The sequence below is a fragment of the Lactuca sativa genome, chromosome 3 (assembly GCF_002870075.4).
Source record: "Lactuca sativa cultivar Salinas chromosome 3, Lsat_Salinas_v11, whole genome shotgun sequence".
Taxonomy (NCBI): Eukaryota; Viridiplantae; Streptophyta; class Magnoliopsida; order Asterales; family Asteraceae; genus Lactuca; species Lactuca sativa.
Window position 1 is genome coordinate 5,075,436 of NC_056625.2, and position 72,089 is coordinate 5,147,524.

A 72,089-nucleotide genomic window follows, 5' to 3' on the forward strand; every position below is an offset into this window, starting at 1 on the left:
CTGAGTCGACCAAAAGCAGCGGTGAGAAAAGAAAAATTCTGGAAGAAAAAGAAGGGTCAATCTTCCCAAGGCTCCTCCAAAAGACAACAAACAGTAGCAGTTCATGCTGCTACTACCCCCGTAGCTGCTGCTTCTGTTGTGGGATCCACAGCACCAACTCCTACCAGTCGATATATTGGTAACCTTGTTGGGTTTTGAGCATTCTAACACTCCTAAGTGTACATGCAACCCTGAATACCTTGGATCTATGTTTTCTCTATTATAAATGCAAATAAGAACTTCCAAGGTATTATCCTAATCTAGCATACAAAACAATAACTATAGCAAGATAGAATACATACCTCTTTGGTGTAGAAAGTCTTCATGAAGCTTGAGTGCCAAGTGCCCCAAGTGTGACACCTCAAATGGTTCACACAACACCAAATACACTTGGAATAACTTAGAGAGAATTCTACACTTCATGAAATCGGCTAGCCCTCTCTAGAATAATACTAGTGCCGATTTTGCCAAGAATAATATCTTTATATAGTGTTACAATTAGGGCAAACCCTAATTGTCATGACTTTCCATTTCCTTGGATCCATGGGTTCAAATACACCATGGAGCATCCATGGACCATCCTATGGGTTTTAGCTCAACTTGATTATCCATGGAGCATTAGCCCACTATACAAGTATGGATGATTTACACAATCAACCCATATATTTAATTAGTCTTCTTTTGATCACTTAATTAATCCTAGATTAATTCTTGATCAATACTAATTAAATAATCTTATTATTCTTATTATTAATATACTAGAACTTATAATATATTAATAACCATAAGTGACTTATTTCTCTCATTTAGTCTATCCAAGTGCATGATGCCATGCAACCCAAATGGACCATGCCGGGTCGGGTCAAGTCTTACCAATTATAGTTATGGACTTAGACATTAATCCAACAGTCTCCCACTTGGATAAGTCTAAAAATATTATTGCGTATGACTTCAGGAACCAACTGGCAATCGTAGCTCTCAAAAGCTTCTGTCGAACTCTGACCTTGTCGATGAACTCTGACCTTTGTCAATGACTTGTCCATTAGATAAGGGATCATATATTCCTCCATTCTAGATATCATATGGACTGAGACATGGATTATAATCATTCTCTCTGTCCATTTGTTGTTTCCTGATTTGCGATTTATGACGACTGACTAATTGAACAAATCAAATCAATCCTGGCCCGGCCGAGCACTTCCATTTGTCATCATCAAATCATCGAGGGGCCCACAGATATCGCTTTTATCCCGAAGGTAAAAGGAACGGATAAACTTCGACTCATATGGCTTGTTCTACTACTTGTTGAATCATACACAAAGGCACGTTTTATAACACCGAGTTACCGTATGCGTTTTCGTGCAATCAATGTACAACCAACTCATAGTAACAACTCATATCTCTAGGTTTGAAGAATATAAGATATTATCGTCTCATGATCACTCGTGATAAAATCCATGAAGTGATTCCAATGAGCGCGGGTTGAATCCAATACTCAGAACTTATGAGCACTCATGAGTGTTGTAGCCCTTTGTCCAACACCTTAGACCTCAACAAGCCAACCCATGACAGTCTTAATTCATATCTACTTCCAACATATGACCGACTGTGGATGGTTTGAATAACTTAGTCATTCCGGAAGAATAACCCAGTTTATTCGGGAAGTCAAAACATGCAAAATGAAACACAATAATAATTGAATCCAATATGGTATCAACCCTTTGAACATAAATAAAACACCTTTTATTTATCACCATATGATTACACATTATTCATTGTATACTGTTTCAGCTATCAACTTTATTCTTGAATTTAAAACAATAGTTGTCCCATGCTCCAAGCATGTACACTATGTTTTCTTAAACACTAGTCATGCCATACACCAAGTATGCATACTATGTTTGTCTATGACCTTTACTTTGTGAACTAGATCAATTGAACATAACTTCAATGATTCTCTTTTCACACTCCCAAATCCTTACTGCAAATGCAAGAATTCCAAATTCATGCCATTTACTGAAATCTGTTAGATTCTAAACTTATATGCATTGATCCTCTTGTAACGATTATGCACAAACTCACAAAGACTTGGCAACAATCATTACAGAGTATTCGAAAGGAGATCAACTCCTTGTAAATATCCTTCTTGCATTAAGTTTCCTTAATCTTATACAGATTGAAATTTCTAACTTTGAAACATTTCCAGATTCCATTTTGACTATCACTTCTGAACAAGAGTTGCCTCCTTACAGATTATGCCAATATGGTCCTTCCATAATTATCTACTTCCAACTGTCCTTGAGCAACCAATCTTTGGTAAACCTTAGATTGTCCTCAACAATTGTTTAATCCTTTTAGTCATATCCAGTTCTAAACCTTTTCCCTTCTTAATGCCCCAGGCATTTGGAAAATTTTAGAACAGATGATTATAGCACATGTAATCGATCCTATATCCGAAGCATATGGGACACGATTCATGATGTCTCACATAAAGACTAAACCAGTCTTTTGCTGTAATATGTCCATTTCAATTTGCCAAGTTCTCATAATTCAAATTATGAAAAGGGATGCCGTAATCATAATCGAATTTAAGAACGCAAATAATGGACCCATATACAAAATTTCCTTATGTTGAGCCATTCCAACATGAAATTCATATATATATCCTTGACTAAATGATTAAAACCTCACGATCTAATCTTATAGATTTGAGATGAAGTATAATTTCCTCTCCCTTAATTATAGCAAAACAACTCTTTCCCAATTGAAACCTTTTGTTTTCTATAATTAACATTGCTAATCTTGCAATACTTGTCATAATTATCATGCTCCCACTAACATGATGATTATTAGCATAACACTTATGCTCCCACTAGCTCTGACATGTATTCAGAAATCAGCTGACTTTCTTCCAAAGTTCAGATTTCTGATACTAGATTGTTTTGATAAGACCTTATCAAAAACATACACCTTCCCTTAGATAGCACACTTGTGAGTCTAAACAATTATGAAGAGGTATGCCGTAATCATAATGTTTTGACCTTTTTGCCACTTCTCACAAGTCCAGGTTAGTGTGCCGGTAAACCACACACGCTCCACTAACGACTTTGAGAATGCAAATATCACAATTGCTATCTAGCTAAAATCTACTTAGTGAAAGTGTTTCCTCACCATCATTTTCATGAATCGGAGAGAAACCTTATGACACTTAGATTTACTGGTGTATGTGTTCTTATCCATGTGAATGGTCAAAATCATAGTCACAAGACAAGGATAATGACAAACCCAAACTCATATGGACTGAACTCAATCTTAATTTCTTGCCACCTGGCAGCTCAAGGGCCTACCATTGCTTCCAAGTTGTTGTGCAACAAATTGAGAACTCTAAGAACTCATATGCATAGCCAACTTACTGGAATGGGCACAGAATATGTCGGCACGATAGATTGTAAACCTCAAGTCGTGTGCTAGTGAAGAACTTCAGGTTTTATTCTTGATTAGTTCTTGAGACTTTCAAGACCTTTAAGACTCCCACTGTCCTCTTGACCTATAAGACTCCCTTGTCAAACATCCAAGAGATAGTGCGGATTCTTATCAAGACAAACACTTCACACATTTGGCCTAAGTTGGTCTTTGTTTTATCCAAAACATCACAACTTACCAATTTCAAATGTACAAGAGTAGAAAACTTTTACTCTTACATTTGACAAGTGTTTTAAACCTTCTTTAAGACATATCACTCAAGTTACAATCTTGGACTATGACTCTAAGACTTGTATTGGAATGAAGTATGACCCATCTTCTTGATTTAACCATTTCAACAATTCAAGATCCCTCTTCTTAGTCATAAGAATGCACTAAGATTTCCTTAGAGAACTAATTGTGCTATGGTTTCTTAATCATTAAGATGATCACAAAACTGATACTAAAGTACTCTCCCATCTTTTCAGATTTGAGAAACTTTTATCCTTCTGCCTAATTTGATTCTTCTTATTCGCTCTGCCATACATTGGAACCTTTTCCAATGTCTCAGAGTTACACTTAAGCTTGTAAGTATAATCATGTTTACTGAGCTTTAGTAAACTATGACGAATAGTCTTATCAATCTTTTATGGTGGACTTAATCAGTGCACAAGAATGTGTACTCGATCCCTTAGTCCTTTACTTGACTCACACATCCATGTGATCGAGTAATTAGTCTTAATTTTCCAATACTTGAAAGGTTCTCATTCATCATGCTATACAACTTTCATGATTCCAAGTCCCGGTCCAAATGAAACTTGGGTGATGAGAATCTTTCCTTATTTGGTAAATTTTGACATTACCACAAATGAGAGAATCAATTTCATATTTCCACTCTTGCTATTAATGGAATCATATAAGCAACAATTTTTCCTCAAATGCCATTGTAAGGATATTTTAAAATAAATAAAATCAAAAATTTTTCTTTTATTTTAAAACATTGCGGAAAAACTAATCCTTACAATCCATATGAAAACTTGTTGTTATCTATTCCTAAGCAAAAATATCATAACTCCTAAGAAGTAGCTCAAGAATCCGATTTTCAAGCTATGCGATAGAAATCCATCTACGCGATCAGATTCAGCATATTCTTTCTTTAAGTTTCTTCACTTTTCTTTGATTCTTAAAACATCACCATGTGACCCAGTCACATCAAGTATCAAGAATCTCAGAATAGAAACTTAACAGAGTTAGATAGTGGACTTTACCTGAAGTAGAGTCAAACTTATTGACTTTAACATCCTTAGGTAAATTTGGCAGCTTCGCAACCAATGCCCCTTCCTTTGGCAATATAAACATATGGACCCTTTGATAATGGTACACGGGACTATCACAGACTTAGCTTTTCTCTTTACCATTTGGTCAACCGAGTTGACTATGGCCGATCCCTTTCCACTGGGAAGAGAGAGCTTTACTAGATGTCCAATGTCATCATTGTCAATGTCCATAAAGTTTTAGGAAGTTGATCTTAGCAAATAGATAAGATCATTAAGGGTCTTGTCATAGTCTGTTTCATAGGTGTCCCAAAGGAACTCACTATGTGACTTAGAAAGTGATTGAATCACCAACTTTCTCAAGACTTTGACACCCAACTCTCCCGGCTTGTCAATATGTGACTACCTCTCCAAGATGTGATCACACCTAGACCTTGCCTTGCCAATAGGGCTTGAGTGACCTTAAACCTTTCAAGAACATGTGGGTTAGGGAGAACAGTTGGAGGAGGTGAAAGAAGTATGATATCTAAGGGACATCATCTTCATTTAGGAACCCTTGTTTCAAGAGATTTGGGAAGATCATAGGTGTCTATTACAGACATCTTTTGGGAGATATTCAAGATAGTTGATTTAAAGACCTTAATATGACACCCAATATGAAATATTAAGGCTAGGACCCAACAAACTATTTTATAACTTAGAAGAGGTATGCCGTAATCCAAGCTATAAAATATTTGAAGGTAGGTGAATGACGATTCACCAATTTCCACCAAGATAAACGAAATGTATTATTACGTTTTAATTGGTTTTGAAACTCCTAGATCTTTGAGATTCATTGAACTGTTCAAAGGCATGTTTCAATCTCGAGTGTGCCCTTCAGGTTTTGTGACTGGGATGCCGAGGATCACAAAACAAGGTGTGAAGTAACCATGCAAATTACTTGGTACCCTTAAGTGTTTACCCCTCAATCGATGTGCCGGTTAACCACACATGCTCCATCGATACTATGACAAACATTAAGTTACCCTTTGCCTACCTTGTTAAATACGAGTTAGTGTGCCGGTTAACCACACACGCTCCACTAACCGACTTAAACAAAGTGCAAAGTGTAATTTCATGGATTAGCACCTTATTCACATTTTCCTAAGTAACTAAGATTGGGTATTATTAAAAGTTTAGTTACTTAGTATTTATCATTAATACTTTTAATGAAGGGAGAATTATAGTCCTGTCAAACCCGTTCGGCTAACGACCCTCCACCAGTCAAGCAAGCGGTGGGTGAGAGTGGACACCCATTAAGTTGCCATTTTATAGGCAACAACCTTATACCCACCTTATAGACCGGCTTCGTGAATGAGGCGTACTAGCGGTAAGACTGACTTTACTCTTATACATATATATATATTATTAACTTATAATATTATAAAGTATAAGGGTTGAATTTCAACTTTTAAAATTCTAAGGGCTAACTTGGAATTAAAGTATTCATAAGGAAAACTTTTCAAATTCCAAAACTTGAGGGCAAGTTTTGAAACTATTCAAAACTAATTAATTCCATAACTTATGTGTTTAAAGTAGTTTTAATCCAAAAACTCTTCAAGTTCCATAACTTGAGGACAAGTTATGGAAGACTTTAAACTAATAAAAGAACTAACTTTTCTTTATTTTATAACTTATGGATTTAATTATGGTTACATATTTTCTTTAATAAAGTGACTCTTGAACTTCCATAACTTGAGAACAAGTTATGGAGTCATAAAAAATTATTCAATGACACAAGACTCTTCATTTTGTAACCATTGCCAACTTTTATGAATTTTATGAGTCTTTAATGTGACTCTTCATGTAACTTGAGGACAAGTTACACAAACACATTTTATACTCAACTCTTAGATTAAAATGGATTGAAAACAACTATTTCAATTAACTTTTCTATTAATCTAAGCAACTCATAAGAACAAGATAATTCAAATCAAACTTTTTCATGTAATTAGTCTAAACCATAAGCTAATACAAAACATGAATCTATTGACAATTATCTTTGAAAATGGATTAGCATGAACATTACCACATTCAAAAAACAAGTTTATAAGTTCAAAAACAACTTAGGGTAATGTTCCTAGTCCATTTCTAGCCAAAACCTCGAATATATGCTGTCTGGGGCTCCTACTCGGCGAGTGCACGAACCTACTCGGCGAGTAGGATGATTTTACTCATGGACTCGGCGAGTTCATCAGTGGACTCGGCGAGTCCAGTGCCCAGAAAGCCAGAAAATCGAGTTTTTCAGCATTTTTCAGCAATTTGCATCAAGTATAAGAGAAAGCAAGCCTAGGCTCTGATACCACTGTTGGGTTTTGAGCATTCTAACACTCCTAAGTGTACATGCAACCCTGAATACCTTGGATCTATGTTTTTTCTATTATACATGCAAATAAGAACTTCCAAGGTATTATCCTAATCTAGCATACAAAACAATAACTATAGCAAGATAGAATACATACCTCTTTGGTGTAGAAAGTCTTCATGAAGCTTGAGTGCCAAGTGCCCCAAGTGTGACACCTCAAATGGTTCACACAACACCAAATACACTTGGAATAACTTAGAGAGAATTCTACACTTCATGAAATCGGCTAGCCCTCTCTAGAATAATACTAGTGCCGATTTTGCCAAGAATAATATCTTTATATAGTGTTACAATTAGGGCAAACCCTAATTGTCATGACTTTCCATTTCCTTGGATCCATGGGTTCAAATACACCATGGAGCATCCATGGACCATCCTATGGGTTTTAGCCCAACTTGATTATCCATGGAGCATTAGCCCACTATACAAGTATGGATGATTTACACAATCAACCCATATATTTAATTAGTCTTCTTTTGATCACTTAATAATCCTAGATTAATTCTTGATCAATACTAATTAAATAATCTTATTATTCTTATTATTAATATACTAGAACTTATAATATATTAATAACCATAAGTGACTTATTTCTCTCATTTAGTCTATCCAAGTGCATGATGCCATGCAACCCAAATGGACCATGCCGGGTCGGGTCAAGTCTTACCAATTATAGTTATGGACTTAGACATTAATCCAACAAACCTCCCTCTTTGTGAAAAATGCAAGTATCACCACAACCCTGGTCCCTGTCGAGAACTATCCTGTACCAATTATGGTAAGAAGGGGCACACTGTTCGATACTGCAAAGCTCCGACTCAATCAACAAATCAATCTTCTGGAACAGGCATTGGTCAAGCCTGTTATAACTGTGGTGAGACCGGGTACTTTAAAAGGAACTGCCCCAAGAAGACTACTGCTGGCAACACCGGAAGGGTCCTTGCTATGGGACGGGAAGAAGCAGTCGCCGATCCCAATGTTGTCTCGGGTACGTTTCTTCTCGACAACTCGTATGCTAATATTCTTTTCGATTCGGGTGCTGAAAGAAGTTTTATTAGTCATGCTTTCAAACATAACCTAAAACATAATTCCCAATCCCTAACCGAAATATTTACCGTCGAAATGGCAAACGGAGAGAAAGAAAGTGCGAGTGAGGTATTCGTAGATTGCACTCTTACCTTAAACGACCATTCATTTCCTATCGATCTTATGCCCGTATCAATAAAGAGCTTTGATGTCATTATTGGCATGGATTGGTTGAGTCCCAATCATGCAGATATCCTTTGCTTCGAAAAAGCCATCCGTCTTAACCTTCCTTCGGGTCAAACTCTAGTAATCTATGGCGATAAACTCGGTTCCAACCTTCGTATCATTTCCTGCATCAAAGCTCAGAAACTCCTGCGAAAGGAGTGTATTGCATTCTTAGCCCATGTAATCAATGAGAAACAAGAAGTTAAAGACCTCGCGAGCATCCCCGAGGTCTGTAATTTTCCTGATGTGTTTCCCGAAGAGCTTCCAGGAATTCCTCCCGAACGTCAGGTCGAGTTCCGTATTGACCTAATTCCTGGGGCTACTCCTGTAGCGAAGTCTCCGTATCGCTTAGCTCCAGCAGAAATGCAGGAGCTATCCAGTCAACTTAACGAGCTGCTTAGCAAAGGATTCATTAGACCGAGTTCCTCACCCTGAGGAGCCCCGGTTTTGTTTGTCAAGAAGAAGGATGGATCCTTTCGTATGTGTATTGATTATCGTGAGCTAAACAAGTTGACTGTCAAAAACCGATATCCTCTTCCTCGAATAGATGACCTTTTCGATCAACTCCAGGGAGCCAGTTACTTCTCTAAGATAGACCTTCGATCAGGGTACCATCAGTTGCGAGTTCATGAAAGTGATGTGCCCAAAACAGCTTTCAGGACTCGATATGGACACTACGAGTTCGTAGTGATGCCCTTTGGTTTAACCAACGCACCGGCAGTGTTCATGGATCTGATGAACCGGGTGTGTCGTCCTTATTTGGATAAGTTTGTCATAGTATTCATCGATGACATACTCGTCGATTCCCGAAGTGAAGAAGACCACAAACAACATTTGAGGCTAGTGTTGGAGACCCTGCAATCCGAGAGGTTATACGCGAAATTTTCAAAATGTGATTTCTGGATACGGAAGGTAACTTTCCTTGGTCACGTAGTAAGTGAGGAGGGTATTCATGTCGATCCCTCCAAGATTAAAGCAATAGAGAATTGGTCAGCACCGAAGACACCCACAGAAATCCGACAATTCTTGGGTCTCGCTGGCTATTATCGAAGGTTCATCCAAAACTTTTACAGAATCGCCAAACCTCTAACCACTCTAACACAGAAAGGTGTACCCTTTTGTTGGGGTGATAAACAAGAAACCACATTTCAGACGTTGAAGAAAGCTTTATGCAGCGCACCTGTCCTGTCCCTACCCGAAGGGACAGAGGACTTTGTTGTCTACTGCGATGTGTCTACTCAAGGTTTAGGCTGTGTGCTTATGCAGAGAGGAAAAGTAATTGCTTATGCTTCTAGGCAGTTGAAAGCCCACGAGGTCAACTATACCACACACGACTTGGAGCTAGGAGCCGTAGTTTTTGCATTAAAGATTTAGAGGCATTACCTTTACGGAACCAAGTGCACGATCTTCACCGACCATAAGAGCCTACAACATATCTTCAACCAAAAAGACTTGAATATGAGACAAAGGCGATGGGTAGAATTACTCAGTGATTATGAGTGTGAAATCCGTTACCATCCCGACAAGGCCAATGTGGTAGCAGATGCCCTTAGCCGAAAGGAGAGTACCAGCAACAAGGTGAGGAGCCAGTCGATAATCATCCATTCCAACCTACCCATGCAAATCCGAGAAGCTCAGTTAGAAGCCCTAAAACCCGAGAACATGACAACTGAAGCTTTGAGAGGGATGGAAAAGAAACTTGAGATCAGAAGTGACGGAGTCCATTGTTTTATGGATCGAATCTGGATTCCCAAGTCCGGAGGATTTAGAGAATTAGTCATGGAGGAAGCACATAGAACCAGATACTCTATTCACCCGGGCTCTGACAAGATGTACTTAGATCTCAAGAAACAATATTGGTGGCCAAATATGAAGGCTGAGATAGCTTCATTTGTGGGCAAGTGTCTGACTTGCGCCAAAGTAAAAGTTGAACATCAGAAACCCTCGGGTCTACTTCAACAACCTGAGATACCTGAATGGAAATGGGAGATGATCACCATGGATTTCATCACCAAACTACCCAAGTGCTCGAGTGGGTATGATACCATTTGGGTGATTGTCGATCGTTTGACAAAATCAGCTCACTTCGTTCCAATCAAAGAATCATACAAGATGGAAATACTCGCACGGATATATATATTCAAGAGGTAGTCCGACTACACGATGTACCTGCATCCATTATCTCTGATCGAGATAGCAGGTTTACTTCCCGATTTTGGCAGTCTCTCCAGAAAGCCCTTGGAACCCAAATAGACATGAGCACGACATACCATCCTCAGACCGACGGTCAAAGCGAGAGAACAATCCAAACCCTGGAGGACATGCTTAGGGCATGTGTCATTGACTTTGGAAAGTCGTGGGACGCACATCTACCTTTGATCGAATTCTCGTACAACAACAGTTACCACACCAGCATTAGGGCTGCCTCGTTCGAAGCCTTATACGGTCGCAAGTGCAGATCCCCTCTGTGCTGGGCAGAGGTAGGAGATACACAGTTAGCCAAGAGTCGAGTCCCCGACAGCGCACATACTGGTCCTGAGATCATCCGTGAAACCACTGAGAAAATTATCCAAATCCGTGAACGACTAAAAGCCTCGCGCGATCGTCAGAAGAGTTACGCTGATAATCGTCGGAAACCACTAGAATTCCAGGTTGGGGACCGTGTTCCGTTGAAGGTCTCGCCCTGGAAAGGCACTGTACGTTTCGGTAAACGTGGGAAACTTAATCCGAGGTACATTGGACCTTTTGAAATCATCGCCAGAGTTGGTCCGGTAGCCTATAAGCTTCAATTACCTCACGAACTTAGTAACATCCATCTCGTCTTTCATGTTTCAAACCTCAAGAAGTGCCTATCCGATGAAACTCTAGTGATTCCATTAGACGAGATTGAGATTGATGAAAACCTCAACTTTGTGGAGGAACCAATCGAAATCATGGATCGAGAAGTCAAACGTACGAAACAGAGTTGTATCCCGTTGGTGAAGGTTCGCTGGAATGCCAAGCGGGGACCGGAGTTCACTTGGGAGCGAGAAGACTCGATGAAACAAAAATATCCGCAACTCTTTCTAGGTCCATGATTTGTATTTTCTCTTATCTCTTGTCTTGAATTTCGGGACGAAATTCCCTTTAACGGGGGGATAATGTAACAACCCGAAATTTCATGTCATTTCTTGTACCACAACTTGTAATCCAATCCGATCAATCAGACGTCATTTTCAATTTCGTTTCCAATTTCGCCATTTTATTAAGTCATTAATTTATATTGACCTAAAATGACTTAATGGATGTCTTAATACGTTTAGAAATCATTTTAACACCCCACTTTAGTGATCGGAATAATTATAGAATCGGCCATATCGAGTCACGACAATTTAGTCGGGTATGACCAAAAGCCTCGCTTAACGTCAGTATCGGGTAGAATTCCGTCGTGTCCAATTCCCGAACACTATATAAAGTGTTTTAAGACTTCATTTGAAGCCTTTGGCCAATTTCTCACTAAACTTTCACAACCTCTCTCCTCAAGCTAGAATTAAGGTCCAAATCTCAAGTTTAAGGCTTCAAATCTTTAAGGTAACCTCCCTAGCATGTTATTCAACCTCTTTAGCCTTCAAATTGATGAGTTAATTGAGTTTTGGGACCAAGAACATGAGTTTACGGCCAAGGAGCAAGCTTGGCCATAAACTCCATTAAAAGGGGGTTTTTAAGCCAAATTACCCTTCCAAATCAAAGTTGGGACTTAGATATGACTATAAGGCTTGCAAATCTAGACTTAAAACAATTAAAACATGAATTATGAGGGACAAAAGAGAGTTTATGGCCAAGGTATGTTCTTGGGCTGTAAACTCCTCTTAAATGGGGATTTAGTGCCTTAAAACATGTCAAAATGCTTTCAAACTCAACCAATGGCCCTGTGGTAAAATCTAGATGCATCTAAAAATAGTTTAAAGGTTTGAAACATATTAAAAATGTCATTTATAGGAGTTTACGGCCTAGGAACTCACCCTTGGCCGTAAACTCATGAAACCATGTTAATGATGCATCAAATACACTCAAATGGCTTGTATAAATTTCTAGAATCACATGTGATTGTTTTAAGCATCAAAAACTATCTTTTTCATGGGTAAAGGAGAGTTTATGGCCTTAGAACATACCTCTAGGCCGTAAACTCCAATAAGTGTGTTAAATGGTAACCTAAATTCATAACAATGCTTAGAAAATTAGTTAGAATCACATGTGATTGTCCTATAAAGCTCAAATCAATTTTTCCTTGGCCATAGGTGAGTTTACGGCCGTAAACTCTTATGGGGTGGCTGTAAACTCCCTTTTAAATATTGTAAATTCATTTCCAAGTGTTCCAAGGCATTTTAGATAATCCATTCTAGCAATCCCCATGTCCATTAAAGCCCTTAGACCATCAAAATCACACCAACATGAGTTTACGGCCGTAAACTCATGTGTGGGTGTGTTTTGTAGTTGTAAACTCATTTAAATGTTTACTTATGGAGAGTAAACTCAAGTCCAAGTCCCTAGTGCCTTTACACGTCCGAAGATGTCACGCGGGTCACTCCAAACGCTCATTTTGAGGTGTTTAACCTCGTTGGAGTGTAATGTTCCATATGATTAGTGAATGAATTCCTAATTGTGTATATATGGACATTATTTCAATTTACATAGGGTCATCGCGAGTAAACAATCCCCGAATCAACGTCTAGTATCCAAAACCGACACATTCCCGAGTCCGGTGAGTTCATACCCCTACCCTTTTTCACTGTTTTTCACTGTTTTCAGGGGGGAACACAAGCAAAGTACAAGGGATTTCTTGTACTCAAAACTTATTTTCATGTGTGTACTTCACATTTCATATGCTTTTAATATTGATTACACAACTGATAACGAGTTGAATACACAGATTACTTAAACATTTATTTGTGAAATGAGTTTTATAAACTGTTATGTTTTATATATTTCACAAATGGTTTCCATATTTTATCAGTTAAAAGCATGACTTATAACACATGAATAATATATTTTGTACACTGTCTTGTCCTCGGTAACATTCCACAGAAATACGTGAATGGAGGATTACCATATTATTACTAGTAAATTTGTTATTCTGTATGATTGGAGACACGTCCTCGGCAAACACTCCATAGAGATACGCGAGTGGAGGACTACACCCGTAATCAGAATCTCTGGAATTTAGAGAGCGTGACTTGAGTGTATAGATCTATATGGGGCTGACTACCCCACACCTGGCTGCTAGCTACAGCCGAACCAAAATGGTTCAAGGGTGACGAAAGTCATAAGGATTGTGGACTACTTATTGCCACAAGGCTGTGGACTACTTATTGCCACAGGTTCAGTCTTTAGTATGGTTATGGAACTCGCAACTAGGATAACAGAGATTTACTTATAGTAATAATGAACCACATACTACATTTTACAGATAACCAGGATTCAGTTTACATCATTTACATCTTTTACATCTTTTACAAATGATAACCAACATTCAGGACGGTATGGGACCTTCCTGGGAAGTCTTGTACATAACCAGGTCTAACAAAATACATCTTTTACATTGAAAACCAACATACAGGAAAGCATGGGGCATTCCTGGGTAACATTCACATAATCAGAAAAGAGTAACCAACTGAATAACATTACATCTTTTACAATAACCACCCTTCAGGAAAGTATGGGACTTTCCTGGGAATACACTGACACATTAAAGACATAAAACAATGAATTGGATAACTAAACCATACCTTACTTTTATGAAACAACAACCAACTTTAAGAAAATATGGGATTTTCTTGGCGTGTGTTACATTTTCAGAAACAGAAAGGAAACATAAACATTTTCACAAAACTACTTATGAACTCACCAGCGTTATGCTGATTTTCAAACTGCTTGTGTTCTCAGGTAATCGATAGTACAGGTATCCGAAGACTTACTTGGTTCAGGATCGTGTGCGTGCAAGGCTCGTTCATTTTGTTTATATCTATATTATGTATCACAACTGTATAAACTGTGTCTTTTGAAACAAATTGTAAAACTTTTAATATGTAATGTAATGTTTGTTTCACTTTACTTACTATGTACATTGGATTTGATACTCAACGTGGAGTCAACCCCGGAAATGTTTCCGCCTCCGGTTTTCGGGGTGTGACAAAAGGATAAGATCTTGCTGCTCCAAACTCCGACACGAACTCCTCCACTGAACACCAAAACACACAACTCGATAAATACCCTTAATTACCAAAATACCCCTGCAAGACAACTGCTCAACCTTTGGACAAGGTCAAAGTCAACCCCTGACTGACTCTACTCGCCGAGTCAACCCGATGACTCGCCGAGTCCCCAAGCTCAGAACTTCCCTCAATCCGCGACCTAACTCGCCGAGTCACCCCGAGACTCGCCGAGTCCAACAACTCTGAGTCCACTCGCACCCAACTCACCGAGTCATCCCTTGACTCACCGATTCTCGACTCAACCAGAAAATATTGGGACTCTTCGACAAGACTCGTCGAGTCCAAGAACAGTCTCGCCGAGTCTAAGGCTATCTTCAACCTACTCGCCGAGTTGTTCATACAACTCGCCGAGTTCCAGGCCATCTTCATCCAACTTGCCGAGTTGTTCTTCCAACTCGTCGAGTTCCAGTTTATCTTCAAGCAACTCGTCGAGTCTACCCATGTGACTCGCCGAGTACCACCGGTCTGAATCCATACAGAAGCATTCTAGGCCATGCAATTGATCCAAAACATAGATCTAGCCTCCTACCACCCATCCATCACGTAAAGTGGCAAACTTTACGTGAATCCAAAGAGATCTAGGCCTTTTACACTTTAGGGCTAGGGTTTGGGACATGATGGCTCCTTCAATCACTCATCAACGGGGACTTTCATGCATTCCAACCCTTCTCCGTTCCAGATCTGAGGTAGCAACCTCAAATCTAACCTCTAAACTCCAATACATCCAAGGATATGATCTCTAACACCCCCAAAATGATGAATCTAAGAAATAACAGCTCAAAGACGAGATAATACCTCAAAAGAACGCCTCAACAGCAATGAAACTCGAATCCAAGCAAAGCCCCTTGCTCCAGGCCTCTTACCCTCAAGATTTCCTCAACAATTGCTTCTCCAAGCTTCCAAATGCAACTTGATCCACTCACACACGAAGGTTAGGGTTTCTGAACTTGAGGATGAGTAAGGAGGCTGGGGGATGGATGTTATGTTCTTTATATAGGGCTCAACCCCGAGAATTAGGGTTTTCTCTACTCAGCGCCTACTCGCCGAGTCCAGCCTTGGACTCGCCGAGTTGGCCACTTAACACGCGACCAAAATCGCGACCCTACTCGCCGAGTCCACCCATGGACTCGCCGAGTTCCCTTTTTCAATTTACTCTTTTAGCCCTTCAACTCTACTCTTGATATTTCAGGATGTTACATTATGTGTTTTACGATGACAAAGATTCAACATTCTCACATGTAACCAAGATGCTTGAATATGTCAAGTTTTTGGCAACTCAGGTTACTTCAATTATAGTTTTGTAACTTCATTACCATATTTTCTAATTATAAACATGTCAAGTTTTTGAATTATGTGTTTTTCTTCATTCATTTTATGATTGTCCATGGTCATATTTTCAATAAATTCTCACGGTGGTCTTAATAATGGATACAAGAATTACATATTAATGGAGGGACTACCCCTTGATACATATAGAAATGATGGAATCAGACTATTATCATGTAAAAAATAATTACAAACGATGCCGATCTGTAAATTAAAAAAATGACAGATTTTAAATATTAATTAAAAATAACGATAATAGTCAACAAACAAACGTTCAATATTATATAAAAATAATTGTTTGTAAATTGATGATTAATGATGATTATTTTTATAGTCCATATTATTTTATTTTGTCAACCTGTGCGGCACACGGGTTATAACCTAGTGTTTGTTATAATTCTCACTAATTATAACAACTGCAACCTCCACACAATAAAAAAAAACATTAAAATGATGTAATTTTTATACTATTTTTTTTCCAACCATACACTAAAAACATCTCACTAAAAACATATTTTTAATTTATTAATTACAAAATATTTTTTGTGTATTTTTTATTTGTGAGTTCACTATTGATATCATCATCTTTATTGAAACAATTCCTCCAATTTTCCTACTAAACTCAAAAAACTTTGTTGACAATTTCCTAACCAAGTTGAAGAAGTGGTAAAAATGGGTATGCATTTCAATTACAGTTTCTATTCTCCAAAATCAAGAAAGAGATGGTTGCTTTCAAATTTCATTATGAAAAATAAAAAAATGAAATACAAGAGGGCAGCGATGAAGAAGAAACAATAAAGATGAAATCCAATTTTACTTACTTTAAAATGAATTATATGTTTATAAAAATCATTATTTTATTAGTTAATGTATTTGGCGTTCATGCATAGTGGCTCAGAAATTTTTTGTGTTATGTTCATTATCAATATTTTGTTGTTGAAGATGGTGGTCCGTTGGAGCACTTTTGGCCGGCAAATCATCATTTTGTGGGTCCATTGGAGTTGGTCTTATGGAGAGTGATGAGGGAATATGGGTAATCCAATAGTTATTCACTAAATAATAATTCATAACACTTCCCCTTGAATGATGATTGTATCATGCCTCATTAAGACCTTAATAAGTAAAACCCCATGGAAAAAAAACATTTATCAAGGAAAAAGGGTATATGATTAATAATAAATATCGGGAACAATTGCATCGTTTAAAACATTGCCAAGAAAACTTATTGGGAAAAAACATAACTAAGGAAAATAGTGCAATATGTTTCCAACTCCCCATGGTCATCACATCAATTGATTTCCTTAAAGCGTGACATGTCAATGTATTGTACAATCTTTTCAAATTTAGATGTAGGAAGCGTTTTAGTGAACAAACCGGCCAAGTTGTTACTTGATTGAATTTTCTGGATGTTGATGTCACGCTTTTTTTAAAGATCATGAGTAAAAGAAAAAAATGTTGGTGATATATGCTTGGTTATGTCTCCTTTGATAAACCCTTCCTTGAAGTGGGCTATACAAGCTGTATTATCTTCATATAGTATTGCTGGAACATCCCTGTTAGAAGTTAGACCACAATTCTCACAAATATGATGAGTTAAATTTCTTAACCAAATACATTTACGGTTTGCCTCATTAATTGCTATGATCTCTGCATAGTTAGAAGAAGTAGCATCTAAAGTTTATTTAACAGAACACTAAAAAATTACGGTACCTCGACAAGTGAATAAATAACTCATTTGGGATCGAACTTTGTGTGGATCAGATAAATATCCAGTATCTACATAACCAATTAACTCAACATTTAATGAATTTGATTAGTATAAGCCCATACCTATTGTACCTCAAAAATACCAAAGAATATGTTTGACTCAATTATAGTGTCTTCTTATTGGACAAGAATTATATTTTGCTAATAAGTTTACAACAAAAGATATATCAGGTCTTGTATTAATAGTAATATATATTAGTGCACCAATAACACTAAGATATGGTACTTCGGGACCAAGAAGTTTTTCGTATTCTTTACAAGGCTGAAATTGGTCCTTTTTGGCATCTAAATGCCTTACCGCCATCGACTCATGGATGTGAGTTATTCATACAAAAACTCCATTTTGGTGTGCTCAACTTGAAGATCCAAACATAATTTTGTCTTGCCAAGATCTTTCATTTCAATTTTTTTTCTTTCAAACAATAAGTGGCCTATTCCAGTTCTCTAGGAGTTCTAATTTGGTTCAAATCATCTACATAAACATCAAATATGACAAGTTCTGATTTGGATCTTTTTATAAATACACATGAGTTTATTGGATCATTTTGTAGCCCTCTTTCAAAAAAATGTACTTAAACATTTGAACAACATATGGTCATATTGTTTCAATTCATACAAAGATTTATTTAATTTTTACCGTATATACTTCTCAAAAATTAGAAGTGTGTGCTTCTGGCACCTTAAACCCTTCTGTGATTTTCATATAAGTATCATTCTCATGTGAACCATATAAATAGGCATTAACTACATCCATTAGACGCATCTCTAGTTTTGCATGTGTTGCTATACTTATTAGATAACATAATGTAATTGCATTAACCAAAGGAGCGTATGTTTCTTCATAATCAATTTTGGGTATTTGGGTAAAGCCTTGTGCAACGAGTCTTGCTTTATATCTCACAACTTTTAACAGCCCAAAAACTTAGGTAAATTTTTTTCATTTAATACTTAGAAATCAGATTCATGTTTATTATCCAAAATTCCATTACACAACATATTGTTCAAAAGATCAGAGTATCCAAAACAACTAGTGCGGAATACTGGACAATGTACGCTGCGCCGTCAAGCTGGGCTCTTGCCCTTAGAACCATAAGTACCTGAAACACCCAAAAAAACTATAAGCACACACTTAGTGAGTTTCCTAAAATACACTAATCACATAATCGTATAATGTCATGCACATATACACACAAAATTGCCATGGACTCCCTCCATGATCTTCAACCGGGATGTCATGGGCTACCCCATAGTCTTATACCCAAGTGTCATGGGCTCTCCCTTGTGGTCTTACCAGGTGCCATGGTCTCCCCCCATGGTCTTCATATAAATCAATACACACCAAATAACATACCATTACATAACCATTTAAGGAGATATCACATCAAATAATGGGTCGGCATTGGTGCCTTCGACCAACTGGTATAGTGAGAAGACTCACCTCAATCTGTTGAACACAAAAGCTGCTCGTCTACTAGCCTAAAATCTTACACTGAACAATATACAAAACACCCTAATTAGAATTTAGTCACAACCTAGACAAAGGCCCAATATCTTAATCTAAGGCCCACATTCCAAGCCCAAACTTCTAACCTACATTAATGAGCCCAAGATCAATAGTCCAAACTATAATGGGCCACATGGACCAATAAGGCCCAATCATGACATTAATGCCCTAACAAGAACAAAAGTCCAATATCTCTGAATGGGACCAAGCCTAAGGTTGAATAAGGCCCAATAAGCTTGCAAGCCCAATGAAGCCCAACTCTCCTGTGGTGCGTACACCCAGCTTACCACATCAATATGCTTAGTGTACTCGACCTTTTGGCCGTACGCGCTGCATACATGACCTAACGCCTAACGTACAACCAGCTCATACATAAAAGTTTATTAAGTGCTTAATGCTTAAGGTTTCAACGTCCAACTTCAGATTTGAGTTGATTAAGATATCATAGGGCATAAAGTTGGCAACTTTATGCCCTTGCATGACACATGGGTCCCCAATACTTCATTTCTCCCATTAAAACCACATTTGAGACCTTAGACTCATACATGTTCTCAATACAACCTTCAAGATGGCAACTTTATGCATCAAGCATGCTCAAGGAGCTTATGTCTAACAATCCTAGCCTCTGGAGTTGCACAACTCACAAAATAGGGTCTAAGAACCAAAAATGGACTTCATAACAAACCCTAACTCAAACTAGTAGAAGAGATGGCAAGGTTTGAGCTATTTACCTCCACAAGCTTCCCAATGAGCTCCAAATGCAAGATCCAAAAGCTTTTCCATGTCCAAGGCTTACTTCCAATTCCTTTTCCTTGCTAGAACACAAAGCACTTACAAGCTCAAGAGGCACACACAAAGGATTTTAGGGTTTTAGGGACGATAAAGAGTGATGGAGGTTGGTTAGGTTAAGGCCCAAATGACGTAAGGACGTTTAAATAGGTCACAAGTCCGAATATTAGGGTTTTAGTCATGAACCACGTACGCCCTGTGTAGTGATAGGTACACCCTACATACGTGATGCACACCCACGACCAACTTCCCCCGGTACGCTAAGCGTACACTTATGTACGCCCAACGTATGTAGGGGAAAAAGAGTAATTGCATGAACCTTGATCATTACATAACTTCATTTTTATTGTTTCTTTTAAGCACATATACTCATTTGTGTCCCACTAGTTTTACTCCATTTGGTGTACGGACTATAGGTCCAAAAAATTTCATTGAATAAGAGAATTAAGCTCTTTAATGATTGCATCTTTCCATTTTGGCCAATATTTTCTATTTTTACATTCCAATATAGATTCAGGTTCAAGATCCTCATTTTATTCCATAATCTCGTGCAACATGATATGAGAAATTATCATCATTGTCTATCTTATTTTGGTTCCATTATTCCTGTCATGACATAATTTATTGAAATCTTTTCATTTTCATTTTTTAGGTACCTTGGTTTCTTTTGTTGTGTCATTGGGCTCCTCTAGAGCTTCACTAATTTTTTCAAGAGATTATGTTTTCTCTTTTTGGACCATCAATTATATTTGCACCCTTTCCTTTTAGAGGATTTCTATCTTTGGAACCGGCTAGTCTTCCACGCTTCAAGTGTGCCTTGTAGTTGTATTTTTTCCTTCCGCGATATCAATTCTAATTGGAACATTTATAGCTGGAACATGAGACTTTGTTACTCTCTTAGGGTCAGTAAATGCATCTGACAATTGATTTGTTTTATTTTGTAAATGAATTATCTTTTTCACTCAAGTTCACATTGACTTGCATGGGGATCTAAAACTGAAAGTGATAATTCATTCTAAGAGATTTTACTTTCCAGTTTCTTTATCCCCCCCCCCCCCCCAAATGTTGGAAAACCAGATTCATCAAAATAACAATCATCAAATCTAGTTGTAAATAAATCTCAAGTTGATGGTTCTAAATCTTTTATTATAGATGGAGATTTATATCCAACATAAATTCTCATTCTTCTTTGAGGGCCCATTTTTGTGCGATATGATGTAGAAATAAATACATAAATTGCACATCCAAATGTCCTTAACTTGGAAATATTTGGTTCCTAACCACAAACCAGTTGAATCAGAGAGAACTTATGATACCTCATTGGTCTGATGCGTATAAGTGATATTGCATGTAAAATTGCATTCCCTTTTGTCGATGTAGGAGGTTTAGAATGCATTAGAAATGGATTTACATTTAAATGAAGGTGTTTGGTTAACGACTCAGCTAGACCATTTTGTGTATGAACATGTGCATCGAGATGTTCAATAGTTATCCCAATTGACATGCAATAGTCATTAAAATATTGTGATGTAAATTCTCCAACATTTTCAAGTCGAATTTTCTTAATTGGGTAATCAGGAAAGTGTGCCTTTAGGCGGATTATTTGTGCAAGTAATCTTGCAAAATCAAGATTACGACTAGACAACAAGCACACGTATGACCATCTAGTTGACACATTAATTAAAACCAACAACTATCTAAAGGTCCACATGGTTGATGAATTGATCCACATATATCCCCTTGAATTCTTTTTAAGAAACGGAAAACTAATTTTATGTGAGAGCATGCAGCACAAGAAAATTCATTAGCTTGAAAAATCTTTTGGTTTTTCAAAGAATACCACTGTAAGTTTCAATTATTCTACAAATAATTGATCTCGGATGGCCAACTGTTCATGCCAAACTTTTGAAGGTGTTATAATACATTTTATTTTCAATAACACGGGGTTCAGTCATTCTAATATTTTTATAATACAATCCAAAGGACAATACGAGAAAATTTTCCAAAAGTCTTTTCTTACCCGATATCATTTTTGTAATATTGACATACTCTTTATTACCATCATTATTTGTTTCAACATGATATCCGTTAGACCGAATATCCTTAAAACTTAATAAATTTCTTGTTGATTTGGATGGAAATAATGCATTACCAATTGTAATTATTGTCCCTTGTGGTAATACTTTATTCGTTCTTCCGAAGCCTTCAATCATTTTTGCATTATCCGTTATTGTATTAAATTTTGCTTCTCTAATTGATAAATAAGCAAAATACTTTTCATTATTAAAAATTCTATGTGTTGTTGACTATCTCCAAGACATATATCTTTCTCATTTCTTTTGCGAATATCTATATTTCTCTTTAATAAATAAATAAAACACAAAAAACATTCAACTTAAAGAAATAAAGTCATATTTTATTACTTTAAGAATATTGTACTGACATCATTTCTCATGAAACGAATTTGACATAAAAACGTAATAAATGACATGAAACAAAACTACACGTTATTCTTCCATCACTATACATAACACCATTTGTCCTTTTTGGGTAGACAAAAAAACCGGCAACATCAAAATATGTCATTTCTGGTTGAACTTTGTGAAAATCATTTTGATTAAAATTTGTTTCAATATTTTATTTTTCTTTAGATTTTATAGAAACTTGGTAAAGATCAACAAAATGCTTTGGAGATCGGCATGTACGAAACCACTGACCAGTCATTCCACAATAGTGACATATTTTAAACTTTCTTTTTTCCTTGACCATTTTTATCATTAGGATGTGGGTTTTTTCCAAATTTTGGTGGTTACTTGCAATTTTGTTATTGTTGTTACGCTAATTATGACTACCTCCACGACCCCGGTTAGATCCATGGTTATTATGATTATATGATGTTGCATTCACTTCAGGGAAGAGACTAGAACCCGTCGGGCGTAACTGATGACTTTTCATCAATAGTTCATTGTTTTGTTTAGCCACAAAAAGACATGAGATTAGTTCATAATTTTTAAAAAAAAATTCTCAGGATATTGTTGCTGCATTAGCATGTTAGTAGCATGAAAAATAGAGACAGTTTTCTCTATCATGGTTTTTCATAGTGAAAATACTAATCAAAATAAAGACTTGTATGTTAACGAATTGTCAGTTAAAATGTTTCATAAAATAAGTTGTAAGCATTATACATGTGAACTTATTAAAAAAATACTTACTTGAAAATGACAAGAGCAATAAGAAGTTAGAGCTTTATGGTAGAGTCATGTTGATAACATATTATAAAATATGAAGCTAAATTAAAGAACAAAGTATAAATTCTTCAACCTTCAGTTGAAATATAACATGATCCTTATATATTCAAATATTGTAATTCAAATATATATTCATACATATTCTTAAATAATAATAGTCTAAATACCATCTCTAAATATACAATTATTGAACAAATAGATTCGATTACTAAAATTAATTAATAGATAACATTAAAAGTTTACCTTATTTAATTATTTCTTAAACTATCTTGCCTAAATTAAAGGGATTAATTAAATATTTATTTAATTACTAAAATTAATTAACAGATAATATCAAAAATTTACAATATTTAGGTTTTGAAATGATTGAATCACATTGATTCCTACATCCACACAATAATTAGTTAGAATACTTCAACCTAGCTCTCTCTCTCTCTCTCTCTCTCTCTCTCTCTCTCTCTCTATATATATATATATATATATATATATATATATATATATATATATTGAGGTACCTTTGTGAACAGTACTTCACTGTGATTGGCTGTTATTTTTTTATTTTTTATTTTCTATTCCACTCCACCGCCTTTGACTTTTCATATCAGATGCTTCTCGGTTCTTCTCCACCGCCTTATCTCTCTTTTATCTCTTTCTTTCTGGATGGTTCCCACCGCCATAATAGTCCCTAGTTTTTTTCACCGTTTTGGAGCTTTCCATTTGTTTCTACAATCTAGATAATCACTGCCTCACCTATTTGTATCTAGAAGCATCCGATCGATCTTAACAACCCAGGCGCACCTTCTCTGACGTTTGACGAATGCCATCGTAACTGTTCTCAAAGAGAAGCTGGTTTTTTCCCCATTACCGCCTATCTACTCTTTTCGTCCCTACCATTTTCTGCTTCATTTGCTTTGAATCAACCCACTTTCGTTATCTTACTTCCACATCTTCTTTACCTTCGATTGGTGGCTTCCAACAACGTTTCAAGAAAGGCTGATGTCTCCCCTCCCTTCTTACGACATCCAAAGATTGAGTGAGAGAGGGTCGAAAAATAGACATTGGAAGACCACAACCTGTTCACCGTTGAGGTTCTCTCCCCTCTGTTTCTCTATATCAAAACACAAATCCTTAACATAGGAGGTGTCACCGTTGTTACCTATAGAATCCAATCAACACAAGAGGTGGTGAGGTCGGCGAAAAAGGTGGTTCAACTGGTCACGCCGCCGTCATCACATGGAGCACTTCGATTAGGGTTTAATTCCCCCAATTTCACCCCACTTTATCTATATTTTATCATCACTTAATTTGGTTTCTTAGTAAATTACTTTTCCGATTTCAGAAAGACAACCTACGATGGGCTTTATGACAAATTAAGAAGATTTGAGGGGTCACAGAAGGTAAAAGGTTGATGCTTATATTTGATTGAGGTTACGCACCCCTCCTGATCAATACCAATCCGTTCAACACGAAGGTTTGATTTTCACTTTCATGATGCTCTATTTCTTATCAAAATTGATCATTTGATGATAACTTTATGTTTTTAACCAATCATTGCTCTACCAATTTCGAAATCGTATGAGATTTGGACTAGCATTAAGCTAAATTACAGATCTTTGCTTTCTTTGAAGAAATGATTGGTCTATTGTCTAATTGAATTTTTTTCTAATTTTTGGTAAAGAGTATAAGGTGCATTCATATAATAGAAATGGTCTATATGTAGTGGGCTTCATGGATGATCACTATCCTGTTAGAAGTGCTTTCTCTGTATTGAATATGGTAAAACATCCATATCACTTCCATCTTAAGAACAAATGGTCTTTTAGAAGATCCAGGTGACTAATCTATCATGATCAGGTAATAGATGAGTATCAAAAGTGTTTGGTTATTCATGGAGGACAATACAAGCTGATAGCACCCAACCATGGCCTTATCTAAATGAAGCTCTAACCAAATTCTTGGTAAATTTTTACTTTTTGGTTTCTTAATCTTTAGCTTTAAACTTCATTATCTCTGGGTGATTATTTTTTAATCTCTGTAGGATCCCGCAGAGGCAGATAAGTTGCTGAAAATTTAGGGGGAATTAGATGAAACCAAAATTATCCTTGTAAGCATATTTGTATTTTATTTTCATATTTTATATACAATATGTGAGCTAATTATAAGATGATAAATGTCTAATTTTTATGTTTTCACTCATAAATCTTGCTGTTTATGATGGTCGGTGTGTAATTGTCATGTTTTAGTATTATAAGAGATTAATGTTTTCCAAAATAAAATACAATAAAATGATTAAGATTAACATATTTTTGTAAAACAACAACTATATATGAAACAATAAACAAGAAACACAAACCTGGACTTGTTTTTGCTCATCCAGATTTGGTGGGGCAGAGTTATAAAGTTACCAAGGTTAGTCTTTTCTCAACTTTCTATATATGCCCCTCACTATGATTTCAAGCTATTACTTTACATGTTTATATTATGTTGATATCAACATTTCTGTCTTTTCTCATCTTATCATGCAATACCTTCACAATTATTGGCTGTAAAGGAGCTAGGATTGTTTGGTTTTTCCATATGATGTCTTCATCTTCGTATTCTAATGATTCGAACTCTTATATGGTAATCCTAACTTTTTATTATTGTTTTTCTTATTATCTTTGTTTTTCTTCCCAAAGTACCTCTCATTACATATTGTTTTTGTGTTTTTTTTTTTTAATTGTGTAGGCAACCATGACACCGCCAAATCAATTTACCAAAATTGATAAGGAGATGCAACCGAACATTTTTTCCCTATTTTTTTATAAAAATTTACGATCATCACACTTTAGAATAATGTCACAGGTAGAAGATCATAGTTTTGTTTTTTTTTTTTAATTCTATATTTTTTAAATTTGTTTTCCAGATACCGAGTTTGTGCATCGAAATGGCATCCAAATCAACCTGAACTTTTTATTATTTTTATAATTGGATATTTATTTTCAGCGGTTGGTTGGAATGACTGAAGCTTATGTTGGGTTGAGCGCAAAAGCAGCTCAACATCATTAGGTTTGCAATTTCTTCTTCGCATTCTGTTTATGATCGATCGATACACACATATAGTTATGCGTTAATGTACATGTAATTAGATAGGTTAATATGTAATTAGATAGGTATATGAATATGTATATGATCAATTGCAAAGTGAAAGTTAAATGTGTTAAAAGTTCTACACGGAGTCTATTTAAACATATATACATTCCTAAAGTTTATTTGTAAATGTGTATCATTCCATTGTATTTATTGAGGTTTTGTATAATTGGGCTTTTCTCTACAGATGATGATGGTCGGATAATAGGACTCATTCTCAATTCACGATTTTATGTTTTTGAAGGTTTACGGAATTGCAGAATCTAAAAGGAAAGGTTTTTTAGGTTTTAAAGAGTTCATCACTATTATGCATGTTTGTATGTTGTTTATGAATGCACGTTATTTTCACAAACAGTTTTACTAGAATCTAATTATGTTCTTTTTCCCGCAAGCAGGATATGATATAAGTGCAATTGTAATGATTCTAATTGCTATTTTGGGTTTTGTAGAGTTGTAAAAAAAAGATACCAGCTCTTCCATAAATCAATATCATGTAAAAGTCACTTCCAGGGCCGGTCCTGAGGATTCAAATGCCCAGGACGAGCCGGAAAAAAGACCCTTACGCCCTAACGTATAACGAATTAATTTGTAGCTCGTAAGTCCTATGTGGATACATTTACTCAACTAGCTAACTGGATCAGAACACCTAATAGTTGACAACTACAACCAATAACCGTTTTCAAATACTAATCCTTCCTGTTTTAGTTTGGATCATCATATAATGTGACTTAAGTGTCTTTTAAGTCATTGTGGATGGAGTTTCCCCTTTCATGCATCACTTATTACTATTGGTAGTGTTCTAATCTTTATCAACAAGTTTACTTACTTTTTACCTTATTTTCCAAACCAGGATCCAAAGAAGCTACAAGGAAGTTGATAAAAGGTAAGCAGACAAACTTTTATACAAACAGAGCACATATTTTTCTAACACACATTTAGAAAAAAAAAATTAACAGTGAAAAAAAAGTAAACTCTTTATTCGAATTTGGACAAAGAGAGAAATTATATTCCTCATTGTACGTAGATGTATTTAACCATCATATGTAAAATTCGTTTATAGGAGTCTCAAGTGGCATTGCTGGAATCATGCTCATGTTGTTTGTGATGCTCTGTCGAAAAAAGAGGTTAGGGGAAAATCAAGTTGCTCCTAAAAATCTCCATTATTATGCATTTTTTGGATTTTTTGATCAAAATTCTCCAAGCTCGCCAACCTACCACGGTTAACAGGGAACCATGACAAATCATGAAATTGAAATATTCATACGAAACTTTGGAATTACAGCCCCAAAAAGATTCAAATATTTGGAAATCAAGAAAATGAGAAACTCAAATGATGAGAAACTAGGGCAAGAGGGTAGGGAAGTGTCTACAAGGGATCAACAAGACTGATCGATTACCTGATAACCTGATTAGTGATCACAGGACAGCAGGAGGCCGGACGATCGGTAATCGATGGTAGTAGGATTGATTATTTTCCTTTCCGTAATCGATTAATCGACGAGACGACCCTCGCTTCAATACCTTGAATGATCGCTTCTGTCTTCGTGTTTTGGCTACGAACTGATTCCTACATATACTATAAAAAAAGTTGGGCCCCTTACAAAATTGGGCCCTGTGCACATACACAGGTTGCCCCTCCTTATAACCGGGCATGGTCACTTCTATAAAACCTATTTTGCATTTGTTTCTCTGAGTGAGAAGGTATTTGTTGTAAATGTTCTAGGTAATTAATATTCTCATATCTCAACAATTGTTTATTTTCTTTTGCTAATTTTCTTATTTTTAATTGCTTACCAAACTCATTATGTAACTGTGCATATGAAAGTACATTGCTTTGTTGGACAAAACATAAAACTAAAAAAATAAAATAAAAGTAGATTGTCATTTCTTGCATTTAGCTTTGGATTTCTGTGCATTTGACATTCTAAACATTATCAAAAAAAACCTGACCCGTGCAACGCACGACCTCTTCCCTAGTTATTATGAAATATAAAGACCAAAATAGAAAAAGTCTAAAAAAAATCTAAAAGGTTAGAAGAATATTAAACCGTTGGAGTGAGTTAAAATAAGTCATCTTTTATCCAATAGTTAAAAGTGTTCTATTTTTTTAAATAATAATAATAATAATAATAATAATAATAATAATAACTACCATTAAATATGTTATTTATTAACATGTGAACTATTTGATAATTTGTAATGCTAGTGTTTTGCCATTTTTAAATTCATAGTACTTAAAGTAATAATGATATTATGATTTATGAATGCTAGTGTTTTTATTGTTTTTTTTTGTCACTAGTAACCACTTATGTATCACACCAAGTACGCCTCTATTAATGGTGTGAATTTATGTTTGCATCACTAACTCTAATGGTTTTATATTCTCATTGCATCAAAGTTATTCTTAATTTGAATATTAAACGAGGATCACCATTACCCCGTTGGGATACCTTCAGACTCAATAGTGTTTTGTAAACGGGTATCCGTCGGGTATCGGGCCTGGGATAGGATTGGTTTTCATATTCGGGGTCGGGGCTGGGATTACCACAACCCATCCCAAACCCACCTCGTTGCTATCCCTAGTAATATATTTGTTGAACATGCATTTCTTTCATTTAAATATGAAAAACTAAACTTAGGTTTCATATATAGCTTTATAAAAAAAATTAATTAAAAGTAGTGAAATAAAAGTTGTATACAACTTAGACAATAATTTACAAATTTGAAATTCGGAAATATATATGAAAATGAAAGCCATATTTACAATTATTCATTTCAAAGTAAAATCCACCTACTATCAACAAAGTGTTTAAATCACATACTTTTAGGTGATTGTATGTACGATATTCCATTTTCTGTAATCAAGCGCTATATCCTTTCTTCAAAGGGCTCCATTGCCCAACATCATAACCACTACAAGCAGCCATGGAAGCATCACTCATATCCGCTTGTGTGACCTTATTGTTACAAATGTTGGCAAATGCCCGCATATGTTTCATCCCATATTGTGTCAGTGAACCGCAATGTGTCTCATACACTCGAACCTAACATAAGAAACACCATAATGATGAAAAAAACATTAAAAATCTATGATAAAAAATAAAATGTATCCCGAACTGTCCCACGATGTATCCATCAACCATTATGTGAGTGGTATTCATGGAATACCAACAATCAAAAGAACGTGCATAGGTTTTAACCTTAAACCTTCATCATATAATTTCATTTCCCAACCACTAAACTTCTATATGAAAATCAATAACCAAAATGTAATAAAGATGTGTCTATTTACCGTAGATTTAAGACATTCCCAATCATCTACAATTGGCTTCCCTTGAGCTCGAAGGGAACCAAGGATCAATGGACCATTGCTTGATCCAAATAACCGTGTACCTATGGCATCCACACTGCTATCCAAATGTGATCGATGATTCTTTATATTAGTGATCTGCTTCAACATGTCTATTTTTTCTTGAGACCCTTCGATCATTTTCTCATACTATATAACATCATAAAGTAATTTCCATCACCACAAGATTCCACAAACTATCCTTTTGACATTTATTAACAAAGTTAATACCTTTTTTTGGAAAAACACTAGGTCTACGTCTCTTTGATTAACAACACCCATATGACCGTTGTAAATGTAGGTGTTATCAGTGACATTAGATGCACTGAAACCTTGATAAAGAGAAATACTCTCTGAACGAATGCTCTTAGTACCATACTCCATTACATGAGATCCTTCCGTGCTATTGTTATTATAAGTCCTCACCTTTACCTACAATAATTTTCAAAAGTTAACGAAAAACATATGCATAGTATTTTAAATTCATATATTTGACACTAACCGTCTTATATTGTTGCTCCAATGTTTCACCATTGTCACCTTGCTTGTCGCTAAAAGCATGAGGCATCCAAATATTTATAAAACATATGAATTTGTTAAATATAATCAATGAGAAAAGGACAAACATACCTATCTTCCATCCAAGCGACGCTATACAAATCACCTAAGCAGGTGTCGTATTCGGGTGGGGGAGGGGGTTCCATATCCGGACAATAAGTTCCCCAACTATTTTCATCTGCTTTTGATGCTGTTGTGACATATATATTAAGATTTTCGGCCAAAAGACCTTCGAAGATACTTCCACTCTCACAGGATTCGACATATATAACCTAGTAGCAAACAATTTTTTATTATTTTTCGAGATAAAATATCAATTTGTTTGTGCAAATTTGTTACAGTAAATAAAAATTTACCATTTCTTTGTAAGTCCCAGCAGCATGCTTCTTTTCCAAAACCTCAATGAAGTCTTTGGCATAGACATTCGGAGAGTCTGGCATTCCTGTTGGTAAAAATTTATTATAGGTCCACATAAAAATCAATCTTCATTACTTTGATTTTTATTCAAATAATATGAATTTAATAAACACACCAAGGGTTCCGGGGCCACCATGATCGGTGTAATATATGAAGATCCTATCGTTTGGTTTACTATCAACCACCTTTCCACTTCCGCCTTTTACTGATTTTTTGTCACCGAGAATCACAGCATACAGATTGGCCGCTGTCACGCTATCTTTAGTGTAATCCTACAAAAAAAATCTTTATTACATCTTCTCATTTTCTTAAGTGGATTAGAACTATGTTTCAAGAATTCATGGACCCTAAGTGATCATGTTAATCTACAATTAGATATGTGCAAAAACTTCAAAAATGTTTGGAACCAAACCCACTAATCATCAACAATTTCAAAATCGATTTTCTTTGAAGCACAATTAAATTAAAAAAAACTTGGTTATAGTTAGGTGTGAGACATACGCTACATACACATCAAGTAAAGGACAAATAACCCTTTCATTTGGACGGATCAAGTTTGTGGTTTTGAATGATCCAAACTTTTTTACTATAGATTGGGCGTTTGACCGATAAGGAACGTGGCTTTGAATTTGTTTCGGTTTTCAACAGTTAAAAGCAATCCAATTTTACTTTTTAGCCTTTTATACTTTTATGTAATTGATATCTTCACTAGTTAAGTCGTAAGAATGTTAAAAATCAACAACATCATTGGACTATAGGTGAGAAACAAAAGGAATAAATTGAGCTTTTGGGACCAACATGACTGATTTGGATCAACAATCCTAAATTCACTTCCTCATTCGACCAACTCATGACACTACCCACCTCTTCTCCAACAAGTACCACAACTCCCTATTCTTCGATGAATTTCACCACCACTCTCGTCTCCAATGGATATTGATGTTGTAACCAACATATTTCACCATCATTATCATCACATCTACCATCAGTTGTCATCCACTATCGCAATCAACCTTAGTTCCTAAATACCTATCGTTCATGCACCAAGTAACTCATAACTTATGTCATTGGGGTTCTACAAAGCCTAATGACATCAACCTTTTACCTTATAAACATCTTCCCCTTAATCTAGTCACCGAAAAACCTCAATGTCGACCCACCTTTTAAATTGATTGAATTGGTAGGAACTAAATTCATTTGCATGTTTGATGATGGGTACCAAGTTCTTGTTTGTTTTTGAAGATATGTTAGATTGAATACCTATTTTTTACTACCAAATACTAAATCTTGGAGGTCTAATTTCATCTGTTCTTGAATACTTGAATTTCATCTATATAGGTCTTGTTTTCATAGTTTTGGTGAAGGGTTTCGATTACAGATTTGGCGATAGTGTATTAGATTTGGTGTTAAGCTTTTCAAATTTGATGTGGGTACTGCTAATCGGAGGAGATAAATTTACAAGAAGATCCCAAGATCTCAAATGCAACTCATGTTTTCATAGCCAATTACACTATGATGATGTTTGAGGGGAAACCTTATAACTAATTGCATGATTTTTCATGAATTTGTTTATACTTTTTAGACATTTCTATATTTGTAAAATTTTATGTGTAATTATATCCTAATGAGGGCGGAAAATAAATTTTGACTGAAATATTGCTAATGAAGATGACCGAAAAAGATGGTGGTGAATGGTGGATAATGACGGTTGGTGTCTAAATAAAATAATAAAGCAATATAAAAAACAAAAAACAAAAAATCAAAAAGCAAAGATAAAACGGTCATTTTACTTATATTTAACGAAGATTCTCTTACAAAGTTGGACGAAAGGACCAATTATACAACTTTTTTAAACCACATGTATGTAAACTGTAACTTACTCTAAAATATGTTTTTCTGTTTTTGTTTCTCTTTTATTTTTTGATTATCTTTTTTTTTCTTTAGTGGTTTTTCCTTCTATTATTAAACTCCAAACATAACTTCGGTTTAAGGATTTTCTGTGGGATTTAGATTCCGTACAGGATTAATTTTAAAAAAAATACTGGGGCGGGGGATTAAACCCTCTTTTATTTTCGGGATCGGGGGCGGAAGTGAGTATTTTCGTCCCGTACTCCCACGGGGGCTCATTTGTATATTTATTTTAAATATATATATTTAATATACAAATATTTATAGACAATACATTATCTAATTTTATGATTTCTTGACTTTCTTCCACTTCATAGCATATGATGATTGGATAGTGAATTGATCATATATTTTTGGACATATCGTATTTTTTTTTTTTTGTAATGTTCGATTTGTCGTATTTTATATTTGTAAATTTACTGGATTTGTCGTTTTGTAATGTTGAATTTGTAATGTTGGATTTTTAATTTTTTAGCTGTTAAAAAACTAGATTTTAAGCTTTTAAAGTTATGAAAAATAGTTTTTTAGCCCAAAATATAATAAATATTTTTGACAAAAAAAAATAGTCTATAAATCGGGGGAATGGGGGCGGGGGCAATAACTGATTTCGGGGGTGGGCAACTATTAGCGCTCCCGTTTGGTCTCGTTGACATCCCTACTTCTTCAGTTTTGTTCTACTACCTATGTCCCAAATTAATTGTCCACATTTGACTTTTCCAGTATTTATTTTTCAACTTTGATTTTAAATATTTTTCTTTTTGTTAGATAACACTTGATGCAAAATATATGAATGGATTGTATTTTAATTGTTTTTTCATTGTTATAAGTTTCATCAAGTAATATATAATATAAATAAAAATATTTAAGGTTAAAGTTGAAAATAAAAACTTAAAAAGTTAAAAATAGACAATTAATTTGGAACCAAGGGAGTATTTGATTTGAATAATAAATGACAGAATTTCTAATATACATATCCTTTTAGCGGCTTTTAATTATATGATATTGTCATCTCACTTCAAAAGGCTTTATTAAAACCGAAATGATTAGCTTTGAGTTAAATCCATCTTTATTTAAAATAAAAATAATAATAATAATTGCATCTAAAGACTGCTCTTGGTCTTTAGCTTTCAGACCTTTTGGCAACGTCTAACTGCCATAATTATTTTTAAAGACATTTGAAAGCAAATATACTTTATTTAAACGTAATTCTTTTTTTTATTTGTCGCGACTTTATTGGACTATTTACAATTTGTTCCAAACACATCCCTTCTATATGACGCTACGAAGATCCCATTTAAATAAAACATAATTTTTTCAAGGATTGATACAATTTATATTAGTTGTACTTTTAATTAGATTGCTGAAATTTAAAAATTAAAAATTAATATTTGGGTCAAGTCTTTTTCAAATATAAAATTTTCTTATAAATTAATTTCAACTATTATTTGTCAAAAATGTATTTACGAGAACATTTAAGAAAAAAATTAAAAAGATATTGCACAAAAACTTTACTTGTCCATAAACCTCATTAGCAAGTTTCTTCTTGATATTTGATTTCACATAAATTTGTAATTCAATTAGGTACATGTTTTAATAATTAAGTCTAAGCAGTAGTTAAATATTTAATAAAGATTTACGAAACGAATCTTAATAATTAAAATAACTCTTATTGGTATATTCAATGATTACTACATATAAGTAATTTTAAAACATTTTAATTAAATCATTTTGTAAAGGTAAATAAACATCAACCGTTACAACAATAAATCAATAATAAAAAAACACGATTGATCAAGTCTATCTTTTTATTTTGCTTAAATGAAAGTGGCTTCCATTAGGAAGTTTCCAGTATAACCCAATCAAATTTAATTAATGAGGAAAAAGGTAAAATAATGCGCTTAGATCGAATCTTTCACATAATATATGGTCCACATAAATTCTTTTCTATATAGTTATGAAAATAACAATAACAATAATATTAATACAGGAAAAATAAAATTGTACCTTAGGAACTCCAGCATAGACATCGTGTCCTTTGGGATTGTTTATTATTACTCCAGGTTTTGGGTTACTCTCGTGATGTGCAATATCATCGTACATGAACACTATAATATTTTCATCTTTTAATCCTCCTCTTTTCAATATTTGATATGCATGACAAACATCTGCCTAACATGAGACAAAAGTACTAAACTATAACGTATAGTATGAAAAATAAAAACAAATATATGATCATACTATATATAGATATTCATAGTGATCTATATATGTATTCACCTGATGTCTATAATTATAGTATTCGTTTGATCCAGCAACAAGAACTGCCCATGTTGTGCCATCATCTTGTTCTTTTTCTGTCTCTATAAGTGAACATGATTTATTATTTAGCAGACATGACAGCCGACCACCTTCCAAGGATGGCGTGGCTAGAATTAGTAGCAAAAGGCTTAGATTGAGAACCAAATACCAGGACATCGTTTGAGGATATATAGAGGAAAGTAATGATTGATTAGAGAGATGGAAACAAGATGAAGGGGAGCACTTGGGGTTTTATAGTGGAAAATTTTGTTGCAACTTACAACCTAAGTAAACTTTAACAAAAGGTTGATAACTGTTTAATCCGGATGATTTAATGTTGTAAATCCTATAAAATATAAATTATTCAAAACATATGTTAATAAAAAAATAAAAAGACGGTTTTACCTCTAAGATTTCGTTTTCCATTCGTCTAAACAATTTGTAGTGCATGGCAACAAAAGAAGGTGACATTGATAATGGCCATGAGGTTGGTTCCAAATAAGAATAGTCATCACTGATGGAGAAGGTGATTGCTCCACAATTGCTTACCAATTTCTCATTATTGCTACCCATTATTATACCTTTTTATTATTAGATAAGCTTTTTTTTTTTTTAATAACTTTTCAAATATAAAAAAGAATTACATGATTATAAATATGTATCGATTGAATTTGTTCTAGTTCTAACTCAAAGAGCATTACAGACCTAATTAGATCTAATGTTGAAAATGAAACGAAATAAAGCTTTTTTTACCTGCTACGTGAATAAATTTCTCTCATTTTAATAGAATCTTTAAATATTATTAAAAGATAACCTTTAATTCTAAATTGAAGAAATCAGGGCCATTGATTGTATTTCAATTCTATATTTTTCACCTTTAGATTATTTGCTGACATCATTTTTGTCAACCTCTTTATTTTTGTCCACAAATTTTATAAAATATATACTACATTTTAAATTAAGAAGTCTATTAATGACAATTAAATCTCACAGAAAATAGTATGAATTAAATTAAGAATTCTATTAATAACAATTAAATCTCACCAAAAATAAAATTAATTAAATTAAGAATTTTATTAATTACAATTAAATCTCACCAAAAATGAAATGAAACAATGTCTCGCCCCATCTCTCATTACCAGTACCCCTACCATCTCTCCCTTTTTTCTTTACATAATTTATCTAACCTAAGTTTTGTAGTGGGAAAGAAAATGAGGGAAAGAAGAAATAAAATATATGTGGGCTTCGATCTGTGTTGATCAGTCTTGTGTTCGATCATCATGAAAGAAGGAGGAATGATATAGAGATAAATTTCTTTGGATTCTACTTTAATTTGATCGTAGTTTAGATCGATTTTGGGTACATTTTAGATTATGTTTCTTTTATTCTGTTTCAACTATGAAGTTCCAATCTATAAAACCTTTCGATTTAAGTTTAAATCCATAATGGTTACATTTTCTAAATTTGCTTCTATTTTTGTTTTTATGATACTGTTGATTTTGATTTTTTAAGTTATAGATATCTAGAGAGCAAAATGATGGACACAGCAGTACCGCTACTTCTTATCCATAGTTTCGATTTGGAAGATATGTCCACTAGGTCGTGAATTTGCATATGTCGATTTTCTTTTTTATTTTTACATTTTCATATATGCATTTAGTCAATGATTTTGTTGTGGCTTACCAGGTCATGAATGGATCCCTTCCTGGATTTGGAGATGGAATTTAAACCCTTATACCAGTGAGTGATCCATATATTCTACAACTCTGCAAAACCCAATGGTGATATGTGTTTTGAATTATTTAAAAAACATCTTTTAAAGATACAAATTGGGATCTCAGAAATAAGTTATTCACCTATCCTTTTTTAATATTATAAAAAAACATCTTTTAGACTCAATAGCAAAGAAAAGACAAACTTTTAGTATACCATGTAAATAGATTACATCGATAAATCTTATTGGAAAATGTTGGGGATTGATTAATCTTGGTTAATTAGCATGTTTTTTTTTTGTTAACTTGCGTTGTCTGGGCATGTCGAGGAGCATAATAAGAACCTTTCACAACCTTATTCTTTTGTTTAATTAGTTTGAATCTTCTTATTGAGTTCACTTTCTCAAGGATAAATAGGTACACCATACACTCTTGAAAATAGGGTTGGGAACATTGTGAGCATCAAGGTTTTCTCAGCAATAAGAGAAGAAATTAGTATAAAACTTGCAATATAAATCATTTTTAATTACATAATAATAACTAAACAAAGATATGTGAAGGATTATTTTTATAATTATGTTGCAATATATAACATAAAAATCGTATGAAATTTTCATTATGTTCCATTCCATTCCTCACAAACATGTTTTGGGAATGGAATTACTTATTCTATTATCTTGCTTTTAGGATTACATATTCATTCCATTTCTTTGTTGTTCCATTCTTTGCAACCTCACATATCTTAAAAAAGTAATTCAGAAATCCATCATATAATAGAAAATGTTTTATAAACTCCTATAAGGGAAGAAGAAAGATAAGACTAAATGAGTGTATGGTGTTAATCTAATTATGATGTTCTTTCATCTCTATTTGCATGTTTCTAGCTTGTTTGTAGTATTGTCTATAAAATATTGTTGTTATATTTGAAAGTTCATTTTACCTTTTTCATCCTTTTGTGTGTATATTTTAATCTTTCAGGTTTTTTAGAGTATTTGAGGGACCGTTTCTGCTTGGGAGTGGGGTAAAGTCAAGGGCCCTAAAACTGGAGGGTAGTTGTATTTAGAGCCACTTAAATATTGAAGCTTTTTGTTGGCATTAATTTCAATAATCATATGTACCTTAGAAGAGATATCATATATATAGTTTATTTTTTATAACGTTTTTCGTATTTTTATTAAATGTTGTACATGTGATGTCTACAAGGTGTTTGTATTTTTTTTGTTGGCAAGTTATTACGCTATCTAACACTCCAATAATCTATAATATTTGTATAAGATGGTGACAATTATTATTTTTTATTGCAGCTTCTCTTCATATTGATTATCCAATGTGGTCTGAGTTCTGGAATGTTGCCACTGAGAGGATTCCACATTGTGGGGCGTTGGAATTCATTACAAAATGAGGCATGATTTATATGCCTTATTGGGTCATGTAGATTGATAAGTATTTTACAATATGCTCTTTTAACCTTATATTAAGACATTTTCTGAAGAAAAAAAATTGTTTTTAGTATTGAACTTTGAAAGAAAAAAGAAGTTCATACATCGTACTCTTACAAAAATGACTTTTTTGAATTATTTTTAGTTGATATGGAAAGTTACATTTTTTGTATATTGAAGATCATTTATAGGATTGTTTTCTGGAAAAAAAATATTCGTTAATAGCATTAAACTTTGCAAAAAATTTCATTAATAGCATCGTAGTTTCAAAAAAGGAGTTTTTCGTATTCTTTTTGGCTAATCTAGAAAAGCTTTATTTTTTATGCACATTAGAGCTCATTAATAGAATTTTTTTGAAAACATTTTGTTAATGGAAAGTGTATTTTCATTTTCTTTCGCATATAGACCATTTATGTAAAAAAAAACATTTCAAATATGGACCATTTATGTACTTTTGTTCACAAGTGAACCATTTATGTAATATATAAATTTAAATGTTAATTAGTAGGTCATTAATATGACAACTTTCTAGGGAAAATTTGTTTTTAGTATTGAAATTTGCAAAAAAAAAAAATAATAAAAAGTTCATTAACGGCATTGTACTTTAAAAAAAATATTATTTTGGATTATTTTTAGATGATATTGAAACATTTCAAATTTTCCTACATTGAAGCTCATTTGTACCACAGTGTTCTGGAAGTGAATTTCATTAATAGCGTTGAACTTTGCAAAAAAAAAAATCATTAATAACATCGTACTTTTAAAAAAATAACTTTTTTAGAATTCTTTAACTGTAGGTAGATTCCTTGAATGTCTACTTTGATGAACATATGTGGAGAAATCTTTTTGGAAAAGGATAAAATCCTGATATGACAACCCGAACAAGAAAAAGAAAAACTCAATTTTGACTAACCCAATTTATTCAAAATCTTTATTCATTTTAGTAGCTTACACACCATTTTGATGCTCTCAAAATAGCATATGAAATAACTTATGTAATAATGCTAAAATGTTATTTGACATGTTTTGTACTTTCTAATGATCATTACCAGGAAACCTTTAAAGGATTTTTTTACCAGAAAGAATGTGATCAATATACAAAACAATGTTGCATATTTAGAACCTAATGTTCTTAATTTACTGTAATAAGTTCTTCTTGTAATAGTTGATTGGCCCTACCTAATTATCCCATGCAAGGTAATAGATTTATGTTGTTTTAAATGTGTTAAAATGTTTCACTTAGGTGTTACTCAACACATGGTTTGCAGACTATCCAAATTGATTTCATGATTGAGACGAACACATCACATCGAACAAAAGATCAGACCATCAACCATATTTGTGACCCCCACTGAGATTAGCAATGTAATTTGAGTAATCATCCAAAACAGACAATGAACTTTGAATTGTAGTAAATCTAAATTCAATTCCTAAATTGTACATCAAACTTCTAACATTAAACCTTGAACATTTTCAATTAATGTTATCGAGTTCATATGCATTTGATTATTTAGGTATATCGTAAATTGTTTAGTTTCCCCTATTGAATTAAGGCGTGAATGTAAAGTTTTACGTTTAACCGTAAACATGAGGCTTTAGTTTGGTTGTCTAACTAATGATTTGGATGAGACAAAAGCATTTGATGAGTGAATTCTTAAAATTAGTGAAGGTAATATTGGTGGCCCTAATGATGGTGAAGCTGAAGTTGGATTTCCAGAAGACGTTGTTGTTCGCTCTATAGGTGACCATATTCATTCAGTTGTTTCCACCATTTATCCATCATTTGAAAACCATCTTAATGATCCATCATATTTTCAGGATAAAGCTATTTTGGTACCTACAAATGAAGAATCTGATGCTACCAATGACTACATTTTAGGATTGATGAAAGATGAAGGGAAAACATATATGAGTTCAAATTCTTTATGTGAGATAGAGTTACTAGATTTTTTTGAGGAATCAATCTACTCTTCAGTTGTGTTGAATGGTTTTAAGGCAACTAGAATTTCCAACCATAAACTTACACCAAAAATAGGTGTTCCAATCATGCTACTTCGTAATATTGAGCAAACCAAAGGACTATGCAATGGTACTAGATTACATATTCTTAGGATTGGAAGACATTGAAGCCTGAATCATATATGCTAGATTCTTTAATGAGACTACTTATATACTTTGCATGAAATTAACTCCGTCTAATAAAAGAATCTCATTCCGTTTTTAGCGGAGACAATTCCCCATAGTTGTTTATTTTGTTATGGCCATTAACAAAAGTCAATGACAATAATTATCAAATGTTGGATTATACTTGCGTATGCCCGTCTTCACTCATTGTCAGTTATATGTTTTTTGTTTCTCGCGTCACAAGTGAAAAAGGATTGAATTTACTCATATATGACAAGGACGGTCATCTAACTAATAAAACAAAAAGTTATGTCTACAAAAAGATCCTTCAATGATTATAGATATTTAGGTGTTCCATTGTTTTTTTTATTTTTTCAGACATTTCAATGTTACCAATAATGCTAAGTCTGTTTCTGTTACTTTATTTTTTTTATAGTGACAATTTTTTATACCTTTATATGTACATTTTTATATGTTCTCCGCGTTTTACGCGGTTCATAATCTAGTTTGTTTAATACTTCATCTGTTTTATGTCCAATCTCCTGGTCATGACACTCTAATTTAAGAACATTACACTAATAAAAGGAAATAATTTTTTTTCTTTATGCTTTAAATATCATTATATTATTTTTGTTATGGAAAATCAGAGTTTAATAAAACAGTTTGAAATAACAAACAAAATACCAAAAACATTAAGGATGTCATAATTAATATACAAATATGTTATAACGTAAAGATATATCAGTCCTGAATACTATTACGTGTTTGTTTATTCACTCGACATCCTATTCAAGTTCCAATAATCTTAGTACCAATACATGTGATACATATAATTTAAGTAGGTCACGTTTGAAAACCTGGTGAGACACATAAGGTTCTCAATCCCATAATATTATAATGATAATAAATCATATTAATAATCCAACAAAACAAACATTACCAATCAATATAGATATATAGTCCAACATAGATATTTATAAGATAGTCTACCCATGGTTACCTAGCCCAATGGATTCTTACAAATCTCAATCAACGATCATCTGCAATAATCACCTTACCTAATGAATCGTCTTGAGCAACAGTTTGACTACACAACTAGGGGATTCCTTCGTTGGTGTTAAGTCATAAAGGCAATGCAAACATTAGAGTATTTGATAAATATGATATCTTATGTCATCTACTTTTGTGGGTTATAAATCCATACTAACAACTTAATTCAAAAGACGGTCTAGAATAATCAAATATTGTCATCTTACTCTAGTAGATGACTCAGACATACCCACTTCTTGTCTAATCCAAACACACCCAAATGGTTGTCTTGAAAGAGACAAAATACTACATTTTGTTTCAATCTTACACATTACTTGAGAATGAGACTACTTATTATTCAGCCTAATTTGAACTAAATATCATTTATAAGTCTTACTTTATAATTAAACAATATCATGTAATTAACTTCCAATACAAATTTACTGGTTATGCAATACTATCATAATACATGGTATACATTTAACATAGAATACAAACGGTAAACATTCGATTTACATTTAATATTTTAAGCACTAAGTACTTTTATTAAAATCAGGTTCATGAAAGTAACTACGCACTCACAATACAAGGTACACATTTAATCTTTTGAGTAACAAATACTTTTATTAAGATTGTGTGTCATGAAAGTAACTACACACTCACCTGATTAAAGGTGGTAGATTTGCCAGTAGTTTAGCTCTTTGTCTAAAACTTTTGATTTCCTTTTAAATAACTTAAATACAAATATTACTAAGTTTTAGTCTTCGTTTATATTATTCAAGACTATATTAACTATTTCATAGATTCTTCATTATTCCCAAAGAATACCAAGTTCTATCAAAATAAGGAATGACTATGTAAGATCATATTGAATGTAGGATTTGATTGGTATATAAATATATTGTTTCGAAATTCTACTTCAAACACCTCACTAAGAACTTGCACTGACACCAAGCCTGTAAGTAGGCCAACCACCATTATAATTGATATTACTGATAAATCTTATTTATAGCTTCGTAACAACAACAATGTACAATAATAGAAATTACACTTAACAAGCATAGTAAGTGTAACTCACCTTACGAGATCTTCTAATAGAAACTCATAAATTCTACGTGCGTAACTTCAATGTTGAATACTTCTTTCGTTGAGTTTTTCCAACTTTGCATCGCCTCACAAAAATCCTTGTAAGAATGAAGAAATCAAATCACGAGGGATTGAAATCTCAAGGGTTGAGACAAGGAATTGACGAAAAATGAAGGAGAGGTCGAAGGCTATTTATAGAAAAAAAAAATCTCAAAAAGCAAGTATATGTGGCACTTTCTAGTGATACTACATCATCACAGTTACCACTGGGGCTTGTAGCTCCAGTAGCTGCCATGTGGCAGCTTGTGGTGCACCCGATAAAAGGGGGTTTGTAGCTGCCAAACATTTTCTTGTTTTCTTCGAGAAATTGTAACTTTCGCATACATGCTTCATTTTCGACATTTCTTTATATCTCCGGTTACGTTATTTCATGTACTACAACTTTCATTTAGAACTTAATGTCTAATTCATAATCTATTTTTACTTCATATTTTATAAGTGGACTAGACATGTTATATATTTGAATAATCATAACTTTTTCATAAGACAATAAATTTTGGCGTTCTTTATACTCACGATTTCAGATTTACTTGTACTAGAATTTTCTTTTACATCACTTTGGTTAAAAGTAATATATTTTCGTTTTGTATTTTATAACAAATACTGATGTAGTACATAACTTTGAAAAATCATAATTTCCTTGTACGAACCATGTTCTCGACGTTCTTTATATTCATAGGTTCGTATTCACGACTACTACAACTTTCATATAGATTATTTATTATGAATAGTCTTTTAATTATAAATGTTATTTAACACATTTGTTAATAACATTTACATAAACAAATATCGTGTAAGAAGAATTCTTGTTTAGTTAATTATAAGAAAATTACATTAACATCTAATGTAAGTAAGAACATTTTGACGTAATGAAAAAAACGCGGATGTTACAATTGACACCCTTTTAGGATGATTTCGTCATGGAATCATACATCAACAAATAGATGTGTATAATGACTCTTCGTGTCATTTTATATTTCCCAAGTAAGGTTCAACTCTACAATATGCTTCCATCGCACAAGTAATAAATCAATCATCTTGTGTCACAACTTCTTCGTTTAACGATTGACAATCACTTAAGGTTCTTAGATTAACCTATTATTTTCATTGACTGTTAACTCCAAAAGTGGAATCATATCGGTTTCTCCTCCCAAGCATTTTTGTAAGTAACCAACATGAAAGATCTTATGAATACGTTCTAATTCAATTGACAACTCAAGATTGTACGCTTGATTACCTATATTCTAAAGTACTTTGAACGAATTGATAAAATCAGGACTTAACTTCCCATGTTTACCAAATCTGATAAGTCCTATCCATGGAGAGACTTTAAGTGACACCTGATTACCGCCCTTAAAATTCATAGGTCAACGTCTTCGATCTGCATAGCTTTTCTGACGACTTTTAGCAGCTAGCATTCTTTCTTGGATGATCTTTACTTTATCTATAGTTTGTTGAATGATTTCATGCACCCTAAAGTGTTTTTCTCCTGCTTCTAGCCAGCAAGAAGGCGTACAACATTTTCTTTCATATAATTCTTCATAAGGAGGCATCTTGATGCTTGAATGATAACTATTTTTGTAGACAATTTCTACTAATGGTAAGTGGTCATCCCAACTACCAACGAATTCTAATGCACATGCCCGCAACATATCTTACAATGTTTGGATATTTCTTTCACTCTATCCATCGATTTGTGGATGATATGCTGTACTTAAACACAATTTCATAACCATCTCTTTGTGCACACTCTTATAGAATCTTGAAGCGAATCAAATGTCTCTATCTGATACAATCGATAAGGGTACACCATGAACTTTGATAATCTCTTTTACATAGGTTCCTGTCAGCTTCTCCATAGACCATGTCTCTCGTGTGGCTATGAAGTGCACATTCTTTGTTAACTGGTCTACTATAACCCAAATCATGTCATGGCTTTTTCTTGTATTAGGAAACTTGGTTATGAAATTTATTGTAAGGTCATCCCACTTACCCATGGGTACTGGTAAAGGCTCCAAGTTTCCATATGGATTCTGATGTTGTGCTTTAACTCTTGAACAAGTCACACATTTAGCCACGTATGTTGCCATGTCGATCTTCATTTGTAACATCCCAAAAACGATGAAATAATTTTTCATTTTTATAAAAGATTTCCACAAAACCATAGATAGTAAATCATTGTTTTCAAACACTCCATAACAACATAGTATCAAAATCTCTCAAAAACATAACTTAGTAGGAGGATGTGTACGATCATGCCTTTGCCTTGGCCCGATTATATGATGTACATGAAACCATGAAAGTAACAATTGTAAGCCAAAGCTTAGTGATTTTCCCAAATATACCCTACACATAACACATATACAATGTATGCATACAAGGCCTACAACATAAGGTTGGACCGCCACCTGAGCCTTCCGAAACAAACCGGACCGCTCTTGAGCCTACATCATAAGCTGGACTGCTCCCTTAGTCCTACAGTATCAACTGGACCGTCGTGATATCCTGGGCTTCAAAATACAGCAGGATCGCCTCAACCCAACAATACAATGTCGACATATGCAAGCAATAATCAATGACCAACAAGTTCAAGTAATTATACAAATCTACCAATCTAACTGATCACTACAACATAGCAACATCCTATCCATAAGGATACATAACACAATCTAGTGGCCGACATTGGTACCTTGGACCCACGAGTACAGTGAGAAAACTCACCTCATAGTCTAAAAGATAACCGAACTGATCATAGATCCAACAACCGGCTCTACGAGTCACCTATACAACAAACAAGGTTCAAGTCACAATCTATGACCCAAAATCCTCAGTTTAACCTAAAGTCAAAGTTGGTCAAAGTAAATGGTCAACAGTCAACTCTAGTCAAAATTGGTCAAAATAAATGGTCAACAGTCTCTAACTTTATCCATTTTCATGACCACAAGGAGAACAAACCCTAAACCTAGTTCTACAAAGTCATCTTTTGCTCAAGAACACATGCATAGATGGATGAGAGTGACCATGCTCTCATTTTTATGACTTAACAACCCTAAAAACGTATGGAAATGGTACTCTAATGGTCTGTAGTAGCTCTTACTCATAAGAACCAAGGTTGTGGGGACAAACGCATAAAATTCTAAAGGATAACTATATGTAACACAAGAAAACATAAAGGTGGAAAATTTATTCCTTCTGGAGATGGATGAGTCGATAAAACTTCTGGATCTATGCTGATTTGAGTTCCCAAGTGGTTCCACAATGCTCTTCTTCCTTCAAAAGTGAACACAAAACAATCTAAAGGTTCAAAACTCACACATGGGGATTAAGGTTTCTAAGGAGGTCGTTTAGGAGGGTAGAGGTTGAGAACGGAAAGGACCTCAAAGGGTTAGAGCCTTTAAATAGGGCTCAAACCCCCAATATTAGGTTTTTGGTTATGAGTTTCTATGTCACGTGTAAGTAAACCTACGCCTACGTAAGTTACCTAAGTCCCATATCTAACTTCCTCCCATGCTCAACGTAGGAGACTATCCTAGGCCCATTGTAGTGTGGTTTATTTTGAATTTAACCTTTAATGAAAATATAACCATACCTCAAGACTAGGTGTTATAATTCTTCCCCACTTGAATAGATTTCAACCTCGACATCCTCGACTGTAAATAAGTATGGATAGTGCTCTTACATATCCGCATTTGGATCCCAAGCCCACTCGAAACCCTTCCGATGCTGCCACTAAACCTTGACTAAGGGTACCACTTTGCTGAGAAAGGCCTTCGTCTTCCTATCCAAAATAGCCACCGGTCTCTCCACATAATTTAGGCATTTATCAACCTGTATGTCACCTAACGGGACCACCACTGAATCGTCAACTATAAACTTACGAAGATGACAAACATGGAAGGTGCTATGAATCTGACTAAGCTCCTCAGACAAATCCAATCGGTAGGACAGCTTGCCTACCCTGGGCACTACTCGAAATGGTCCAATAAATTGTTGGATTAGTGTCTAAGTCCATAATTATGATTGGTATGTACTTGACCCGATTTGGCATGGTCCATTTGGGTTGCACTTCACCGGAACAATTTATATGGATAGTCTTTTGAGAATAGTATGTTTATGATTTATATTAATATATTATAAGTTCTAATATATTAATATGGAATCATATTATTTAATTAGTATTGATCAAGAATTAATTTAGTGATCAAAAGGAACTAATTAAATATGGACTCTTATATATAGTATAGGCCAAGTTCATTTAGGTTGGACTAAGCTTGCATGGATAGTCCATGAAGTTTTTAACCCATGGATCCTATGTAAATGAAAGGTCATGGGTATTAGGGTTTACATGGAGGAAACCCTAATCCTCCATACTATATAAAGAGGTCTTTGGCACATGAAATGACACTAGTGTGTGAGGATACAAGAGTGGGCCAATTTCTAGTGTGATTACTATTCTCTCAAGTTTTCCAAGGTGTTTTGGTGATTTGTGATTCCACTTAAGGCTTCCACACTATTGAGGCTAAGCTCTTAAAGTTCAAGACTTCAAGGTACATCAAAAGGTATGTCATCTAACTAGGCTTTTGTGGTATAGTTGCTTTATATCATGCTAGTTAGGATTAAAATCTTGGAATATCAAATATTTGCATGTATAATAGAGAAAACATAGATCCAAGGTTTTTAGGGTTGCATGTACACCACAGAAGTGGTAGAATGCTCAAAACCCATCAGTGGTATCAGAGCCTAGACTTGTTTTCTTTTATACTTGATGCAAATTGATGAAAATCGAAGTTTGTATGCTATGTGGACAGTTGACTCGCCGAGTCCATTAAGTGACTCGACGAGTCCATGCCTAAATTCATCCAACTCGTCGAGTTGGTTCATGCACTTGACGAGTTGGACCCCCTGACAGCATATCTTCGAGTTTTAAGGCTAGAATTGGTCTAGAATCATTACCTTAAACTGTTTTGGACTTATAAAACCTGTTTTTTATGTGGTAATGATTATGGTAAACCAATTTTAAGGTGTTATCAAATTTTCAAGTTTTATGTGTGTTTATGTAATTCTTGAAATTGTTGATATGATTGTTCATATACTTATGAGTTTTGGTAGATCATAGGAATTATTTGCAAATTGGTTGTTAGTTAATTCTTGATCTAAATGTATTTTAATGGAGTCCATAATTTGTCCTCAATTTATGGATTACCAAAAGTCATTTCTCTTAAAGATTCATTAAAATGCATAGGTTACACAATTGAAGAGTCTTTTTGTTTTATGAACTCCATAACTTGTCCTCAAGTTATGGATGTTCAAGAGTCTCTTCATTAAAGTTTTTAAAACCTCAATTAAACTCATAAGTTATGAAAATCCAAAAGTTTTTGAATAGTTCAAAAGTTGCCCTCAAGTTTTGGAATTTGTAAAGTTTCCCCTCATGAATACTTTAATTCCAAGTTAAACCCTTAGAATTTTAAAAGTTAAAATTCAACTCTTATACTTTATAGTATTATAAGTGAATAATATATATATATATATATATATATATATATATATATATATATATATATATATATATATATATATATATATATATATGCATAAGAACAAAGTCAGTCTTACCGTTAGTAGGCCTCATTCACGAAGTCGGTCTATAAGGGGGTATAAGGTTACTGCATATAAAATAGCAGTTTAATGGGTGTCCACTCTCACCCACCGCTTCCTTGACTGGTGGAGGGTCATTAGCCGAACGGGTAGGACAAGGACTATAATTCTCCTTTCATTATAAGTATAATGATAAATATAAAGTAACTAAACCTTTTATAAATTCCCAATCTTAGTTACTTTAGGAAAATGTGAATTTGGTGCTAACCCATGAAATTACACTTTGCACTTTGCTTAAATCGTTAGTGGAGCGTGTCTGGTCAATCGGCACACTAACCTGGATTTAACAAGGTAGGCAAAGGGTAACTTAATGTTTATCATAGGATCGGTGGAGTGCGTGTGGTTAACCAGCACATCGATTAAGTGATAAATATTAAGGGTACCAAGTATATTTGCATGGTTATTCACACCTTGTTTTGTGATTCTCGGCGTCCCAGTCACAAAACCTGAGAGGACACAATCAAGATTGAAACATGCTGTTGAAAAGTTCAATGAATCTCAAAAGATCTAGGAGTTTCAAATCCAATTAAAACCTAATAAATTATTTCGTTTTTCATGGTGGAAATTGGTGAATCATCATTCGCGTACCTTCAAATATTTATAGCTTGGATTACGGAATCCCTCTTCCAAGTTATAAAATATTGTGTAGGGTCCTAGCCTTAATATTTCATATTGGGTGTTATGTTAAGGACTTTAAATCAACTAACTTGAATTTCTCCCATTGTATATGTCTGGTTCAGACAACTATGATCTTTCCAAATCTCATGGAACAAGCTTTCCTAATGAAGATGATGTTCCGTGGTTGGATAATGGAAATTATAGTTCTCTTCCTCCACCTCCTACAATTATTCTCCCTAACCCACAAGTTCTTGAATAGTTCAAGGTCACTCAAGCCCTAATTGCAAGCAAGGTCTATGTGTGCTCACATCCTGGAGATGAAGTCACATATTGACAAGTCGGGAGAGTTGGGTGTCAAAGTCTTGAGAAAGTTGGTTGTTCAATCATTTTCTAAGTCACATAGTGAGTTTCCTTTGGGACTACTATGAAACAGACTATGACATGACCCTTAATAATATTATCTATTTGCTTGGTGCTGCTGAATCATCAATAATTTGGAGGACTGGTAAAGCAAATTTGATCAGAATATCAACTTCTCAAACTTCCATGGATATTGACAATGGTAACATTGGATATCCAGAAAAGCTTTCTCTTCCCAATGGAAAGGGATCGGCCATAGTCAACTCGATTGACTAAATGGTAAAGAGAAAGTCTAAGTCTGAGATAGTCCCATGTACCATTACCAAAGAGTCCATATGGTTCTATTGCCAAAGGAAGGGGCATTGGTTGCGAAGCTGCCCTAACTACCTGAAAGATCTGAGAGAAGGTCAAGTCAAAAAGTTTGAATCTACTTTAGGTAAGTCCACTATCTAACTCTATTAAGTTCCTTATTGATGATTCTTAATACAAAATGTGACTCGGTTACATTTTGATGTTTGGCAGGATCAAGCAAAGGGAAGGAAACTTAAAAGAAGAGTATGCTGAATCTGATCGCGAAGATGGATTTCAATCGCATGGTTCGAAGATCGGATTCTTGAGCTGCTACTTAGGAGTTATGATAGATTTCTAGGAAATATGTAATAGCAAACTTTACATTTAAAGTTACATTGTAAGGAAATAGTTTTTTCGCAGTTTTAATAAATAAATAAAATTGTGTTTTATTTTATATCTCCTTGCAATGGCATTTATGGAAAATTGATGTTTGTATGTTTCTAGCAATAATGGAAATGTGAATTTGATTCTTTCATTTGTGGTAGTGTCTAAATTTACCAAATAAGGAAAGATTCTCATCACCTAAGTTTCAATTGGACCGAAACTTGGAATCATGCAAGTTGTACAGTATGATGAATGAACATCTTCATCTTTGGAAAATTAAGACTAATTCCTTGTTCACATGTATACGTGAGTCAAGTGAAGGACTAAGGGATTGGGTACACATTCTTGTGCACTGGTCAAGTCCACCACAAAAGATTGATAAGACTATTCGTCATGATTTACTAAAGTTTAGTAAATATGGTTATACTTACAAGTTTAAGTATAATTCTGAAGCATTGGAAAAGTTTCGATGTATGGCAGAACGAATGAGAAGAATCAAATTTGGCAGAAAGATAAAAGTTTCTCAAATCTGTAAAGATGGGAGAGTACTTTAGTATCATGTTTTATGATCATCTTAATGATTGTGAGACCATATCACAATTCATCCTCTAGGGACATCTTAGTGCATTCTTATGGATAAGAAGAGAAATTATGAATTATTGAAATGGTTAAATCAAGAAGGTGATACATACTTCATTCCAAAACAAGTCTTAGAGTCATACTCCAAGATTGTAATTTGAGTGACACGTCTTAAAGAAGGTTTATTAACACTTGTCAAATGTAAGAGTAAAATGTTTCCTACTCTTGTACATTTGAAATTGGTAAGTTGTGATGTTTTGGATAAAATAGAGACCAACTTAGGCCAATTGTGTGAAGTGTTTGTCTTGATAAGAATCTGCACTATCTCTTGAATATTTGTTTGTCAAGGGATGGGTCTTGGCAAGAGAGTTTTATATGTCAAGAGGACAGTGGGAGTCTAAAAGATCTTGAAAGAGTCTAATCAAGAAGGAAACCTGTAGTTTATCACAAGCACACGACTTGAGGTTTATAACCTATCGTGTTGACATATTCCTATTTCTGTGCCCATTCTAGTTAAAGTTGGCTTTGCATATGAGTTCTGAGAGTTCTCAATTGGTTGCATAACAACTTGGAAGCAATGGCAGGCCCTTGTGCTGCCAGGTGGCAAGAAGTTAAGGCTACACAAGTTCAGTCCATATGAGTTTGGATTTGTCACTAACCTTATCTTGTGATTATGGTTTTAACAAATTCACAAGGACGGGAACTCATACACCATAAAATCTAAGTGTCATAAGGTTTCTCTCCGATTCATGAAAATGATGGAGAGGAAACGCTTTCACTAAAAGGTTTTAAGTAGATAGCAATTGTGATATTTGCATTCTCAAAGTCGTTAGTGGAGCGTGTGTGGTTAACCGGCACACTAACATGGACTTGTGAGGAATGGAAAAGGTCTAAACAATTGAGACTGTGATTACGACATCCCTTTTCATAGTTCTGAAATTTTTTAGACACACATGTGTGCTATCTAAGGAAAGGTGTGTGATTTTGATAAAGTTTTATCAAAGCATCTTGTATCAAAAGTTTGAACTTTGGTAAGAATGTCAATAAAGTATGGATTTCTAGAAGTCCAGCTGATTTCTGAGTACATGTCAAAGCTAGTGGGAGCATAAGTGTTATGCCAATAATCATCATGTTAATGGTGTTGGATTTGTGTCTAAGTCAATAACTATTTTGGTATGTACTTGACCCGATGGTGCATGGTCCTTTTGGGTTGCCTTCACCAAAGCAACTTGATTGGAGAAATATATAGAGAGAGAGAGAGAGGATAATATGATTTATTAATATGTTATAAAAATAATATATTAAAGGAGAAATCATATTTGTTTAATTAATATTGGTCAATAATTAATTAAGAATTAATTTTGTGATCAAGTGTAATTAATTAAACTAGAGGGGCTGAATTGTAATTATGTGATAGTTACAAAATAAGGTAAGAATTATCTTATATATATGGTGGACGAATTTGAAGTGATAATTACTTAGAATTCGACTATGATAAGGATTCAAGGATTATCTTATGGGTTGCTTTGTGGATAAGCAACTAGATAAGGATAATGACTGAAACCCTATCTCTACACCTATATAAACACCCCTTGGCTCATGAATTCGTGTGAACCCTTCCCAAGAGGTCCTAAGGACGAATTCTAACCTCTCTCCTCTCTCTTTATACCTTCTCCACTTGCTTATGGTGTTTGTAAGCCATCAGAGGAGTGACACTTGTGACTCTCAGCTTTCCAAGGTCAATTCAAGGAGGAATTGGATTGTTATTGCTATATAACAATCAAGGTATGTTCTTAAACCTATTTACATGTGAATTCTGATTTCCATATGCTAAAATTAGGGTTCATAGTCTTGGATTCAAAGTATGTACAATAGAGAAACCTAGATCCAAGCTTTAGGGTTTGTATGAGCACATAGGATGTCTTATGACCAAAACCCATCAGTGGTATCTGAGACATGATTGGTTTCTATTGTATTGATGCTTGATGTAACTGAAAATCGTGTTTTGGCCTCACTGTTTGACCTGACTCGGCGAGTCACTCTTGGACTCGGCGAGTCAGCCCTACTCGGCGAGTTCCAGAGGGTGACTCGGCGAGTCGGTGCGTCAGATAGTGTTTATCTCAGGATTTCTTGCTGTTTTTGCATTGGGATAATTACCTTATCATGTTAGATTAATATTAATCCGATTATATGATATATTTGACTATATTTTAATCTAACTGAAGATATTTATCAATTAATAAGATAATTGTTTCCTTATAAGATAATTGATTAATTATTTTAAGTAAATTGATAAATTATTTTGCAAGAAATCATCGAATATGGATAATTATGTGATTAAATGTTAATTTGAATTATTTGTTATTTGATCCTTGTTGTTATGAAAAGTTTCATATTTGGCCCTTTAGGTTTTATAGTTTAAATTTGAACCCCAAAAGTTTTGTTGTTTTGAAATTTAAATAGTTGAAACCCTAATGTTTTGAAAAAGGTTTCAAAACTTGCCCTCAAGTTTTGGAATTTAAATTTTGATTAAATAGTTTAATTTTGATGCATATTTTAATTCTAAACCCTAATAGTTTGAAATGTTTCGAAACTTGCCCTCAAGTTTTGGAATTTAAAAGTTGATTAAAAGTTTAATTAGGAATGTTAAATTCTAAAACTCTAGTATAGTTTTGAAAAAGTTCAAATCACATCCTTATGGTTTTGTTAATTAATTAAGGTGTATAATTAAAAGAAGTTTAATAAATCCATAAAAGTTTTGGTTTAAAATTTAATTGAATTAAAAGTATAATTATTAAATTTAACCACCTAGTATTTTGAAAGCATAAAATACATCCTATACTATATATATAACATTAAAAGTCTAACATTATATATATGTATGAGTAAAAGTCAGTCTTACCGTTAGTAGGCCTCATTCACGAAGCTAGTCTATAAGGGGTGTTTAAGGAAATTGCCTATAAAATGGCGATTGAATGGGTATCCACTCTTACCCACCGCACTCTTGACTAGTGGAGGGTCGTTAGCCGAACGGGTAGGATAGGACGAAACCTTCCATTATAAGTATAATGAATTACTAAAATAACTAAATGTTTTCATAAAATTCCCAATATTAGTTACTTAGGCAAAAGTGAATTGATGCAATTCCATGAAATTACACTTTGTGCCCTTGCGAAGACGTTAGTGGAGCGTGTGTGGTTTACCGGCACACTAATTGGTTCTAAGCAAAGGTAGCAAAGGGTGACTCAATGTTTGTCATAGTTCGGTGGAGCGTGTGTGGTTTACCGGCACATCGAATAGATGATTGTAACATGTGAGGGCACCATGTAAGTTTGCATGGTTATTCACACCCGCTTTGTGATCCTCGGCATCCCAGTCACAAAAAAGAGGGGCATATCGAGATTAAAACATGCCATTGAAAGTTCAATGAATCTCAAAGGATCTAGGAGTTTTCATAGATTTAAAACTTAAATTCCTTTTTGTTTTTCGTGGTGGAAATTAGTGAATCGTCATTCACTTACCTTCAAATATTCTGCAATTAGGGTTACGGCATCCCTCTCCCGAGTTGTAGAATATTGTGTTGGGTCCTAGCCTTAGTATCTCATTTGGGTGATTTACTAAGGACTCAATCTACAACTAACTTGAATTTGTTTTTCTCCCGTTTTGTAGATGTCAAAGATCGACAACTATGATCTTCTCAAATCCCCTGGAACAAGCATTCCACATGAAGATGGTACTCCACGATTCGATCGAGGAACAAGAAATCATGCTTCACTTCCTCCACCTCCTCCAATTGTTCTCCCTAACCTACAAGATCGAAAAATTGAAAGGTTCAACATCACTAAAGCCCTATTGGAAATGAAACATGAAGATGGTAAACCCGTGTGTGCACACGTTCTAGGAATAAAGTCACACATTGATAGGTTGATAATGTTGGGTGTGTCATTCCCGAATGAGTTGGCTGTGAATTGGGTTTTGCAGTCACTTCCAGAATCATATAATGAGTTCAAAAGAAAGTATTATATGATGGATCATGACGACAAACTCATTGACCTAACTTACATGCTCATTGCTGCTGAATCAGAAATGATTTGGCGAAGCAATGGAGCGTATTTGTTGGGAGAGTCAACCGACCATACTTCCAAGGACGTTCTAGGAGAATCGACCTGCGTTTGCTGCCAAAAGAAAGGGCGTTGGATACAAGTCTGCCAAAAGAGCCTGAAGAGTCCAGAAGATGGGAGAGTCAAAGAGTATGGCTGCGCTTCAGGTAAAATCCACTATCTAACTCCATTAAGTTCCTATTCATTGATTCTTAATACATGATGTGATAAGATTGCATTTGAATGTTTTGCAGGATCGGTGAAAAGAAAGGAAGCTTGGTGAAAGAGCAAGAAGAATCTAATCACAAGGAATGGATCTTGATCGCATGGACTTGAAGATTAGATTTTGAACTTAGATAGTTATGATAGAGTTGTTAGAAATTTTCTTTTGAAATACATAGTTTTCAATGGATTTTGCATTGTAAGGACAAATGTTTTCCGCTGCTTTTATAAATAAAATAAATTTTCGTTTGACTTATTTATTTGTTTATTTCCTTGCAATGAAATCGTTATGAAAATTGGTGTTTGCATATTTCTACAACAAATGGATATGATTCTTATTTATGGTGTTTATGGAAAAGTCGAGAATTTACCAAATAGGGAGAGTTTCTCATCGCCCAAGTTTCAATTGGACAGAAACTTGGAATCATGCAACGTGGATGCACGATGAATGAGAAATTTCGTATTTGGAAATTAGACTAATTCATTGACAAAGAGTCAAGTGAAGGACTAGGAGATCGAGTACACAAAGTTATGTGTTGATCAAAGTTCACCATAAGAGTAACAAAGATATTTGTCATAATTTACTAAAGGTTTAGTAAATATGATTATACTTACAAGATTAAGTGTAATGAGGAATTGATTAAAAAGGTTTAAATCAATAGCAAAACGAATAAGAAGAATCAAGAAGGCAGAAAGATAAAAGTTTCTCCATTCTAAGAAGAAGGGAGAGTAGCTTTTATGCTTTATGATAGGTCTTAATGATTAAGAACCATATCTCAATTGATCCTCTAAGAGAGTCTTAGTACAATTGTATGTCCGAGAAGAGGAATCAAGAATTGAAGAAATGGTTAAATCAAAAAGTCAATCATACTTCGTTCCAAAACAAGTCTTAAAGTTAAGATTGTGGCATTGAGTGAAAAAGTATTAAGAAGGTTTATAACATTCAATAAATGTGGTAAGTTGTGATATCTTGGATAAGACAAAGACCAACTAGTACCAATTTATGAAGTGTTTTGGTAAAAGCTACACTAACTCTTGAATATTTGTTTGTCAAGAAATGTTTTGGCAAGAGAGTCGTATATGTCAAGGAGTCAGTGGGAGTCTTAATGGTCTTGAAAGGTTTCAAGAACAAATCAAATAAACCTTATCGATCATCACTAGCACACGAGTTGAGGTTTACAACCTATCGTGATAACATCATTTTGTTTCTGTGCCAATCCAATCAAGTTAATTATGCATGAGAGTTCTATGAGTTTTCATTTTGAACGCATAAAAGGCAAAGCACCTTAATCAATGAAAGGTACATTGATAAGAAAAGGTGAGCTGCTTAACTACTTGGAAGACATGGTGGGCAGCTGTGCTACCATAAGGCAAGAAATCAAGATTAAGAAAGCTCGGTCCATATGAGTTTGAATTTGTCGTAAACTTTAGTTTTAACAAATTCACATGGAAAAGAACATATACGCTGCTCAAATCTAAGTGTCATAAGATTTCCTCCTTCATGAAAATGATTGTGAAGAAATGCTTTCACTAAGAAAGATTTTAAGAAAATAGTGATTGTAAAATTGCATTCTCAAATTCGATTATGGTTACGGCATCCCTTTCCATAATTTGAATTGTGAGGTTTGGCAATTAGTCTTAATTGTTTAGACACACATATGAACTATAGAAGGCAAAGGTGTATAAGTTCAAGAAGCATTGATAAAGGATTATCAAAGCACTAAGTATTAGAAACATGAACTTAAGAACTTCAATAAGTATTGTTTTCTGAAAGTTAAGATGTTTATGAAAACATGTCGAAGCTAGTGGGAGCATAAGTGTTATGTTTTATAATAATCATCATGATAGTGGGAGCATAAATGTTATGATTGTATGATTATTAAGGAAAGTATTGCAAGGTTAGCAATATTAATTATAGAAAACAAGAGTCATACTTTACAAAGTTGTAAGAGTTGAAAGGTTGTTTTGCTATAATTAAGGGAGAGAATATTATGCTTCATTTCAAATCTAAAGGATTAGGTTGAGAAATGTTAATAAATTTAGTCAAAGGTACATAGCGTGTTCTTAAAATTTCGATTATGATTACGGCATCCCTCTTCACAATTCGAATTTTGAGAACATAGCAAATAAAACATTATACGTCGTGTCCCATACGCTTCGGGTATAGGATCGATTGCAAATGCTTTAATGTTTGACCATTCTAAAATTTTCCAAATGTCGAGCGCATTTAGAGGGAAAAGGGACTAGAATTGGTTTTGACTAAAATAATTAAACAACTATCAAAGGACAATCCAAGTTCGACGAGGATTGGTCGCTTGTGAGTAGTTGGAAGTATAGTATTGGAAAATATGGAAATGTTTCCATATTGGATGGACCATATCGACATCATTACGAATAGATAAGATTCTATTAAGAATGAGTTGTCATATGGAACATATGGAAGTGTGTCCATATTGGGAATTGAATATTGAGAAATCTATGATTAGATTAGAAACTTCTATGCAAAAGGATGTTCAAAGAATGTACTTTGAGTGAGAGACATCACGTCTATGGAATTGTCTTGTAACAATCTCCGATAGAGGACTTTGTAATATCATTGGCAATAGTCTTTGTGACTTTGGTGCAGTGACATTACGAAAGGATAAGTTGCATAGAATGTTAGAATCTAGCATATTCTATAAGTAGCAAGAATTTGATATTCTTTAACTTATGGAAAAAGGATTTGGAATTGAGAAATGAGAATGATTGGAAATGTGTTCAATATGATCTATTTCACAAAGTAAGAACCATAGGTAAACATTGTGTGCATGCTAGGAGCATGGGACAAGTGTTGTAATTCAAGTAAGAAGTTGATTACCCGAAACAACAAATAATGAGTAATCAATATGGTGATAAATAAAAGGCGTTTTATTTATACTCAAAGGTTTGAGGCCATATGGGATTAGTATTATTCTTGTGTTTCACATTTGCATGTTTTGACTTCCAGAATAATTGAGTTTATTAAGAATAATCGAATTATTCAAACGGGCCACAGTCGTTCATATGTTGGAAGTAGATATGAATGAAGACTGTCGTGAATTGGTGTGTGGATTGTCTAAAAGAGTATTAGACATAAGCAAATGTTTGCTGCAACGTTCATGAGTGCTTATGAATATGAATTTGAGCATTGGATCAAACCCACTCTCACTTGGATCACTCCATGAATTGTATCACGAGTGATTGGTGAGACGATAACATCTTATATTCTTGAAACCGAGATGTGTGAGTTGTATCTTGCAAATCGGTTACACATTGATAATATGTAAACGCACCAGTAACTTGGTGTTATAAAACATATTGTTGTGTGTAATTCGGTGCGTGAGTGCAAGCGAGCATTGTATCGAAGTTTATCCATTCCTTTTATTCAAAGTAGGATAAAAGCGATATCTTTGGGCCCCTCGATGGTTTAATGATGACAAACGTAAATGCTCGGCCGGGCTAGGGCTAATTTGATTTGTTCAATTAGTTAGTCGTCATAAATCGGAAATCGAGATATAGTACAAAGAGAATGATTTGAAATCATACCTCATATGATATCTAGAATGGAGGAATATATGATCCCTTATCTAAGGACACGCGTATTTGATATGATCAGAGTTTACAGCGACTTTGGAAAGCTACGATTGCAGATCGGGATCCGAAGTCATACGCAGAATAGTTGTTAGACTTATCCAAGTGGGAGACTGTTGGATTTGTGTCTAAGTCAATAACTATTTTGGTATGTACTTGACCCGATGGTGCATGGTCCTTTTGGGTTGCCTTCACCAAAGCAACTTGATTGGAGAAATATATAGAGAGAGAGAGGATAATATGATTTATTAATATGTTATAAGAATAATATATTAAAGGAGAAATCATATTTGTTTAATTAATATTGGTCAATAATTAATTAAGAATTAATTTTGTGATCAAGTGTAATTAATTAAACTAGAGGGGCTGAATTGTAATTATGTGATAGTTACAAAATAAGGTAAGAATTATCTTATATATATGGTGGACGAATTTGAAGTGATAATTACTTAGAATTCGACTATGATAAGGATTCAAGGATTATCTTATGGGTTGCTTTGTGGATAAGCAACTAGATAAGGATAATGACTGAAACCCTATCTCTACACCTATATAAACACCCCTTGGCTCATGAATTCGTGTGAACCCTTCACAAGAGGTCCTAAGGACGAATTCTAACCTCTCTCCTCTCTCTTTATACCTTCTCCACTTGCTTATGGTGTTTGTAAGCCATCAGAGGAGTGACACTTGTGACTCTCAGCTTTCCAAGGTCAATTCAAGGAGGAATTGGATTGTTATTGCTATATAACAATCAAGGTATGTTCTTAAACCTATTTACATGTGAATTCTGATTTCCATATGCTAAAATTAGGGTTCATAGTCTTGGATTCAAAGTATGTACAATAGAGAAACCTAGATCCAAGCTTTATGGTTTGTATGAACACATAGGATGTCTTATGACCAAAACCCATCAAATGGGAGTATGATAATTATGATAAGTGATGCAGGTTAGAAATATTAATTATAGAAAACAAAAGTTTCAATTGGGAAAAGTTGTTTTGCTATAATTAAGGGAGAGGAAATTATACTTTATTTCAATTTTAAAAGCTTAGATTGAGCGTTTAATAAAATTTAGTCAAATATATATATATATATATATATATATATATATATATATATATATATATATATATATATATATATGAATGTTATGTTGGAATGGTTCAACATAAGGAAAGTATATATATGGGAACATTATTTGCTTTCTAAAATTCGATTATGATTACGACATCCCTTTTCAGAATCTGAATTATGAGAACATGGTAAATAGAAATAGAAATATTATAGCAAAAGACCGGTCTAGTATCATGTCTTTAGGTGAGACATCATTCTCCTACCTTCAAATATTTTATAGCTTGGATTACGACATCCCTCTTCCAAGTTATAAAATATTGTGTTGGGTCCTAGCCTTAATATTTTATATTGGGTATTATGTTAAGGACTTTAAATCAACTAATTTGAATTTCTCCCATTGTATATGTCTGGTTCAGACAATTATGACCTTCCCAAATCTCATGGAACAAGCTTTCCTACTCCAAAGAAATGGGAAACAACATTAATTTGTATACGATGGAATATTTATTGTTCTTAGAGTTTTTCAAAAAATATTGTAATATATTGATATATCGACTGAGTTTTTTATGTTGCCAAAAGTTTTGCTTTTGAGTCAACATACAGAAATATAAAATGTTATATCTCTAAATATTATTAAAAGAGAACCCTTAATTCTAAACTGAAAAAATCAGGACCATTGATTGTATTTCAATCCTATATTTTCCATATTTGGATTATTTGATGACATCATCTTTGTCAACCCTTTAATTTTGTCCACAAATTTTATAAAACATATATTACGTTTTTAAATTAAGAATTCTATTAATGACAATTAAATATCACCAAAAATAAAATGAATTAAATTAAGAATTCTATTAATTACAATTAAATCTCACAAAAATAAAATGAATTAAATTAGAAATTCTATTAATTACAATTAAATCTAACAAAAATAAAATGCATTAAATTAGGGATTTTATTAATGACAATTAATTGTCACCAAAAATAAAATGAAAAAATACCCCGCCTCACCCCTCATTACCAGTACTCCTACGCTCTCCCCCTCATTTCTTTATATAATTTATCTAACCTAAATTTGTAGTGGAGAAGAAATTTGGGGAAAGAAGAAATAGAATATTTGTGGGCTTCGATCTGTGTGGATCATTCATGTGTTTGATCATCATGGAAGAAGAATGAATGATATAGAGATAAATTTCTTTGGATTCTACTTTAATTTGATCATAGTTTAAATCGATTTTGGATACGTTTTAGATTATGTTTCTTTTGTTATGTTTTAACTATGAAATTCTAATCTATAAAACCTTTCAATTTAAGTTTAAATCCATAATGGTTATGTTTTTTGAATCTACTTCGATTTTTGTTCTTATGATATGCATTGTTGATTTTGAATTTTTAAGTTATAGGTATCTGGAGAGCAAAAAGATGGACACACTAGCACCACTACCTCTCATCCATTGTTTCGATTTTGAAGATATGTCAACTCGGTAATGAATTTGTATATGTCGATTTTATTTTTTATTTTTACATTTTTGTATATGAATTTAGTCAATGATTTTTTTGTGGCTTACCAGGTCATGAATGTAAGATCTATACTGCTTTACCCATTTGATCCCTTCATGGATTTGTAGATGGAATTCAAACCCTTATACCAGTGAGTGGTCCACATATTCTACAACTCAACAAAACCCAGCGGTGATATGTGTTTTGATTTATTGTAAAAAAAACATCTTTTTATAAAAATACAAATTGGGCTCTTAGAAATAAGTTATTTACCGATCCTTTTTTAATACTATAAAAAACATCTTGTAGACTCAATAGCAAAGAAAAGACAAATTTTAGTATGCCATGCATATAGATACATCGATACATCTTATTGGAAAATGTTTGGGATTGATTAATTTTGGTTAATTAGCGGATTTTACTTTGTTTAACTTGCGTTGTTTGGGCATGTCGAGAAGTATAGTAAGAACCTTGCACAACCTTATTCTTTCGTTTAACTGGTTTGAATCTTCTTATTAAGTTTACTTTATCAAGGATAAATGGGTACACCCTACACTCTTGAAAATAGTGTTGGGATCATTGTGAGTATCAAGATATACTCAGCAATAAGAGAATATATTAGTATAAAAGTTGGAATATAAACCATTTTTAATTACATAATAATAACTAAACAAATATATGTGAAGGATTATGTTTATACTTTAAATTACAATATATAACATAAAAATCGTATGAAATTTTCATTATGTTCCATTCCACGCCTCACAAACATGTTTCTGGAAGGGAATTACTCATTCTATTATCTTGCTTTACGATTACCTATCTATTCCATTTCTTTGTTGTTCCATTCTTTGCAACCTAACATATCTCAAAAAAGTAATTCAAAAATCCATCACAAAATAGAAAATGTTTTATAAACTCCTATAAGGGAAGAGAAAGATAAGATTAAATGAGTGTATGGTGTTAATCTAATTTGATGTTCTTTCTTCTCTATTTGCATGTTTCTAGCTTCTTTGTAGTATTGTCTATAAAATATTGTTGTTATATTTGTAAGTTCATTTTACCCTTTTTCATCTTTTTGTGTGCTTATTTTAATCTTTCAGGTTTTTTAGAGTATTTGAGGCACCGTTTCTGCTTAGGAGTAGGGTGAAGTCAAGGGCCATAAAACTGGAGGGTAGTTGTATTTAGAGCTACTTGAATAATGGAGATTTTTGTTGGCATTAATTTCAATAATCATATGCACCCTAGAAGAGATATCATAACTATAGCATCGTAGTTTCAAAAATGACTTTTTCGTATTCTTTTTGGCTAATGTAGAAAAGTTTGATTTTTTGTACATTAGAGCTCATTAATAGGATTTTTTTGGCTAATGTAGAAAAGTTTTATTTTTTTGTACATTAGAGCTCATTAATAGGATTTTTTAAAACATTTTGTTAATGGAAAGTACATTTCATTTTATTTCAGATATAGACCATTTATGTAAAAAAAAAACATTTCAAATATGGACCATTTATGTACCTTTGTTCACAAGTGAACCATTTATGTAATATATAAATTTAAATGCTAATTAGTAGGTCATTAATATGACAATTTTGTAGGGAACTTTTGTTTTTTGTATTGAAATTTTCAAAAAAAAGTTCATTAATGGCGTTGTACTTTTATATATATATTATTTTGGATTATTTTTAGATGATATTGAAATGTTTCATTTTTTCATACATTAAAGCTCATTTGAAGGACAATGTTTTGGAAGCAAATTTCATTAATAGCGTTGAACTTTGCCAAAAAATTTCATTAATATCATCGTACTTTTAAAATAACTTTTTTTTTCTGGAATTTTTTAACTGCAGGTAGATTCCTTGAATGTCTACCTTGATGAACATATATGGATAAATCCTTTTGGAAAATGATAAAATCCTGATATGACAACTCAAACAAGAAAAAGAAAAGCTCAGTTTTGACTAAGCCAATTTATTTAAAATCTTTATTCAATTTAGTAGCTTGCACACTATTTAGATGTTCTCAAAATAACATATGAAATAACTTCGAGATGTAATAAATCTAAAAAGTTATTTGACATGTTTTGTACTTTCTAATGATCATTACTATGAAACATTTGAAGGATTTTTGACCAGGAAGAATGTGATCAATATACAAAACAATGTTGCATATAGAACCTAATGTTTTTAATTTACTATAATAAGGTCTTCCTGTAACAGTTGATTGGCCCTATCCAACTCTCCCATGCAAGGTAATGGATTTATGTTTTTCTAAATGTGTCAAAATGCTTCACTTAGGTGTTACCCAACACATGGTTTGCGGACTATCCACATTGATTTCATGATTGAGAAGAACACATCACATCAACCAAGAGCAGACAATCAACCATATTAGTGACCCCCATTGAGATTAGCAATGTACTTTTAGTAATCCTCCAAAATAAGTAATGCACTTTGAACTATAGTAACTCTTGAATCAATTCCCAAATTGTACATCAAATTCCAACTTTAAACCTTGAACATTTTTAATTAATTTTATCGAGTTGCTATGCATTTGATTATTTAGGTATATCGTAAATTGTTAGGTTCCCCTATTGATTTTACTACTTTAACCTGTACAAAGGATAAATACCTATAATACCTACAAATAGGAGAGTGTTGTCTTTTCTTTGTGAAATATATAATAGCTAATTTGACAGTAACGTTTCTATTTTACAATAATAAGATTTGAATGACTGATTTTAAATAATCATTTTGTAAAATCATTTAAAAACCAAAACTATTCCTTTTTATATACTATTACGTTAATAATGCAAAAGTTAAAATATAATCTTTTTGTTTTCTTAGTTGTCTTAATTCTAAAATTTGTATAATTATTATGTAAATGTGATTACTTATTTAGCTTATTTTAAAATAATTTACATTATAATCGTACTTAGTTATTCGTGGAATAAAAGTAGAATGATAACAATATATTAATTAATTTTGTATTTATCAGATATATATATATATATATATATATATATATATATATATATATATATATATATATATATATATATAGATCCGGTAAGAAATTTTTTTTGGTAGGAAGGTAAGAAGTTTTTTTTCTACATATTTTTTTGACGAACAAAAAAAATCAATCACTAGTTGATTCATTTGTAAGATGATTCACAATAAAAAATTCTCAAAAAAACATCTTTATGATTCATTTTTAAGTAAATTAAGAAAAAATTTACTTTTATGATAATTTTAGTAAATAACAACAAAATCATTATATAAATGAATCATCGAGATGTTTTTTTGAGAATTTTTTCTTGTGAATCATCTTACAAATGAATCATCTAATGATTGATTTCGTTTGTTCGCGAAAAAAATATGTAGAAAAAAAACTTCTTACCTTCCTACCAAAAATTTCCTTCTTATTTGATCTCGACTCTCTCTCTCTCTCTCTCTCTCTCTCTATATATATATATATATATATATATATATATATATATATATATATATATATATATATTATAATATAAGTTTTTAAATAAGACATAACGAGATTACCACCTTATAAAAATAAAAATAGTATAACAACCAATTAATCGATTCTCTATTTCATTATGATCTTTAAACGATTAATTTTTTGTATACGAAAATTTTGTCTAAATATATAAAAGTAATCATGTTTTAATTTTTCAAATTATAAAAGTAATCACCGTTTATGTTTTTCATATATGAAAATCATATTATGAAAAAGAGTACAAGCATCAACTTGTTTTAAAATGAACTTCACATATTATTTTAGTTTTTAAACAAATATTTTAACAAAATAACTATTTATTTTGTTTAGGATTATTGTATACTTATATATAAATGATAGATGATACAAGAACAATATATTCTGTTTTCTTTAAAGTATAGCATGTTCCCGCTAAGAACATATACAAATTTGCATTCATAAATAAGTTTAATTTTTTAACCAATTTGCTAATATTTATTGCAACACACTCTCCCTATAAACCTTAAACCCATAAATAAATGTCTGAAACTAATCATCGAAAGAAACTATTTGGTATTGTTGCATCACTAATAGTTGAAATAAACTATTCTAGAGATTTGGTCCAATGATTCCTCTATGTCCACATGAAGATGACGTGTTCCCATTCAAGCTGATAAGAAAACAATTTCTAATTTGATTATGTTTTACAATGACAATGCTCAGGAACAAACAATTCCAAATGTAAGTATTTATCTCCCATAATCGGTTTCTCGTTTGGCCAACTTTATGTGGCATTGTCTAGAGGGACATCACATGCCAATACAAAAGTATTAGAGAACTCTGACGAACAGTTCAATGACAGTGAAGTCTATACATCAAATATGGTCGACAAAGAGGATATCATTGCTCTATAGCTATTTATCTTCCACAATCATTTGGAGGCAATACCATTTTATTTGGAGGTGACTTTAGACAAATTCTTCCAGCAATACAAAGATGTAATCGTTCAGATATTGTGCAGGCATCATATTCATCCAAAATATGGCATAAATGTACAGTTTTACGTTTAACCGTAAACATGAGGCTTTAGTTTGGTTGTCTAACTAATGATTTGGATGAGACAAAAACATTTAATGAGTGGATTCTTAAAATTGGTGAAGGTAATACTGGTGGTTCTAATGATGGCGAAGCTGAAGTTGAATTTCCAGAAGACGTTGCCGTTCACTCTACAGGTGACCATATTCATTCAATTGTATCCACCATTTATCCATCCTTTGAAAACATTTTAGGATTGATGAAAGATGAAGGGAAACATATATGAGTTCAAATTCTTTATGTGAGACAGAGGTACCAAATTTTTTTGAGGAAGCAATATACTCTTCAGCAGTGTTGAATGGTTTTAAGACATCTAGAATTTCCAACCATAAACTTACACTAAAAATAGGTGTTCCAGTCATATTACTTCATAATATCGACCAAACCAAAGGACTATGCAATGGTACTAGATTACAGATTGTTAGATTTGGAAGACACGTCATTGAAGCCCGAATCATATATGCTAGATTCTTTAACGAGACTACATATATACCTTGCATGAAGTTAACTCCATCTAATAAAAGAATCTCATTCTGTTTTTAGCGAAGCCAATTCCGCATAGTTGTTTACTTTGTTATGACCATTAGCAAAAGTTAATGACAATAATTATCAAATGTTGGATTATACTTGCGTATGCATGTCTTCACTCATTGTCATTTATATGTTTTTTGTTTCTCGCGTCACAAGTGAAAAAGGATTGAAGGTACTTATATATGACGAGAAAGGTCATCCAATTAATAAAACAAAAAGTTATGTCTACAAAGAGGTCCTTCAACGATTATAGATATTCAGGTATTTCATTGTTTTTTTTTCAGACATTTCAATGTTACCAATAATGTTAAGTCTGTTTTTGTTAATTTATCTTTTTTTAGTGCCAACTTTTTAAAACCTTTATACGTACATTTTTATATGTTTCCTCGCGTTTTACGCGGGTCATAATCTAGTTAACTATCAATCGACAATAAAAATGGGGGATTTCAAATTAACGTTGTTACCTACCAAATTAACGGTAAGGATTTAATAGTGCAATATAACTGTATTTGATTTGTATTCATTTTCACTTAAATCTTAAAACAGTTTTAATTTAAAAGTAAATGTAACTGTCAAACTAACTGTGAAATTGTGTATAATCTATTTTAATAATAATAGAAAATTTTACATATATTCTCATTTAATTTGTTAAATGTTATTTTGTGGTTATTTTGAATTAACTTTTTTTACATGTCATATTATGGGTTTTCTCATTTTATTAAATTTCACGTAATACTTTAATGTAATTACAATAAATGTACTAATAAATAAATATCAGTTTTATTAATAGACTTACGTTTTAAATTCAAAATTCTCAAATTAAATTTCATTAGTTTCTTTTGTTTATTATGTTTAAATTATTTGTTTAAATTGAAAAGATAAAAAAACATTTCAGTTTTGGCAATTCATTATTTTTCTTATTTTCTTTTAAGTTCAAAGTTTTAAAAAATTTAAACCTTTATATAAACTTTTTTTTAAATTAAACAGTATAATACATAAATCTCACAACTAATTTGTTTATGAAATCAAATCCATTTTAATCATTAAATCTCGAACGTTAATTACACACTTAATATAATAAATATCTTACATCTTTCTATGCTAATAAAATAATACCTATTAGTGTCATTTGTTATTTTCTTATAATTTATTTTTTCTTTGCAAATGCTTTATAAAAATAACACTTGCTATTTTCTTATCATTTTTTATTTTTAAAAAGTATTAATGTTGATAATAAATTAAACAATTATTTATTTGATTCCTGATTCTTAAAAGAAATTTAAATTTGTCTTGAATAAGATTCAGTTATGATTGCCAAAAACTAATTGTAGTTCTATATTGAAAATCCTTCAAAATCATGTTTAATTAATAATTTATTGAAAATAAATGATTAAAAATTATAAGTTTTACTATAAAAATTTAATTATTTTTGTAACCGTGGTTCCCATATAAGCTGTAACCTAGTATATATAGACGCATTAATTAATGAAATTACATTATGACATGTGAAATTAAAAAAATTATAAAATTGCATATATAATAACACGTGAGAAAAGCTTAAAAGCTTTTAAGAAGTGAAAAATAGAAAAAATAATTTTGATTTATTATGGTAAATTTGGTTTACAAGTTTAGAGTTAATCATTAACGATGATGGTTAAACTAATAATACATATATTATTTTATTATTATTATAAAATAGAATATTTTGAATATTCATAAAAATACAACAATTGTGGGCCTATTGAATTAGGTCATGTTTGTACTTGATTGCATGCTCCACAAGTTGAAAAGAGTGGCCGAAGTACTCAACTTCACACAAGGTTTGTGGAATCCTAATGATAATGGCAAACCTGATTCCATTTCATATCTTAAGAAAAGGACGTTCATTAATACAGAGGTCTTACGATGTGCATCTTGCAATATCTTCCCACTTTTCGCAACAATTTATATTTTTTCAACTAATATTTCTAGTATTATAATTAATCAAGGAAAATGTATAATATTAATAATAATAGATGTTATAAAAACGTTCAACGTTAGTTAGTCAGATGATTGTGATTAAAAGATTAATTGTTTATGTGGGGAGCATAAATTATTAAATAAATTATTCAAAAACTAATATATTATTTGAATTTTTGAAAATTTAAAACAATTGGTATAATAACATCAATTACAACATGCATACCTTATAAGTTATAACATATTTTTATATTGGGAAACTGAGTAATCTAACCCATATAAACGATTATTTAAACAAAAATAATTTTTTTTTGGTAAAATGACCACATGCTCCAGAACGAAGCATTCATGATGTGGTCTCCGTTCCAAAGTTCTTATTTCGGATTATAACCTCAGTTTTTTTCGTTATATATATATATATATATATATATATATATATATATATATATATATATATATATATATATATATATATATATATAATATGTGTGTGTGTGTCCATATATGATTAGAACCTTACCTTCAACAAAATAATTCATAATTATCTTTTATATCTGCTTCAAAATGAGTTTCTTAGAGAGTCAACACGAAGAAAGTTTTAACAACCTGCCTGTTTATCTTCACAACCTTAAGCGAACCAAGCCGCCTAGTTCCACTCACATTAGAACTGATTTGATAGATCGTTTTGAAGCTTGTTCTGTGGCTATTGGATGGGTGATATATTTGATTTTTGTTTTTTGCTCTTTTCTATTGTTTCTTTAAAATTGATAATGTTTCTACATCTAAGTTAATTCGTTTTTGTTCCAAAAAATATAGGTTTGTATCGATCGAATACAATTCAAGTATAAAGAACAAAAGTAAATTAATCTAAGAAAAACAAAGAACAGAAAGTAAATAGCACAGAGATTTCTCTAAATTGTTCTTTCACCAAGAAATGGTTTTGTCTTCACCAAGAAAACAGGTTGTCACAAACTCGAACTCTCTACATTAGGGTTTACCCTAATGTAGATTATATACTAATCTATACATATCCATCCATGATTTAAGGGAATGTATCTTATCTATATACTAAGAACCGATCTTCATAAAAAAGATATCGTATCTGCTATCTATTCTATATGTATCTATATCATTACCTAATATACAAATAATTACATAGAATACTTATATTATTTGATGATGCTAATAAGCTTGATACGCTAGCGCCGGTAGTTGAGAAGAAGCTGACGCTGACAGAGAGTGTAGAGGTTTGACTCATCAGATCATAAGGTGTGCCTTACAATCTCCCCTATCTGAAGATGTCAAAACTAATCTTCTTCAGAGTCATCATTAAAAGTCGTTGTAAAACTTGTCAGCTTCATTTAAGATCTCAGGCTTGACCCATCTAAATTGATCAAGTTTTAGTTCATCCAGTGTTCTACTAAGCTCCAGAGATATCAGCACGCAATATCCTATTTCTAGTTTATAGTGACTAAAGCCTTCCAAGTGAAGATGAAACAAATGTTCAATGGGAGCAAAAGGAAGATCATCAATACGTTGAAAGCACATTTGATTTTGACTGTCAAGATAAAATATCCCATGCGTTGGTTTTGGAATGAACATGTATTGGACTGGTTTAAAACCCGCTGGCAGTTTATTGTTGATGTACCTAGTACCATAAGGAAGAATAAACTCTGTATTTTGGACTGTCTGGGCTGTTCTTCTTAAGGAGGAAGATCTAGCTGGACCTGCTTATGGAAAAAGGTTCAGCTTCTTGACTTTACTGAGCAGCTGCTGAATTGCCAACTTCACTTCCTGAGCATGAATACCCTTGTGTTTGTTGATAATTTCTTGAATTTGCATCCACTCGTTATAGCCAAATTTGACTAGCTCGCTAGAAAATACAACCTTAGTATACTCATACTCATTTTTCTTCTTGACCAGATTAAGCTTTAGTGACTCGTTTCATAGTTTGGTGCATCTTACTTTGATAATAGGATCAGGCTTTAATCTGCGTGTAAGAACATCTCTAAACTACATGCTGTCTATCTTGTCATCCAGGTCTAAAACCCTGTGTTGTTTCTCCACACTGTTATTGGAAAAATTAATTTATTGACTTGATCATTAGAACTTTCATCAGTGGATGCAAGGGATTGAGCAAGTTTTGCAGAAAGACACTCTCCTTTTCTCGCTTCTTTCTTTTTTTGAACAACAACATTATATTCTAACATGATTTCTCTAACCTCCTCAATTGGTAATCTCCAAGTTTCTACTAATTTTTTCAGATAAAAAATAAGCTTCCTTTTCTTTTTAGGAGGAGGTGCTGAAGGATCACCAACAGCAGAAGAACTTCCAGCTTCAACGTCATGACCTCCCCTTGAGGAGGAAGCCTTCCTCTTTTGAGGATTGAGCTGATCATTGCCAAAATCAATGTCACTATTAGTTCCTTGAGGAACCTTTTGAGGAATCTGATGGGTTTTGAGCATAACAAACAATCCATATGTGTGCATGCAACCCTTAATCTTGGATCTATGTTTTCTCTAATTGAACATACAAGTATTGAAGACAAAAGGAGAAATCCTAGGAGGCATCTATAATTTTCTAAATTAACAATAAGAGATAGAAAACTAACCTTTGAATGTTATGTAGTAATAACAAACGATTTCTTATTGTTGTAGAAGCTTGAGAACTACTGTTACAAGTGTAACACCTCTAACGGCTCACAAACACACTTGACAAGAGGATGATGTATGAGAAAGGAGGAAGAGGAAGCTTCAAAATGTTGGCTCTTCTTAAGGTTTAAAGTGTTTCCGAAATCAAGAGGGGTTACGGCTCCTTATATAGTTGTGGTTGCTTTCCCAAGTCTATTTGTTTGCCTTTCAAATTTCAAATCCCCTAATATTAAGCAATACCAAACTTGCTAAACTCATTTAATTTAAATCTCTTACATATGAGTATATCAAATTGGAAATTCTTGAGGCAATTAATTTCATATCCTAAGGAAGATATTAATTAGACGATATTCATAAATAAATCGATATCCTTGATTTGTATTCTTCAAAACCAAATTTCAATAATTCGTTTATGAATCAATTATTTTCAATTCGAATATTATCATTCAAGTTTCTATCTTTTTGTATATTCTACGTAATAGCTTATATATACGATTTGTATAGCCTAAAATTTTAATAGTCATCGTTTTGGCATCAGACCGAACATTATTTGAAATTTCTATGCCTTTAAAATATTATTTATATATCAACATTATAAGCTTACAATATACATATAATATATAAATATCTGTTTGCAATTTGTCTTTAAATATTTATTTGCAATTTATCGTTAAATAAATTGGTTTTTTATCATCTAAGTTTTATTATTGTCAACCGTCTAGCATTTCGGATAACCCAATATCTATACTAATAAATAAAACCCATTTTCTACCACATGTCATGTCCTCATTGATTTGGACACATAGCATTTTAATAGATTTTTAGAATTTATTTATTTCCACATGTAATTTTCTGATTTGTTCACATATCATAACTTATTTCGGTTATAATATTGAGAGAAATAAATGTTTCCTTGAAAAAGAATTGATAAATTTATAATGTAATAAATGTCATAATTAATGAGAGCTCTAAAATTGATATTGATATTAAATTTAATGTTTAAATATTGATATTAAATTTTTATTTTTAATAAACTCGTGTATTACACGGGTCTTACACCTAGTATATATATATATATATATATATATATATATATATATATATATATATATATATATATATATATATATATATATATATATATATATATATATATATATATATATATATATATAACAACTTTGAGAGTCTTATGTGAGTTGATAGTTACTCTCCAAGCGACACATTTAAAAGATCCTAATATATATATATATATATATATATATATATATATATATATATATATATATATATATATATATATATATATATATATGTGTCGCTTGGAGAGTAACTATCAACTCACATAAAACTCTCAAAGTTGTTATATATATATATATATATATATATATATATATATATATATATATATATATATATATATATATATATATATATTCGAAAATTCGGATAGTTGATTTTTGGTATCCGATTCCGTATCCGAAATTTCGGATACCAAATCGGATATCCGAAAAATTGAAATTTTGTTAAAATTTGAAAAACATA

The 72,089-nt window shown here is 33.0% G+C and overlaps 1 protein-coding gene and 1 pseudogene across 1 annotated transcript; one reads left to right on the forward strand and one right to left on the reverse strand.

Annotated features, from left to right (window-relative positions):
• The first annotated feature begins 24,311 nt into the window (after nt 1–24,311).
• On the forward strand, nt 24,312–26,363 carry LOC111877620 (VAMP-like protein YKT61; annotated as a pseudogene).
• Nucleotides 26,364–29,121: 2,758 nt separating this feature from the next.
• On the reverse strand, nt 29,122–35,206 carry LOC111877663 (vacuolar-processing enzyme). The gene is made up of 9 exons (XM_023874179.3): nt 34,954–35,206; nt 34,681–34,845; nt 30,884–31,040; nt 30,708–30,793; nt 30,424–30,623; nt 30,296–30,344; nt 30,025–30,225; nt 29,737–29,943; nt 29,122–29,488 (listed from the first exon to the last, which is right to left on the reverse strand). The coding sequence occupies exons 1-9, from the start codon at nt 35,149–35,151 to the stop codon at nt 29,306–29,308; spliced, it is 1,446 nt and encodes a 481-aa protein (XP_023729947.1). The 5' UTR covers nt 35,152–35,206; the 3' UTR covers nt 29,122–29,305.
• Nucleotides 35,207–72,089: the final 36,883 nt, after the last annotated feature.

Bases quoted from the DNA above. Each gene is read 5' to 3' on its own strand.
- LOC111877663 (XM_023874179.3), bottom strand. From the start codon at position 35,151: ATGTCCTGGTATTTGGTTCTCAATCTAAGCCTTTTGCTACTAATTCTA. The intron at 31,041-34,680 runs GTACAATTTTAT...TTTTTTTTGTAG, and splicing joins TCTATGCTGGAGTTCCTAAG to GATTACACTAAAGATAGCGT. The intron at 30,226-30,295 runs GTTAGTGTCAAA...AAATTATTGTAG, and splicing joins TGGAGCAACAATATAAGACG to GTAAAGGTGAGGACTTATAA.